At 36.6% G+C, this 72,089-nt stretch overlaps 1 protein-coding gene across 1 annotated transcript; it reads right to left on the bottom strand.

Annotated features, from left to right (window-relative positions):
- Positions 1 to 14,124: 14,124 nt before the first annotated feature.
- Positions 14,125 to 45,572, bottom strand: LOC140241356 (uncharacterized). Its single transcript, XM_072321090.1, has 3 exons — positions 45,560 to 45,572; positions 42,771 to 43,049; positions 14,125 to 14,414 (listed from the first exon to the last, which is right to left on the bottom strand). The coding sequence occupies exons 1-3, from the start codon at positions 45,570 to 45,572 to the stop codon at positions 14,125 to 14,127; spliced, it is 582 nt and encodes a 193-aa protein (XP_072177191.1).
- Between the last annotated feature and the right edge of the window lie 26,517 nt (positions 45,573 to 72,089).

The raw sequence follows: 72,089 nt of genomic DNA on the forward strand, positions 1-72,089 counted from the left end.
GAGACATGAAAACTCGTCACATTGAGGACGAGTTAGGTGATACGCTTGTGGTCATCAGATGACAGTCATCTGTGATCGACAAAGAAAAGAATGTGATATAGGCACCTTGAAGTTATATTGAGCGTGCATGCGAAACCGTTTCTGTAACCACTCGGCCACGGGTCATCCACGGAAATGGTAAGACAAAAAAACAACAACAATGTATAGATATAACAGGGGGAAAGTCAATGCCCACTCAACTAACGTGGCCGTGTGAACATCTATTGCATTGCTAGACGGAAAAGCGGCCTTGTAACGACTGAGGTCGCTATGCCATTTCTGGCAACTTGGGAAAAATACGTCCCGCAGACATAAAACCTATAATCGGGTGGTTTTGATACCTTGCCTTTAATCACAATTTTCAATGTAATGACGTCATCAAATTACAAAACAATGACATCGTCTTGAAAGACAATTGTTCAAAGTACAACACCTCAGTCGTCGTCATTACATACTATGATCGCTTTGACAAAGTCAACCTGCAAAATTTGCTGCAGTCGAAGCAATGTGGTCTCCAACACACAAAAAAGAGGGATATGGCGTGTGTGTGTGTCTCTGTGTGTGTATAGGTGCGTTTATATACGAACGTGATTTCTACATGGACGAATATGTAATACAAAATTGAAGAAAAAAAAAAACAGTAAAGTATCTAAGTATTTTGTTTCGTGATCTTGTGGGGTTCGAACCCGCAACCTCACGTCTCTGAGAAGTCGCCTTTAACCACTCGGCCACACGTCTCGACGGGAAAATATGGGGAACGTTATGGACTTGAAAGACAGTTGTTCAATGTATAACACATTCATCGTACGTTGTCAGTTTGCTACTGACACGACAATCTACCACATGAAGATGAGGCAGGTATTAGTACCTGTATGAAATTATTATAGGCATGGTTATCAAATTGCCCTAAAATTTCCTTATAATTGCCTTATTTTTACACACAGTTATGCTATCCCTTTAAACTCGTCACAGTTTAATTAGAATCATTAACATCATACATTAGTACCTTATTCAGTTCCATAGCTGATCACGTTTGCTAATCAATTAAGATTAATTGTCTAGAATGTGTTATATGGCCAACCTGTATACACACGTATATACACACACACAATGCTAAATGTATGTATCAAACATCTGTAACACAACTTTGAACTAACTGTAGGAATTATCGCTGCACTTTAATATCATCCATACTTTTTATCACTATCTGAAACTCCACAAAAACCACTAAATGACAAATAATCATCAATACAGAAGACTGAATACCTTTTTAAAAATGTATAGCTTGTTACATGTATAAATCAGCACAAAGTAACCACGACTACATTGTGTTACTGAATTGATATGAACAAATTTCACTTTGTTAAATATACTATATCAGTTTGAAAAGCCCAGCCTGCAAAATTTTGCAGCAGTCGAAGTAATGCAGTCTCCAACGCAAAACAAAGGTATACTGTGTGAGTGTGTGCGTATAGGTGTGTTTACATGCAAACGTGATTTCTACATGGACGAAGGTGTAGTACTCCATTGAAGAAAAAAAGTAAAAAAAAAAATTATTTTCTTTCGTGCTCTTGTGAGGATCGAACCCGTACGTGTGCAACCTCACGTTTCTAAGACGACGCCTCTAACCACTCGGCCATACGTCTCGACGAGAAAAGTAGAGGAACGTAAATTTATGTACGTGAAAGATGAATCAGGAATCGTTTGGTCCGCATTCCATTCTCATTTTCAGTTTTAAACTGCAAAATTGTCAACCTCATGAGAAGATTTCAAAGAACAAAATGCATGATTACTGCAGCTTATTGTCTCAGCTACAACATACTTAAATTTCAGAGGAAATGAAGCAAAATCAGCTGAGATAAAGGTGCTTAAACGTTGTCAAGTCAATGGATGGTTTTAAAAAAAATCACCTCCCATAGACATAACACGTAAACTTGTCCGATTTTGCATCTTTACTTTCAATCACAATTTAAAGTATGATGACGTCATCAAATTTCAAAACCATGACATAGACTTGAAAGGCAAATGTTTAAAGTACAACATATGTGAATTTGGGATAATATTGAGCTTAAACAACAGAGATACGAGCAAATGAATGTCAGAAACAGTACCTCAAAAAAATCAATTCCACTTTTTTTATTTAAAATGACGATATGATGACGTCATCGCGTTTTCCTGGCAATATTGATACTAGCAATGTTATTTACAATTCACATACTTTTGTAATATGCAATAGAAATATAGGGTCAACGGACGATTTAAAGAGCTATGGCTAAATAAACAAAGACATGTTTTTTCACTATATTTGCAGAAAGACGCGCACGTGGAATTTCAACTTTGACGCCAGTGCATTCCTTTGTTATAGGTCGAAATCGATCGAAAATCAATGGATGTTGTTACTCAAAGTATCAGGAATCCAAATCAGTCAAAAAAATTGCATTTTCATGTTGCTTACGCCCTCTGCGCGCGAAATTGCGCGGACGGACGCGCACGCGAGAAAATGTTTGAAACGCTTAAAATTGTCTGAAACTTCGAGATTTCCCATTGGGAAGTCGTTTTGAGCCTTTTAAAATTTTGACGCGCGCGTACGCGCGCGTAATGAAGACCTGGGTAACTAGCGTTAAAAGGTAAGATAGAGCGTGACCTGAACTTCATGTCCACCGAAAATGATACAGAAATGACATCTAGTTATGAAGTTATGATCGATCATGTGACAAGGTCCGAAAATCACAAAATGGCGCCTAGATGACGTCATAGATATGGTACTGTCATGAAAACCTTATTGTGGCTAGATATTGTTATGAGACATGTTGACTGAAAATTTCATGTCATTCCGTAATGTCATTGTTGAGATATTGACGACACAAAATTGTCCAGAAAGAAAGAAGAACGAGACATGAAAACTCGTCACATTGAGGACGAGTTAGGTGATACGCTTGTGGTCATCAGATGACAGTCATCTGTGATCGACAAAGAAAAGAATGTGATATAGGCACCTTGAAGTTGTATTGAGCGTGCATGCGAAACCGTTTCTGTAACCACTCGGCCACGGGTGATCCACGGAAATGGTAAGACAAAAAAACAAACAACAATGTATAGATATAACAGGGTGAAAGTCAATGCCCACTCAACTAACGTGGCCGTGTGAACATCTATTGCATTGCTAGACGGAAAAGCGGCCTTGTAACGACTGAGGTCGCTATGCCATTTCTGGCAACTTGGGAAAAATACGTCCCGCAGACATAAAACCTATAATCAGCTGGTTTTGATACCTTGCCTTTAATCACAATTTTCAGTGTAATGACGTCATCAAATTACAAAACAATGACATCGTCTTGAAAGACAATTGTTCAAAGTACAACACCTCAGTCGTCGTCATTACATACTATGATCGGTTTGACAAAGTCAACCTGCAAAATTTGCTGCAGTCGAAGCAATGTGGTCTCGAACACACAAAAAAGAGGGATATGGCGTGTGTGTGTGTCTGTGTGTGTGTATAGGTGCGTTTATATACGAACGTGATTTCTACATGGACGAATATGTAATACAAAATTGAAGAAAAAAAAAACAGTAAAGTAGCTAAGTATTTTGTTTCGTGATCTTGTGGGGTTCGAACCCGCAACCTCACGTCACTGAGACGCCGCCTTTAACCACTCGGCCACACGTCTCGACGGGAAAATATGGGGAACGTTATGGACTTGAAAGACAGTTGTTCAATATATAACACATTCATCGTACGTTGTCAGTTTGCTATTGACATGACGATCTCTCACACGACTATGAGGCAGGTATTAGTACCTGTATGAAATTATTATAGGCATGGTTATCAAATTGCCCTAAAATTTCCTTATAATTGCCTTATTTTTACACACAGTTATGCTATCCCTTTAAACTTTTAACAGTTTAATTAGAATCATTAACATCATACATTAGTACCATATTCAGTTCCATAGCTGATCACGTTTGCTAATCAGTTAAGATTAATTGTCTAGAATGTGTCATATGGCCAACCTGTATACACACGTATATATACACACACACAATGCTAAATGTATGTATCAAACATCTGTAACACAACTTTGAACTATATAAACTGTAGGAATTATCGCTGCACTTATCATCCATACTTTTTATCACTATCTGAAACTCCACAAAAACCACTAATTGACAAATAATCATCAATACAGAAGACTGAATACCTTTTTACAATGTATAGCTTGTTACATGTATAAATCAGCACAAAGTAACCACGACTACACTGTGTTACTGAATTGATATGAACAAATTTCATTTTGTTACAATATACTATATCAGTTTGAAAAGCCCAGCCTGCAAAATTTTGCAGCAATCGAAGTAATGCAGTCTCCAACGCAAAACAAAGGTATACTGTGTGAGTGTGTGCGTATAGGTGTGTTTACATGCAAACGTGATTTGCACAAAAAAAAAGTACAAAAAAAATTATTATTTTCTTTAGTGCTCTTGTGAGGATCGAACCCGTACGTGTGCAACCTCACGTTTCTAAGACGACGCCTTTAACCACTCGGCCATACGTCTCGACGAGAAAACTAGAGGAACGTAAACTTATGTACGTGAAAGATGAATCAGGAATCGTTTGGTCCGCATTCCATTCTCATTTTCAGTTTTAAATTGCAAAATTGTCAACCTCATGAGGAGATTTCAAAGAATAAAATGCATGATTACTGCAGCTTATTGTCACAGCTACAACATACTTAAGTTTCAGAGGAAATGAAGCAAAATCAGCTGAGATAAAGGTGCTTAAACGTTGTCAAGTCAATGCATGGTTTCTAAAAAAATCACCTCCCATAGACATAACACGTAAACTTGTCCGATTTTGCGTCTTTACCTTTAAACACAATTTAAAGCATGATGACGTCATCAAATTTCAAAACTATGACATGGACTTGAAAGGCAAATGTTCAAAGTACAACATATCTGAATTTGGGATAATATTGAGCTTAAACAACAGAGATACGAGCAGATGAATCTCAGAAACAGTACCCTTAAAAAAATTAATTCCACTTTTTTGATTTCAGATGATGATATGATGACGTCATAATGTATTCATGGAGATATTGCTACTTGAAACGTTATTTCCAATTCATATGTTTTTGTAATATGCAATAAAAACATAGGGTAACCAGACGTTTTAAAGAGCTATGGCGAAATAAACAAAGACATGTTTTTCGCTATATTTGCACATAGACGCGCACACGAAATTTCAACTTTGACGCCAACGCATTCCTTTGTTATAGGTCAAAATTGATCGGAAATCAATGGATATTGTTACTTAATGTATCAGGAATCCAAATCTGTCAAAAAATGTGCATTTTGATTTTGCTTACGCGCACTACGCGCGAAAATGTGCGAACGGACGCGAACGCGCGAAACGCTTAAAATTGTCTGAAACTTCGAGATTTCCCATTGGTAAGTTGTTTTGAGCCTTTTAAAAGTTTGACGCGCACGTACGCGCACGTAATAATGTCCTAGGTAATTCGCATTAAAATGTAAGATAGAGCGTGACCTGAACTTAATGTCCACCGAAAATGATACAGAAATGACCTTTATTTATGAAGTTATGATCGATCATGTAACATGGTCCGAAAATCACAAAATGGCGCCTACATGACGTCATAGATATGTTACTGTCATGAAAACCTTATTGTGGCTAGATATTGTCATGAGACATGTTCCCTGAAAATGTCATGTTATTCCGTAATGTCATTCTTGAGATATTGATGACACAAAATTGTCCAGAAAGAAAGAAGAATAAAAAGAAATAAAGAGAGATTTTGACAATCACAATAGGTGATACGCTGATAGCGTATCACCTAAAAAGAGAAATTTTGACAATCACAATAGGTGATACGCTGATAGCGTATCACCTAAAAAGAGAAATTTTGACAATTACAATAGGTGATACGCTGATAGCGTATCACCTAAAAATAAAGAGAGATTTTGACAATCACAATAGGTGATACGCTGATAGCGTATCACCTAATAATAAAAATGGAAAAATGTTTTTTTTTTTTTTTTTTTCAAGGAAGTGTATGACTAAATCACGGAATTTAGCCCTTATTCCGCGTGTGCAACTTCTGTGTGTATGTACAAAGTCTAATGAAGTAGAGCTTAGGGGGAGGGTGTGGGAGGGGGATGCCCCCTCCCGTTCGACGGAGCTTTTGCGGTTTTAGAATTTAAATAGAGCGATCTGAAGCACACTTTTTGTGGAAAGTTCTGAAATTGACATTCCCCAAAGTGTACTAAGTCTATAAAGCAATGTGAGGTTGGCAAGATACCCGTCCTATATTCGAGGGAGCTTTTTTTTTAGTTTTAGAACTGAAATTCAACAATCTGACCCACACATTTGTTGGAATATCCGGAAATTTGTCAATCAGAGAAGTGTAACAAGTCTGTGGAATGAAAAAAAAAAAAAAAAAAAAAAAACCAAAACAGGAGGATGTGGGAGGGGATTAACCCTAGTCCCCCTCCTACACGAGGGAGATTCTGTATTTTCTGATTGCAGTTAAACATTTTGGTGCACACATTTTATGGCATAGACCCTATTTTGAAAACTGTCTATGTTCAAAGTGTAGCCATAATCTACTTGTATGCATGGGGGTGGGGGTCAGGGAGAAGGCGTTGGAGAGTGCTATTCCCACCCTCCCTGTACGAGGGAGCTTTTGCCTTTTTAAAGTTGAAAGTGAGATATCTCGTATACGCAAATTTGGGACATTATTTAAAAGAAAAATCATATGGGGGAACTGAGCGAGGAAAGCGTTGATTAAAAAGGGATATTCCCCTTGTACATGAGGGAACTTTTGAGTTTTCGGAATATAAATGATAAGTCTTGTGCACAGTCAGAATTATTCAGATTTTTTCTTTTTTTTTAATAAATCTTAAACGTGTACTAAGGCTAGGAAAAGGGGAACAGAGAGGGAGGTGCAAGAGAGATTCTGCAATTTTTGATTTGAAATTCAACGATCTGGTGCACATTTTGAGTGAAATATAAAAAAGAATAATGTTTTTACTTGATAAAAGGTTGAAAGGGAGACCCGCTTCATGCACATTCATACAGTATACACGCAATTGTTCATTTTTTCCCCGCCTTCCAAATCCCCGGTCCAAATCTAGGGGAGTGACCGTCCCCATTGCCCACCCCCTCGTTAAACGAACAAACAAACAAACAAACAAACAATTTACTATGTCTCTATATCCTCTGATGAGAACTTTCGGATCGGGTGCCACGTTTGACTTTGGTCGCGATATCAATGTAATAAGGGGAAGTTCTCGCGATTCTCATAGTTTCAACAGCTCCAAGTTTTGATTTGTTCAAATAAGTGTGGTCCTTGAGAAACGAAACCAAAACTCTGAACCCCCCCCCAAAAAAAAAAAAAAAATACACTGAACACAGATGTTGACATAACAGCTTCACCAAAATGACGCATGAGTAGGGACTTAGTTGGCTCACATACAGTGTATTTCAGAATATTATGTATGAAGTTATGTTATTCCATTACAATACCGCTTGCAAGTTCACCTGTGTAGAATTTACGCATGCCTTCTACTTTTGTTATGCTTCCTTGAGCCCCCTCTCATGCATCCCTATGGGGAAGCTAGCTCCAGTGGCGTATCTAGGGGGGGGGGGCAAAGGGGGCACGTGCCCCGGGCGCCACTCCTTGGGGGCGCAAAAAAACGGAAAAAAAACGAAGAAGAAGAAAAAAAAAAGGAAGAAGAAGAAGAAAAAAGAAAAGAGGAAGAAGAAGGAAAAAAAAAAAAAAAACTCGCCCGGAAGGGGGGAGGGAGAATGGTGGGGGGGGGGGGGGCAGAAAACCAAATCAAACAAGATAAAAACTAAACATGATGATGACGCGGACAAAATGACGAAGATCGGTTACACACGAGAGAAAATTCGTAACTTGAATCATCATTGTAATGATGATTGCAATTCGTCTTTAGAATTATCAGACCTTACACACGCTCGCTCGAAAACTGTGATTAGAATTCGAATTCTCGAGCGAAGGCGTTACGTAATCCTTGGTGACTTGTCAATCAAAACAGCGAGGTTCTATAGCGCGTATTATCTACGGAAGTGCTTGAAAGGTAACGTAAGCTCCGCCCCTCAAAAGATGTTTTGGAGGTCAAGCATTACACACGCAAATTTCGCACCGTAATTCGAGTGAAACTTCACTGAAATTCACCTCCGGACGAGAATTTGAATTCCTGATTGTGATTAGCATTCGTGATTCTGATTTGCTTCCACACGTGCTAAAAATTTGTCATTAGAATCATTTTTCACTGGAATCATCATTCAAATGACAAATTTTTGACCGTGTGTAACCGCTCAATGTTTAGTGTGTTCACACAAAAATTCCATGTTCTGTGAGCTGAAATACAAAAATTTTCGGCTCGCTCGCTGCGCTCGCTCGCCAAAATTTATATAAAAAAGAAGGTAAGAACAAAACGTGATGATGACAAAATGACAGTGTCTATTGTGTTCACACATGTAATTTTATATTTAGCAGGCAAATGTTTCACGGAGCAGGGGCTGCAATTTCTTTCGTTCTGAAGCGATCGCCAATTGGATCAAAAGAAGGCGCCAACGGTTTCGAACATACGGGGGGGGGGGGGCGCAAAAAAACCCCCGAATCAAACAAAATAATAACAAAACGAAATGATGACGCGGAAATATACAAATTTCGGCTCACTCGCTCGTACTAATTTAGATTATTTTTTCAAGTCCTCGGTTTGTTGGTATAAATCGTTATCTATAAAACCGTCACTATTATCTTGATTAGAATTGTAAGATTTAATAAGCAAAAAATGACAAGAGTTTCATGATTTGTAAGCTGAAATACAAAAATTTTCGGCTCGCTCGCCAAAATTTGTATAAAAAAAGAGAAGAAGATAAGAACAAAACGTGACGATGAGCGGACAAAATGACAATGTCTATTGTGTTCACTCATGTCATTTTAGATTTAGCAGGAAAAATGTTACACGGAGCAGCGTCTGCAATTTCATTAGTTCTGAAGCGATCGCCGATTTTATCAAAAGAGGACGCCAGCGGTTTCGAACATACGGGGGAGGGGGCGCAATAAAAAATCAAAAAAGATAAGAAAAAAACGTAATGATGACGCAGAAATATACAAATTTCGGCTCACTCGCTCGTACTAATTTAGAGTATTTTTTCAAGTCCTCACTTTGTTGGTATAAATCGTTATCTATAAGGTCGTCACTATAATTGTGAGATTTAATAAGCAAAAAATGACAAGAATTCCATGTTTTGTAGGCTGAAATACAAAAATTTTCGGCTCGCTCGCTGCGCTCGCTCGCCAAAATTTATATTAAAAAAGATAAGAACAATGCGTGATGATGACGAGGACATATACAAATTTCAGCTCACTCGCGCGTACTAATGTAGAGTATTTTTTAAAGTCCTCAGTTTTTTGGTATAAATCGTTATCTATAAGGCCGTCACTATATCTTGTTTAGAATTGTAAGATTTGGTAAGCAAAAAATGACAAGAATTCCATGTTTTGTAAGCTGAAATACAAAAATGTTCGGCTCGCTCGCTGCGCTCGCTCGCCAAAATCTATCAAAATTCATTACATTTAAATCACCCTCAAAAGATCCCTTTTAAGTGCTTGAAAAAGCATCATGTGGACCTTGTTTAAAGTCCCTACCGGGATGGGGTTGCATGGGGTTGAACACTTTTTCAGAAATTAGGGGCGCAATTTTCGTGTTTGCCCCGGGCGCCGTTTTCCCTAGATACGCCACTGGCTAGCTCCCATGTCATCATACTTGTTCATTGTGATTTGTAATAGATTTTGAAAACATTCTTATTCCTTATACCAATCACTATACATTCTGAAACTCTGTACATAGTATTACTAATTTCTAGTTGTTGAAATATAAAAGTCTGAAAATCAGCCTGTGTTCTCATTTAAGGATGATTGTCATAACAACAAAAAAGCCGAGCCTTATTTCTAATCAACGCAAAGATAAAAGCAAAAACCCTAATCCTTTTCCCAACGTGATGCCAGAGGCTCATGTGCTGTGTTACGGGTTGCTGTATAGGGCCCCATTATTTTCTCTCTCTATAAACACACCACGTGCGTTACAGGTATTGTATTATTGTTGAGAATATTAATCATATCAGTCATTTATCTGATTAATAATTAACATCGTTGGTGTGAATTTTTGTACGCATTATCCATGCTAGAAAGAAGACAGTGTCTTATATAGTCAACTGTGTAAAACGCTCGAATTTAAGAGTGTAAAGATGATTACACACTGTGGTTTAGCTTTTCACAGAGAGTTCACATAGTAATGTTTTGTTTCACACATTGTGAATCATCAATTCACAATGTGTTCACAATGTGTTCACATTGTGTTAGACACTGCGGGATACTCTGTTCTTTCAAGCATGGTTACTTGATCGTTATCATCATTATAATAATTATGATCATTGATTGTAGTATCATCATAATCTATCACTGCTATAACTTTGCTGTGTGTCTTGTAGTATCAGGACTCATGAGGAAGGTGTGAATCTATTTGCAAAGTCTTTTTGTGTGCTACATGAACCAATGACAACTCGTCATTTCTGCACTTACTTTCACAGAGAGCGTAGGTGAACATTAAGTAGGGCGTACACTGAATGTTATCTTGAGGATTTAAAGGGAAGACAGGAGACCTGGTAACGCAGTTTCGACTTGTGTCTTGGCTCCATCCTCTATTCCAATCAACTGTCAATGAGAGAATTACGACTAAAAAGAATTATCATACTAAAATCACAGCTACAAAGATCACAGGAAACACACACACACACACACACACAAACGCACATACACACTTGTGTTTTTCTTATGTTTTGATAACGTTATCATGTGTTAACTACATTTCACTTTCTTGTATACCTGTTATATTTTGCTTTCGTAATATTCATTTGACTTGTTTTATCCGTTCTCTGTAATAGAGATCGTTTAACACTGAGATTTTTCCTTTCCTGAAACATCCCCGATCATAAAGGTCTCATCTCTAAAAATTTCCTTTAAGTGTAACCCCAAAACGGTAATGGCTCAGACACACCGGATTCGATATCTTCAGTGTGATATTCGAACTAGCATAGAACCTATAGTCTATGTTTTCTTTTTCAAAAAGCTATGAAAGCAATGCTGCTCTCCAAATAGTATGCTGTACATAAACTTCCTTCTTCACTATCTCTAACGAAACCATGATTATGACAGACCATATTATGACCTGGCTTACAAAACCCTCCAGTGCACCTGGTTAGGGGGAAAAAAAGACAAAAGAAAAGAAAAAAAAACACAGCGTGTTATACTTTTTAAAATATAACATTGTAGACAACGTTTGTATGTATATCAAGTATGTATACTATCAATAGTGAGTGTACATGATAATGATAATGCAGAAATAAATCAAATCAAATCAAATAGAATCAAGTCATATGAAATAGTGATTTAGTCCTCAATGGAATTAATTTTGTCTATAGCATTTCTAAACTAAACCCGATATTAGTCTTCTTTGGTTGACAAGTTTCGCAGTCAGTTGAAAATTGTTTTGTTGGTTGCAAACTGTGTCCCCCTGTTGTCTGTCTCACAATATACTGAGTATGACTTTGTCTATGCCTGTTATACATCTTTAAAAATATTCTGATTACTGATATTAGCCATTATAGTGGGAATTCTAAATCACATGTCTTCTCGAAGCTCGCACTCACTACCCCCCCCCCAAAAAAGAAAGAAATTGGAGGGACGTATAATATAATGTATCTTTTTTTTTTCCGTAATATTTTCTTCGTAATTTTTGTAGCATTTTTAAGAGAATTCGAGAGATCCGCACTTACCCCCCCCCCCCCGTCCCGTGGTATATATTGGTGCGTGTATTTTATGTTGTGTATATAGTGTATATTTTTTTTTATATTTTTCATTCTTCCTTTCAATGTAATTAGCCACATATGCTTTAGTAATAATAGTGTAAAGCACATATGGAGCATTTATTTGCTTTTAAAAAAGTAGGCTCTATACAAGTCTATTATTGATTAATTAATCAAGATTAAACTCGAAGTAAAAGCTTTGAGAAAGAAATTATACTTAAATTAGACTTGAACGCAATTAAACTATCAACTTCAGCTATGTGAAGCCACAGATGAAAGCAGATTTAAGTTGGGAAGTCATATATAACGGAGGAAACCCAAGATGAAAACAAAAACACAAATCTGTATTCACTTCCAGATTCGAATGTTTCAAAATATCTTTGCGTGCTACTTATTTTTTACTCTGTTTTAATCTATCTTATTTAACTCTATATTTTCATTATCCCATCTCTTTTCATTGGTTACTTCTTCATTCGATAGGCCTAAATAGACTAAAAAATGCAATACCATAACACGTCTACATAACAACCCCAACTGTTAGCATTTTTCTCATCAGTCTCAAAGTGATTGTCCCTGTCTTCCCTGTCACCAAATAATGGTGCTAGCCGAGGTCTTTTCTGCATGGGCTTCCCTAAAATGTGAAATAGAAGATCATGATACATGTTTCTTCTTTCAAGGGGAGAAGTTGATGGGGTTTCATTACCTCTATCCCTCTCCTCCCTCTTCCAAATTTCCCTGACTCCTGTTCCCCATCTAGTTCCTTAATTTTTTCTGTGCTTTTGTCAATTTTATTTTTTTTAATCAGTTTTGATCTCTAAAATAGCTCGACGGAAATGGAGCATATTGAATATAAGGATACCGTATACGATGAGCCGAAATAAAAATGGTAAATGAACCTGCGACAAGCGTAAGCAGCATAATGCGTAGTAATACCCATACTGTATACGTTAATTATGCAGAGATATTTCTCCTCTCAATCGAAGTGAAATGAGCAGTCCATTACACGTCGCTTGAATAACCATCTCCTGAGACATGAATATATACTCCATTATACTGCATATATTTCCATTTCTGCTGTTCGAAATGTATCTTGTGGAAACCTGGATCATGTTTTGGATTTTGAGTTTCTTCAGCAGTCTGTATACTTAAGTCTGCAGAAATTTCACTTCTGTCGTTGCACCGTTTCATGACCACAGAAAATACGAGGCAGTTTATAAAGACCATGTCAGTTTTGTTCTTGACTGACGCATTCCTTTTCACTTCCAATTGTTTTCTTGATATACTCCTATCTTGAACTTCAAAGCGTTTCGAAACACATCATCATCATCAACCACAACAACAACAACAACAAATCAGCTATACAATATTTAATATCAATATCATCGTTCTGTAAAATATCTGCAGGACAAAGAAGGATTGGACTGTACAAACGAAGAATATTTCAAAGAAAAAATCACATAAATAAGAAAGACATCGTAAACGCAAATCATTATCATTGGGAAGTCTTTACGAACATGTGCGCACAACATCTAACGTAAGTTATAAAAAATGTCTAAAAGTAGCCACAAAAGGAAAAAAAAAATGCCTGTGGGCAGTGCACGTTAAAACATTCCATCATTCCACTTTAACATGAAAGTAATATATGACAATACTGACATGCTATCTGAATGTAAGGGAATTCCAAACAGAAAATTTGAGGTTCACTTTAACTCCTTGCAAGCACATTTTGCAGTCAGAGCTATACAATGATACGCTGTTTACCTATATACAGACTTCACATAAAATGTAGAATTTTCGCAATATAAAGACAGAAAAAGAATGATTGGTTTTTTAATGCATCATACTTAAGTCTTAGTGTACTTAGTATCTTTTATTACAAAGGCAAATGTTAATTTAATTCAATTTAATCACTGTATTTGACACCACCACAGATATTTCCTTATCATGCAATAAAACTGATATTAACTCTTTATGTAAAATAACTAATTAACAACACTTTCTTGTATTGTCGAACCATGTGTTGATATATAGACACACTATGAAGGCAACCCTAACATTCTTTGTTTGTGTGGGTTTTTTTTTTTGTGTGTGTAACACTGATTATAATCATACGATATGCGCTGGCCTATCCTAAATCAATGTATTAAAATCCTATGAAACAGACATGCTTTTTACTTCTTCATACCGTCAGCTGCTTGAAATTGCGATCCATCCTCACACTTGAAGGTTCCTTCTACCTCTCTGTCTGTACAGCCAATCCAGATGGATTCATAGGACTGCTTACCGGCTCTAACGTACCCTGACGATAGTACTGCTGATTTCTCCTTGTCGTTGTCCACCCACGGGTAACCCCCTATGGCACTACAGGCTGCCATGGCTCCGTCATAATCCACGGCGGAACTGGAACCATACTTGTAACATCCCGTGCCTATGCTTTCCCATCCATCGGGGCAAGTACAACCTGCGTCTAAATAAACAAAAATTGAAAAATAATATTACCAGTTACCCTTCTCTCAAGAAAAACTCTTCATGTGGACATTACCGGCACTCTGATACTATAAAGCTAGCTTCTCAAATACTATAGAACAATCCAACGCGGCAAATTGAAATGATGCATGTCCAACATTACAGAAAGCGTGTCAGAGTTTATCAAGCCATACAAAGATGGAGAGAGAGAGAGAGAGAGAGAGAGGAGAGAACAAACGCTAGAATATTTCTTTGTCGGACTATTAGGCCAAAAAAAAAATTGTTTGTTTGCCCTTAATTGTCAAACCCCAAGAGGGTCGGTAGGTCGTTTTTTTTTTTTTTTTTTTAAATACAGGGTACCCTTTTTTCCATGTCAATGCACTCAAAACTCCAAGAGATTCATTCAAATTTACGTCTTGCCAGGGCCCGGTACGCGAGGCAGAAACACTCACTGACAAACACTTATAACGTTACCGGTAAATGCCCCGTTTTACCATTTTTTACAGGTCCGAACAGAAAATTTACCGGTCAACAACGACAACATAAAAAACATTAAATGACTTGCAAACTTATTTTCTTGCTTTTTATGGATGTACCCCCCCCCCCATGTACATTTTACAGATTAATGTTTTTTTTAAAACTTGCGTTATTTATTGCACAGGAAAAAATTAGAATGTTTGTTTGTGAATTAGTGTAAAATGATAATGAACAAAATCAGATTGTATCAAATGCGTTTGTGACTTTTTCTAAACATCAGCGCACGAACTTGCTGCGTTACCTGCTCTTGGTGGTCAGTTGGATTGCGATGATTTAATGAATTATTTTAGCTGTGATATTTTCTGATGCACGCGATACAAGGGGTTCTTTATTTTTCTCCCGATAATCTCTTCGCATTTGTGCATGCGTTCTTGAAAGGTACACGACATGCAGGGCCGAATTCGCAATCCTTTTTGCGCCCATTTCCACCTCAAATATTAGCGGGATTGTGACGATTTCATAAATTACTTCGCCTGTAATATTTTACGATGCACGCGTCAAAAGGGGTTGAAAATGCGTCCTTTATTTTTTCCCGATAAACTCTTCGAATTTCGTAAGTGCGTTCTTAAAAGATGTACCACACGGCCGAATTCATGATACTTTTTTGCGCCTATTTCTACCTCAAAATGTCAGCGGGATTGTGACGATTTCCTAAATTACTTCGGATGTAATCTTTTGTGATGCACGCACCAGCTAGAATGGTTAAAAATGCGTTCTTTATTTTTCTCCCCATAATCTCTTCGCATTCCGTAAATGCGTTTTTAAAAGATATACGACACGGCCAAAAATCATGATTCTTTTTGCGCCTATTGTTTCCTCAAACTTCAACGGGATTGCGATGATTTTATGAATTATTATTCGGCTGTAATCTTTATGATGCACGGGCCAAAAGGGGTTGAAAATGTGTCCTGTATTTTTCTCCCTATAATCTCTTCGCATTTCGTACTTGCGTATACGACACGGCCGAATTTACGATCCTTTTAGCGCCTATTTCTACATCAAATATCAGCGGGATTGCGATATTTCGTTAATTATTTCGGCTGCATTCTTTTGTGATACATGCACCAGAAGGGTTGAAAATGCGTTCATTATTTTTCTCCCGATAATCTCTTCGCATTTGTGCATGCGTTTTCAAAACTTACACTGCATGCAGGGCCGAATTCGAGATTCTTTTTGCGCCTTTTATTGTTTACTCAAATTTCAACGGGATTGCGAAATTTTCATGAATTTACTACTCGGCTGTAATCTATGCAAGCGCCAAAAGGGGATGAAAATGTGTCCTTTATTTTTCTCCCGCTAATCTCTTCCCATTTCGTACATGCGTTCTTAAAAGGTATACGACACGGCCGAATTCACGTTCCTTTTTGCGCCTATTTCTACCTCAAATATCAGCGGGTTTGTGGCGATTTCATTAATTACTTCGGATGTATTCTTTTGTAATGCACGCACCAGAAGGGTAAAAATGTGTTTTTTATTTTTCTCCCGATAATCTCGTCCCATTTGTGCATGCGTTTTAAAACCAACACGGCATGCAGGACTGAATTCAAGATCCTTTTTGCGCCTATTATTTCCTCAAATTTCAACGGGATTGCGTTGATTTCATGAATTCTTATTCGGCTGTAATCTTTTATGATGCACGTACCGTATTATGTGTCCTTTATTTTTTTTTCTCCTCTATAATCTCTTCGCATTTCGTACATGAGCTTTTGAAAGGTGTACGACGCGGCCGGCCAAATTCATGATCCTTTTTGGGACGATTTCTACCACAAATATGTAAGCGGGACTGCGATGATTTCATGATTTTTTTTTCTCCCTAGAATTATCTCTTCACATTTTGTGCATGCGTTCTTAAAAAGTACACGGAAGGGCCGATTTCGTGATCCTTTTTGCGCCTATCTTCATTGTGAGATCATTCTGAACGAATGAAAATATTCATTAAAATATTTTGTGAAATGACTGTGTAAAATGAAACTGAACGCAATCAGATCCATTTACTGTATCGCTGAATATCGAATATGTTTTTACTTTTCTAAAAATCGACACAAGTAAATTAGTTCTAACATGTCAACTGCCACGCTGCTGCGAAGCCGGGATCGGATCGTGAGTAAAATGACCCCAAAGAGGTTCTATAGAACCTCTTTGAATGACCCAGAAATGCGTGCAATGCTTCTTGTCTGGCATGACCGATCGCAAGCAAACGAAAAGCAGTTACACTGTACATGCTTTGCATGTATTGCATGGCATGGCAGTGCGTGAGCAGCGCCAATGCGCAAGCTAGCGCGAATAACTGGTCGCCAGTGTGCAGCCCTGTACTAAGTGCATAATACAAGCGTTGATTGGATTTCGTGCGCGTGCACGCATGTGAGCCAAAAAGGTAGCTACATTGTAGCATGCAATGCATGCTATAAAACGTAGCCTGTGGACCCGCGCGGCCCAAACACAATTACGACGGGTCGATGAGATGAAAAAAAAAAAAAAAAAAAAACATTTTTAGGCTTTTTTTATTCTTTCTCCAGCTTAAAATGGATAATTTTGGGTTTAAAACCATTCCCAAATTTGTAGAAGATGAAATTTGTGGAAAAAAAATAAACTTGAAAGAGAAAAAAAAAAAAAAAAAAAAAAAAAAAAAACGCGACCCGAAATTTCCGTGATTTTAGGTCGGTCGCGAAGGGCAAACAAACCATTTTTTTTTTTTTTTTGGCCTTAATCACTGTTAAAGGACAGTCGAGGCACCGACTTTCGGAGCGGGCGAGTAACTGGTCACATGACCTTGCATCTATCATGTGATCACTACAGCCTGCAACTCACTTCCTGCAAAGAATTGTTTTCCGCCCGATACCATCACTATTATTCAATTTTCTAGCATTCATTGAATGTTTTATATGACATTATATTCCACATACTAAGAAGCTTGCTAAAGGATTGGCCAAGAGCTGATCACGTTATAAAGCTTAGTTTTACCCATCACGTCAACCGAGAAGAAAATTTCGTTACACTCTTGATGATAGTCATTTTGTTTCGCTGATCTCTTAGTCCACACAGTCCTAACGCGTGATATAACTTACGATTTTGAGTTCGCGCGAAATAAAAGTGCTTTGCACTGTGGTCTATCATAGACCACAGTGCAACGCACTTTTATTTCGCTGCCACGCACGGGGCGCGGAGCAAATTCGTTGTTTTGTCATCTACGCGCATCGTACGTTTAAAGTAAACTACAGCCCTTTTAACACTTGTGTTTCTTAACCCCGTACTTTCTCTGACCCAGGACTATCGTTAGTCCCGTACCAATTTTTTCAGCTTTTTACACTCGCCAATTAGTCCCGTACTAAGCTCTTGTCCGGGGCTAAGGAGAAAATTGACCTTTTTACACTCGCATTTCTTAGTCCGGTACTTTCCAAACCACATGAATATTCATGATTACGCTGTGTACTGTACACGTACACGCACGCACTGGCAGCACTTGATTACCTCGTTTCTGATTGGTCAGTGAGGGTCGGACTTCGTCTCCGTCGCTTAGACCAGGATTATTTTTTCGTTCTGTTTACACTCACTTGTTTGGCACCGCAATTGCGGTGCTAACCCTGCTATTTTGCAGGGCCAGATAGTACGGGATTATCGGTGGGGCTATATAGCCCACTTTGGCAAAAACGAGTGTAAACAGAAAGTGGGTTAAGGATAGTCCGTACCAACGGTGGGGCTAAGCCCCCCCCCCCCCCCCTTAGCCCCACCGTTGGTACGGGACTAAGCAAAAATTTACAAGTGTAAAAAGCCCTTTAGTAGCCTAAGCCCTGATGATACCTAAAGACAGCTATAACGGTTTCAGATGTGGAATAAAACGGGAATATCTAGGACCCTAGATGTGGAATATAAATCAAATAATCAACTTTTAGTTTCAGGCAATGAGACAATCTATCACTTCCTCGGTGATATGAATGTGTACGCTATCTTTCCTCAGCTGCGCTTCGGAAAGATGTCTACATCCAGATCGCCTCGGAAGTGGAAGTTTGTCCCATCACCTTCACCAACGTTGATTATTTGCTTACTATCCTCTCATATTCTTGCACAATTTTACAGAGAAAAAAAAAATAACTATATATTTATCAGAATTCATTCAGCTGGAGATAATAAATGTTTGCTGAATAAGGACTAAAAGCAATGGAAAGCAGCTCACTTTATATCCCTGTCTTTAGTAGCCCTTTTTTTTTTTGGGGGGGGGAGGGAGCCTGCTTTCGATTTCTTTTTCTTTCTTTTTTTGTAGCACTTCGTTGAAGATGCAATGGTGCATATTTGCAAAACATGGATTCTTAAGAAATTCATTCAGATTGATTGATTTGGTATAGGAGCAAAGAAAAAATGATAAAACTGAAAAAATAAAGAATAAAATAAACAAACATCAATCAAACAAACTCAAAACAAAACAAAACATAACATAACACAACAAGAAAGCGGAATCGTTTAGTGGGCACTCCAAATGCAGAGAATAGAAGGGCGACGGGAGTCCCGGGTGTGCCCTCTGCTCGATCAGAGACTATAGACTCCCTGCCCGAATACACGGTTCGAGAACATCTGACAGCCCGCCGGCTCCGGCAGGTTGCATGCCCGAGGCAGGGTTTCATGCTCAACAGTTCGGGGTCTTTTCTCTTCTGTTAATAGTGAGTGCTCTCTGCTTGCTTTTACAGCAATTGCTGCTGTGACATGGCCTTTGTAACACCGACGCAAGAGGAAGAGCAAATATGGCATGTGACATCGGGCAACTTTTTGTGTGTTTCCCCCCCCCCCCCCTAATGATATATCAGACCTAATACCATTGCGTCATATTTCTTGATCACGAAGTAGTCCTAAATATCCAGATTTTCAGGCTAGGTATCAAATACCATAATGCAAAATTGTAAACAAAGGGTCTACATACGTGGTAGACAACAGATCTGTAAATGAAGGCATAGGTCAAAGCCAAAATAAATACATGGTCAAAGCCCAGAAAAAGGACGATTATTCAGAAGAGGACAGTACAACGAAGAGAAAGAATTCGAAAGTGGTTTTATACAGGGAAATAACCTGATTGCAATGGAAATTATCATAATTACCCCCTCCTACTGTATAAGCAGTATATAGTGTATGGGCAGTAGAAAATGTGATCTGGTGTGCCTTATAATACATTTCATTTATTTTCATATTTCTCAATGAATAATAAAATAATACATCAAATGTAACAAAATTGAATAATACATGATGTCCAGCTAGGAGACATACATAGAATACTGTAAACATATCACACATACCGGTCGATCGATAAAAGTTGGAATATACGAAAGAATGCTAAAGAAATATGAAGGAACCTACTAAAAAGCAAGCTTGTGGAGGGTAGGTCCCAATCAAATTCGAGCTATAGATTAAGATGAGGAGTACGGGTACAACAGATGACCGAAATATAGAGAAAAAAATACAAAAAATACAAATGTACAGTGATATTGCAAATTCTTCTCTCATGCAGGTCTGGGGGTCGCATAAGCCACATGTTGTAAGCGGATGAGTCATTATCATTTTAGTAGTAATAGAAAATGAGGATCAATGTATTATGACAACGGTATATACAGTTTAAACAGTTTTAGAAAATCATGCATTTCGTATCTTCAGAAGAGACGAGGAAGTATAGAGAATAGAACACATGCACCTGCAAATCCAGTCCAGAAAAAAAAAAACAACAACAACAACAAAAACAAGACAACCAACAACCAGTTGTAGTGCAGTGAAAATAAAAATATCAGCTGTTACCGCGCCCAAATGTCTTTAAAGAAGGAAGAATTCTGAACACTGTGGCAGAAATTGAGAGCGCAAATAGCTGGGTTCAAGTTTGATTTAACATGACAACAACCATTCATACAGGGGCGGATCCAGGAATTCTGTAAAGGGGGGGGGGGCGTGACTAATTATTTCTGGTGCCACTTCCGGGTTTCATTTCATTTTTTCTTTTTATTTCTTTTGTTTTTAACGAAAAATAAAGGGGGGGCGTGCGCCGGTTGCGCCCCCCTCTGGATCCGCCACTGTTCATATACAGTACAGTGGGATAGTCCTGAACAATACAGAAAAAAAAAATCGATGAAATTAATTGACGGATGCAGTTATTCAGTAAGTGCTGTCTTAATTTCCATTTGAAGGATGATATAATACTAGAAGTTGCAAACAACCTATGAGTTCTGGGGGATGTCATTCCAGTATTTCGGCCCTGCATACACAATAGTTTTCTTAAGGTCGTGTCACACCTTTCCGGGCAAGCCTTGCGTGCGACTTACGAAGAACAATTTTTATTACCCGGAGCACTGGGGGGGGGGGGGGGGCGATGGGGGCGGTCGCCCCCCCCCCCCCCCCTATACTGTATGCATGCACATGAAGCGGGTCTCCTTTGCAACCTTTCATCAAATGAGATCATATTTTTTGAATATTTCACTCAAAGTGTGCACCAGATCGTTGAATTTCAATTCAAAATATGCAAAATCTCTCCCCCTCCCAAACCCTCCCCTCTCTGCCTCTTTCCCTAGCTTAGTAAACTTTTTAGATTTACAGAAAATTATGAATAATTCTGAGTGCACAAGACTTATCACTTATATTCCGAAAACTCAAAGTTCCCTCATGTACAAGGGGAATTTCCCCTTTTAATCGACCCTTTCCTCTCTCAGTTCCCCCCCCCCCCCCATCATTTTTTTTTATGATTTCCTAAATATTTCATCAAATATGCGTATACGAGATATCTCAATTTCAACCTTAAAAAGGCAAAAGCTCCATCGTACGGGAAGGGTGGAGATAACACTCGCCCACGCCTTCTCCCTGCTCGCCCGCCCCTCCCCCCCCCCCTCCCCCATGCATAGAAGTAGACTGTGGCTACACTTTGAACATAAATAGTTTTCCAAATATGACACAAAATGTGTGCACCAAAACGTTTAACTGCAATCAGAAAATTATACAGAATCTCTTTCCATATAGACTTGCTACACTTCTCTTCTGATTGACAAATTTCCAGATATTCCAACAAAAGTGAGCGCCAGCTTGTTGAATTTCAGTTCTAAAAGCTTAAAACTGAAAAAAAAGGCTCCCTTGAATATGGGAGAGGTATCATGCCACCCTTCCATTGCTTAATTGTTACCCACTATAGACTTAGTACATTTTTGGGAATGACAATTTCCGAATTTTCCACAGAAAAGTGTGCTCCAGATCGCTTTATTTCAATTCTAAAAACGCAAAAGCTTTACGAGCGGGAGGGGGAATCCCCCTTTCCCTAAGCTCTACCTCACTAGACTTTGTACATGCACATACACACAGATGATGCACATTCGGAGTAAGAGCTGAATTCCGTGATTTTAACACTTCGGTGAAAAAGTATTGCACCAAAAATTTGCACCAGATCACTGAATTTCAGATCTGAAAATGCAAAATCACCTTCGTGTGGGAGGGGATATGCCCCTATCTACACCCTCGTCTTCATGCTTTTTCTGTTTGATTGCTGAACAGACAGCGTTCATGATATTCAGTGTAAGAATTGATACAAGAAGATTATCTAAATGACACCATTTCATAGGCAAATTGTTCAATAATCTACACTAAAATAATACTGCAACCTTAAACAAGTGGGACTGTTTCAACTCGTTAAAACACACAAAAACATGCATCAAATTGCACCATTTGCAACATCAAAATGCAAAAAGTTCTCACCTTGGGAGGGGGGACACCCCCCTCCCACACCCTCCCCTCCCCCTCGCTCGCTCCGCTCGCTCGGGTTCAGTCTCGTTCATGATATTCAGTGAAAAGAATTAATACAAGAAGTGTATTTAAATTATACCATTTTATTGGCAAATTGTTCAATAATAATCTACACTAAAATATACTGCATCCTTAAACAAGTGGGACTGTTTCAACTCGTTAAAACACGCAAAAACATGCATCAAATTGCACCATTTGCAACATCAAAATGCAAAAAGTTCTCACCGTGGGAGGGGGGACACCCCCTCCCACACCCTCCCCTCCCCCGTCGCTCGCTCCGCTCGCTCGGGTTCAGTCTTGTTCATGATATTCAGTGAAAAGAATTAATACAAGAAGTGTATTTAAATTATACCATTTTATAGGCAAATTGTTCAATAATAATCTACATCAAAATATACTGCGATCTTAAACAAGTGGGACTGTTTCACGTCGATAAAACGCACAAAAACATGCATCAAATTGCACCATTTACAACATCAAAATGCAAAAAGTTTTTACCGTGCGAATGCCGTAGTGGCTTAACCTATAAAGCAAAATATCATGGCCAATCGTATCAAACGCTTTCTAAAAATCGAGGAAAAACACCGATAGTATGGGAAGCGTCGTCTAAAGCATGTGCCAGTTTATCGATGAAAGCTGTGGTATGTTGTTTTCTGAATCCAAACTGAAATTTTGAAAGAATATTGCAACTGATAAGAAACCTAAGAGTTCGATTGTGGACAAGCTTTTCGAAAATTTTGTAAAATTGAAGTTAAAAGAGATATCGGACCGTAACTGCTAACAGATTCTTTCGCACCGTTTTTGAATATGGGAACGACTCTAGCAATTTTTATCTTTTCGGGAACTTTTCCAGTTGACAAAGATTGATTAAAAATAATATGAAAGGGGAGTGAATATTTCATTTATTATGGTTTTTAGAAAGAAAACTGAAATTCCGTTATCACCTGTACTTTTCTTGTTATTTAATTTCCCAGAAATTTCTTTAATTTCTTCTTCGACAATGAAAAAAAAAAAAACCCACCAAAAACAAAGTCAGTGATTTCCTATACCTTAGAAACGAATGAAAAGGTGTCCCAGAACAAGGTATTTTCTTGGCAAGGTCTGGCCCGAAGTTGATGAAAAAATCATGAAATACATCTGCCATCACCCCTGGATTGTCTATCAGGCGACCCTCTTTGGGAATACAATTTACGGAATTCGTCTCAGTGTTGGATTTTAAAGCTGTGTTGATCACCTTCCACTTACTCTTTATATCAGATTTACATCTATCGAACTGACGGAAAAAAAAAAAAATGTTGCGTAGCTAAACGTAACACAAAGGTCAACGTATTTTGATAACGAACATAACGAGATTTAATATAAGCATTTGGGGATTGACGGTATCTACAAAATAATATGTTTTTCCTATTAATAGACATGAGAAGGGACTTCGTGATTCATGGCTGTCTTGGTATTTTCTTATAATTGGATTTAGATCGTTTTACCAAAGGTATGTAATTATCACAAGTTTCTATCAGAATGTTCATAAAACCTCAAACGATGAGTTAACATTTCCTGAGTTGTAGACAGGAGACCAGTCAACAGATCCAAATCCCTTCCTAAGTCTATTTAGATTACGTTCAGACATGATATAAGGGGACGCATTTTGAGTAGACGCATTTTAAGTAGAAAAAACAATTATGCCGTGCTTACAAGACACAACTATATTAAGATAAAGAAAATAATTTCTTTCTGTTGCAGCATAAGATTTCCAAAGGAACATCTTTAATCTATTCTTTAACGAATTCAATGTAAATACAATTTTGATGTCCACATTAAAAGGGAGTTCCTGTCTCTTCGAAGATAAATGTCTGCTGAAGTATTACGGTTCTCAGCAAAGATAAAGTCTGGTCGTTTTCTTGGATACTTGATATGTGCATAAAATAACAAGTAAATAGGAGGGAGTTATCATAATGTCTGTTATACTTGTCCTATCTGAAATATAGACAAATCTTTGAATTTTGTTAGCTTGTTATCAATAAATAAAGGTAAATAAAAATAGCAGCCTACCTGTGTGCTTTAGCAGGTACATCAGCAGAAGCACGTTGAAAAGTAGTTCCTTAGACATGATCTGCGTGAAGTCCCACAATCGCTAAGTCAAAAATTTGATCCTGTGTTTATGAAAATAAATAGTGATGACTTGCGTGAAGATACGGAGGTGTGTATTGCCTTATCCACGCAAGAAGCTCTCTCGATCGCTGCGACGAAATTCCACTAGTTGAGCCGTTCACTGAAATGAGGCAGGCCTGAAAATCATTCACGACTGCATGTATATTTGGCGCAGCGATGTTCAAATGTGTATTAGATTATGTATCAGATTTTAATATCATCGTGATAAATATGTTTCAGATGACAATGGATAACGCTCGCGTCTGATGACAGTAATATCGCACACGCTCAGAATAATGTGGTGCATATTTCCCTTTAATGTCGGACAAGGTTGATTTTGTCATTTTTTTTTTTTATTTGTGATGGCATGAGCAGAATCAATTTCAGTTGATTTTGTGCTGTGTAAATGCTATTTTTACGCCTATATACCGAACTTATAATTTGTAATTTTTGTGTTACTTTACATTATCATTGATGGATGTTGTAAACACAACACTGTATGATGTGGGTGGAAACCTAATAAATGAAATTCAATGAAATGAAGAGAAATGCAATGAAATGAGCAACCAGCAGAACTTTTTCATTTGTAATTAAGTTTCTCATCATTCATGATCAAGGTGTAATACAGGCTTCTCTTGTTTCTAGTGATAACTACATCCCAAAAAGTCGTAATAATAGAAGTACATTAGCATGCAGTATTAGTAGTATTAGTAGTAGTAGTAGTAGTAATAGTAGTTGTTGTTGTTGTAGATGTAGTAGTAGCAGCAGTAGTAGTAGTATGTGGAGTAGTAGTAGTAGTAGTAGATGTAGTATAGTAGTATAGAGTAGGAGTAGTAGTAGGAGAAGTAGTAGTAGCAGCAGCAGTGCAATAGTAGTAGTAGAATATAGTAGTAATAATAGTTGTTGATGTGATATATTTGGTAGCAAGTAGCTATAAGAAGCAGTGAGAGTAATAGTTACAGCAGCAGGATAGAAAAGTGCAGTTAAGTGCATGTACTAACATCTTTATCAGCAGTTTAGTAGTGATAGCAATGGTGGTAGAAGAAAGAGTAGAAGAAACAATAGTATGCCGGTAGTACATTGTACTAATTATAGTAACAGTAGTAACGGGGAGTAAAGGGGAGAATTACTACGTACATTGTATGCAGGATTATTAAGCAATGAAATATGGCATCTTATTTGCATAATTTTTGCACAGCTTCGTGCAGTCACCAGCTGTCCGAATTAAGTACCTCTTCAATCCCCTCTTCCGTTTCTCTTGTTCAGCGTGTAGGCATTCTGTCTCTTTCTTTCTTTCTTTCTTTCCTTTCTGCCTTTAATTTTGTTTTTGCCATAATATTCCTTTCAATCGTATCCCCCTAAGTTTAGTCATGTCTCTGTTGTTTGTTCGATTCTGTCTTGATTATTTTTGTGTTATGTACTTGCAATTACAGTAAGTATTTTTGAAGAAATTCTTGAGTGGTCCACAATCTACAAGTATTGCTTTTAAGTGAACCTCTCAGTTCTCTCTTTCCCCTCTAAACACAACTTAGTATTTTCCGTTATATACGCATAGCTTTATTAGTTTGTTGACTATCGTTTATTTTTCGTACCTTCCAGTTTACGTAAGCTTATGATAGAATTTCTGATTTACTTTGTGTTATGTTTTGTTTGAAGAAGAATGAGAATGAAAATAATTGAACTGAATTGAATTGAATTGAATTGATTATTTGCGTCTCAAATTTTGGCGGATATTCCGCGTACCTGAATGACCATCCCTGACCCTGACCTTGAATAGTCCAAGCCCCCAGGGGTTTGTCCTTGGACCTCCCCAGTTCCCGTTTGAATCACAATATCACGTAGGCCATACCGACAGCGTTGGTACTGCCGACTGCTCAGATACTGTAATGACAATGTGATTGATATTGAGGACCGGGTGGATGATGGGCACCGCAGGTAGAGTCACAACTCGATCATTGTCACCATATGACCTCCAGGTGGCGTGCCTCGAGCGACGCTCAAGTCTTTCATTGACAAGCTATGGGAGGTTGATTTGCAGCTGTTTCTATTCTATTTAAAGTTATTGTATCTTAACATGCAACTTGTTTTGTCTGATTCTATCCTTAGTTTTCAGCGAAGTGAGGAGATGGGAAACAGCTCCGTTGCTTTCAAGAGTTTGCCATTCTCTTTGTGATCTCCTTCCATTTGCAAACGATAGATTTATCATATTTTCTGGAAAGCGAAAGAGACAATGGGCTTCAGACTATAACATAGTGTAACTGAACTCTTTATTTCACTCATTCTCCGATGTCTGGGTTCCAGCTAACGCATGGTGATACCCTAATTTAGACGCGTTCATTTAAAACAAAATATAATACAAACCAAACGGATAAATGATGTCATAATGTTTGTGGGATTTTCCTTTTAATATATGAAGGCTTGTCACGTATGCTTTACCTATAATCAGAAAAATCCTCCTATGCTTAGATATAATTTTCCTCTTTGCATGTTATGTATACAAATATTAAACAAATCAATGAGCAGAGATGTCCATCCCAGAAAGATTGTACAAACACAATTCTACCTGAAAGGGATGTTTTAATCTCTCGCACATTCGCGATTACCGAAGAAAATTTAGATTTCTGTTTAAATTCAGCAAAACTTAATGTTCCCGTATGTACTAATAGAGTAGCCCCCTCATTAAAAGCTCTCTTCATCTAAAAGGGCCTCGTCATTTTCATATCCCCAGCATAACAGTGCATGCACCCTCATCAAGAGTGAAAATCTTGTTTAAAGATGTGCGCCTACGGCGGGATGTGAACTCTCCTAATCTCATATTCAAAAGTTAAAAACCTTAGCCCCTTTACCACTTTCAATTACTGTAATTTTAGGGAATTAACCAAAACCTTTGTCTCCATTTCAGAGTGGTAGATTTTGTAGATTGTTCCTGCTTAACAGAACCATAGAGCCCGTCCAACCCAACAAGCAAACAAAGTTTTACCTGCCAAATTAAAGGAACGCCCTAGCAAAATGGTGACAAGCACTTCAACGCAGGTTAAAGAGATTGTATAGTTTTGGTTGAGAATTGAATTCAGGTTTCTATTTTCTTTTTTGAGATAATGAAAAACCTCTTATAAAATGTGAAAGAGGCTGAAATTCCAAGAAAGTTTATTCGATGAAAATTGGTTTTGAAATGGCTGAGATATCCAAAACAGAGCAATCCTAATAAAAGGTGGGACCCACCTTTTATTCTGATCGCTTTGTTTTACCTTGTTTTTGGATGTCTCAGCCATTCCAAAACCGATTGTCTTCAAATAAACTTTGAATTCCTCTTAGAATTGCACGCTTTGTACTATTTCATAAGTGGTTCTTGGTATCTCACAAAAAGTTACAAGCCCTATCCTCATATCCGCCGATATTATATCATCCCTTTAAGATCCCAGTCTCTCTTTTAATAATTTCAAGTCAATATTTCACAGGGTGACACATGTACTGCGCTTTGGTATGAACGTTCAACGTAGCAAATAACTTTGTCCTTACATTTACAGGACACTAATTTACTCTGCACAAAGTACTCAGCACAAGGTACATGTCTCTGAGAGCGTACATGTAGATTATCATATAACAACGGTAGGCCCCTGCACTGTGGTGCTGTATTAGGATCTAATCTGTAAGGAACATCCCAACATAGAGATACCTGGATGTTGTTAGTATGCATCCTCGCACCCACCCTATGTCCTATGTCTTGTGTTAGACCTAACATCATGGTGTGCAAAGCAATAGCTTGACTGTAGGCCTATAGGCCTACCTTAGGCCTATAGGCTAAATGGCTAAAAGAAAATATGAGACTAACTTCTGAAACACTGAATAGATGAAGAGATGATGCAATTTATAGACATAGTTTTATGTTCTAGAGGAAGACGTCCTAATACTTATCAACCCCTCTTTGCGTTGATTCTAATCACCGGTCGCACAGTAGTATTACGTGTTCGTAAAAGAACCCCCACATTATCTAAACAAGTTAAACAAAAATGTAACATAACAGTATGTCCCAAAAAGTTTACAATTGGATTTCCGCACTCATAACTTTCAAAGTTATAGAACAATCTAAATGCTATTTTACTTCAAGATACAAATATGCAATAATTATATAATTAATATAATTATATATACGATATAATGTATAATTGTATATATATATATATATATGTATATATATACATATATATATATATATATATATATATATATATATATATATATATATATATAGTATGTCTCCAAAAGCTTACAATCGGATTTCCGCGCTGATAACTTTCAAAATTATAGAACAATCTAAATGCTACTTCAAGAAATGAAATTATAGTTTCTTATCTTAATTTTGCAGAAAGCCCCATTAAATTTTGTTCAGCGGTCACAGAAAAAAAGTGGATCATTGTTTAGTATGTCATGGGTCCGCTTCTTCCAAGTTCGGCACTTGGATGCTCTTGGATCTGTGAACACAATGGACAAACTTGGAGGAAAGTGATTTCTCTTTGACCACTGAAGCAAATTTAATGGGGTTTTCTGTAAGATCCACTGTATGTAAAGTCATCGTTGCGGAAAGTCCGATTGTGTTTTAGTGGGACATACGGTTTAGTTCCTATATATGATAAATATATATATATATATATATATATATATATATATACGTACGTAAAGTGTGAACTACAGTGGTTGACAGTGCTGTCCAGCAAAGTAACTAATTAAGCAGCGCCTTCCATCGTACTATATAGATATATATATATATATATCTAGAGAGAGAGAGAGAGAGAGAGAGGGGGGGGGGGGGGGGGGGAGTGCGAGAAGGGGTCCCGACCGCGTCCAGAACCAGTGTAACTCTTTCATTATTTATTCAGTGTGAGAATATCATATATATATATATATATATATATATATATGATGTGATGCGTGTGTGTGTGTGTGTGTGTGTGTATGTTTATTATGCCATAATTTCTGATATACACCCTTTGTATGAACTGTGCAATCACCATTTTTGATGGTATAGCGATATATAGAACCTTTCTATGTGTTTCTACAAGCACCTCATGCATAGCATGTCGTCTTTAATTTCATAGATCGGGTCGCTGTACTAAATCATACTATGTTTGTTATCTCCCATCTTCTCTTTTTGTCGCTCCTATCTTGGCGAAAGAGACGTGTCGTTTCGAGGCAATAGAAGAACCTGTATATTTTCGACGCATTTATGACTAATCTTTGCTTTTTACGACACCACTACCAAACTAACAGGCGACGTCACGCACACTTTGACATGCGCATATACACGCATAAACTCACACAGACACACACATATATATAATATGTATATATATATATATATATATATATATATATATATATATATATGTGTATATATACACACATATATATATGAATATATGTATATATATATGTATATATATATATATATATATATATATATATATATACATATATATATATATATTATACAACATAAATACTCATTCAAGCACTTTCACATACTCTCCAAAATAATGTTGTAGTATTGGGATGCCCAATATACAGCTTCTGAATCATCATCCTCAGAAACATGAATCAGATGAATCTGAAAGTCATATGGGGCACTTTATGGAGTGAGTTTGTCACAAAGTTCCCACAGCCAGTTAACGAGATTACTCAGTACATTATTACGATCCAATGAAATAATTGGATTATGTTGTATTATTCAGCGTTGCTGTAGGCATACGTCCTAGGTGTCTGAAATGAAAAGAAAAGGGAGCAGGGGAAAGCATTGCGTTGCCAGACGCGTGATCGTGGTGATGTTACAAATTCATTTGTAAAACGTGTGTGTACGGTGTGTGTGCGTGTGTGTTTATGGGAACGATCACACATCTACGCTCATGAAATGGCACACACAGATCAAAAGAGAGAAATTTGTGATGATTGGCCGTGCATACGTATATTTATACTTGTATAACATGGGTTGAGAGAAGTCAGCAATAAAAGTACAACACATCACTGAAATTTGAGGAAATAGGACAATCCGTTAAAAGTTATAAATTGCAGAGCAGCAATCGCTGATGGGTAAGAAGCCTGCATGTCACATTGGGACAACAATAGCAATCTTAGAGAATACAGAATGTAAATTTTCTCAAAGGTACACAATCACTCCTTACACTTCTCGCCTACTGGCATCTCATGTTAAGGGTAATATTATTCCCACTGCCTCCAGGAAGAGGTATGGTCAAGGGTTCTGTCATCGAGATAGAAAACTATAGTAGAAATCTTGATGTCTCTTTGCGCTGTTTTTATATTTGCCTATAGAGTGAAATCACGAATTGGTGCAGTTTTTTATTCGGTGATGACGACATATATTAATAGCTTGCTTCCAAAAGACTCTAAAACCATTAAAAATGATGGATTTAGCGCCTTTTTGGAAGCAAGCTCTTCATATCGATTCACCATAAATAAATTTACAAATTTTACAAATTTAACAAATGTTAAGTTTTGAACGGATGGTCGTTTTTTTCCACGAATTTCATCGTTGCGTATACTTCACTAAACTGTACTAATAATTCGGCATTCACTGAATTCACATAAAATTTATACAAAAGGAAAATATAGAGAAAGAAACCTATGATTTCTATAATTTGTTTATTTGTCGGAATATATTTTTAAAAATATAGAAGCAAGACAGACGAATTCTATATTGTTGGAAACCCTTAGTGTATGGCTAATTTAATGACTCCAAAATTCGATTCTCACTTTCAACGCAATGCATCGTGTAAATCATACTGTAGCTGCTTGTGTGGACCATGATTTACATGTATAAGAGCAAATGCAAAACTGCTCGTCAAAGTTAAGTCATTCTGTAGCTGAGATTAAAGAGCATGTAACAAATACACAAAAACATTTCGACAGAAGCGCATTTATCTATTCCTGATAATGAAGCTTATCTCATGTAAACAGAGGCCTATAAATCGAGACGCAGGTGATGGCATTGATATGTATTTCAAAGATGATAATAATATACTGTATGTAATTATAGTATCTATATATCTATATATCTGAGTATGATTTTTAAACATTATAATTCACAGTCCACATAAATGTCAGAAGTATATACATTCGAGATAGAAGAAGAGAGCTAAGTTACCACTAATGACGTGTACTAAAAATACAAAACTGAAAGAAATTTAAAAAGAACGTTGGCTAATTCTAACATTAAGTGAATCCACAAATGAGGCTTTTCAACAAATTCAATGATCTTGTTACCCTGGAATAAGTCTATTTTGTTTATCAGCAAATGAAATTAAACTTAATCTTATTTATTTGAATATTCTTAAATCGTCTGATATCTTCTAGATAGAAAGACACTTTTTCGTTTCGAGTTTCAATAGCGTCCTATCAGATGTATTTTTTGTTTATAATTCGTCATGCAATAATGGTTTAAAAGGAAACTGTCACATAACAGATTTATAAATCATTATGTTTGCTGCGTTCCTATATATATTGGTCCACTTTATCATAAAAACAAATGTTGTATACAATCAAGGAGTATATAGGTAAACATGCGACTACCAGTGAAAATCCTAGCACGAGGTGACAAATATTAAAAATTGAACGATTTTTATGATTTTAGAAAACATCTACCGAAGTGTTGAAAATCATATACTTCATCCAATCATCTAAATAACATTTAGATATTACTGAAGTCCCACAAAATAGCAACCCTTTTGCCTGATTTAGCATCGTTTATACAATGCCTTTAACTTTTGTGGAATTTCAGTGTCGTCGCCTGTACTAGAAAGAGGCATTTTCAGTGCTGTGTTCAATACATTGATAAGATGTTTCATTCTGTTAGATAAGTATCCGAATACGAGTGAATACCCTTACACAAGGTGACAAATATTCGAAATCGAACAAGTTCTAGTTTTAGAAAACCAAGGGTTGGAAATCATCCACAAAGTATTTTCTTAAGTCCGTCAAAATAGCAACCTATTGGCCCGAAATTTTAACCTTCACTTTTATGGAATTTCAGTGCCGTCGTTTCCTACTAGAAAAAAATCTTTCTTCTTCTGTGCGTAATATATACGTATACTCAATGTATTTGATTCTCTCTAACCTTGTAATATAAACAAAGAAAAAAATAAAGATGTAGGGTTTATTAAGGTGTGAAAATGGAAATAATTTCTGAGATGAGGCAAATTTTCTTGCCTTTTCTAACAGAAAAACTGTCCAAAATTTTCACGCATAGTGTGCTTGATCAGATCTTTGGATTTCAATTATGATAATGCAAAATCTCCCTGGCATGGGAGGGGAATGCCATCTCCCACACCTCTCCCGTTAGGTTCCCTTCCATACACTTATCAATGATAAAGGACAAGTTCACCTTAATGTACATGAAGATTGAGCGAATGTAGCAATATCAGTAGAACACATCAACGAAAGTTTGAGGAGAATCTGACAATTTGTTCAAAAGCTATGAAGTTTTTAAAGTGTCTGTACAGTCGCTGCTGGACGAGAAGACTACTGCAGTTTATGACGTCACATGCGAAAAACGATATCAGGAAATATACAGAGAATTCCATATTTCTTTTGAAAAAAAAAAGTTTACATTCCCTTGACTTGTAACTGACATTTCGCTACGAAGTGCTCTTTAAATACGCGAGAAAAGAGAAATTATGTTGAATTTTCTTCATATTTTCTTTTTATCGTTCTATACGTTCTTCTATGTGACATCGCTTGTTTAAGCCGTTTCTCTATCATCTTATAGATGGACGTCCTGCTCAAACGTGATGCTTCATATCCGAACATCGCCAGCGGCAGAATTCAGGCAAATTGTCCTACCCGCTTGTGTGACATTAGGTACATGTTACGTAAAAGTCTGTTCAAACAGAAACAGCAGGAGAAAAAAAAACCCAACCTTGTTAAAGTGCAGATAGAATTGCATCCCCCTCGCAGGTTACAGTCCACCAGTCTGATATCATTTGGAGATTTCCTCTCAAGAAAGAAAAAGAAAGCAAAGTCAGGGCACGATTCAAAATTTAAATCTTCTAAAGATAATACAGCATATCTCATCGGACAGACGTCAATGTTTGCGACGAATTAGTCACAGCAAGGATGTTCTAGAGAATGGAGTCACAACCGTCTTATTTCCTTTGCTAGATGTTCGAAGCCGCCGCTCAAAGATATTTGAAGCATGTGTAAAACAGGATCTGCCGCGCAGATAGGAAGACAATTGACTCGTGTCTCATTGCATAATCACTAGCCACTTTCAAAGGAAGATATTTTTTGTGATGGTAATTACTTTTCGCTATCCCTTCTTATAAAAGGTAGGTGGTACAGACATGAGGATGCGCGAATAGAAATTGAGCAAAACATGCTGAAATGGAGATGAAAATTACTCGACTGGGCATATGCGGGCACTAATCTGATATATCTATCAATAAAGAATTATCAATAAAGAATTATACATGTACTTGAAGATTACTCCATATTAGTTTCATTTGTGGAAACTAAGCGGAAAAGTGATAAAACCAGCTTTCCAGGATGGTACAGTTTTAAACATTTTCACAGGATACAGCTCAGTTTTACACTTTTGCGCAAATTTCTGGACGGAAATGTCTTTTGTTTTACATGCTTTATCATGAATTGAAATTTCATTTCATTTAATAAATAGATGAACAAAATATGGCCAAAATTATGATAACGTTCAAAATTAATCTTCAGAATGCTGAGCAAGACGGCGGCAAGGAACATCGATCATCAAAGGCACAAGTGCACCTGTGGAATTCCTTTGTACATCAATAGAAATCTGACAGATGTTTGAATAATCACAGCCAGTTGGAACTCCAATGTATAAAACCTCCTTGGTCACAGCTACAATTCGTCATTGTGAGACACAGGCTCGTAATAACTACATCCTGGGTCAACCTCGAATTTTCCAGGCGCTTCGTCTTTCGTACCGCTGTTCAGCTCGCATACACCAGCTTTATAATTGAAAGATGAACATTCGGAATTCTTCAAACATTCTCCTGCGCACTGAATCCTGCTCTTCACAGTAATGGTCGCCATCACGCTTCCTCGTAAGCATTTATCCTTCACTGGTACACCAAACTCGTCCTTCACCAACGAATAAAGACTGGATCTCATTCGGGTTGGAGGCAGTGGTGCAACTGGAGAAGTTATAAAAATGATGCAAAGATATATTTTGCTGAATTCAATTTTGTGTATCCTAAATCAAAAATCTAGACCTTGGCTATTTCACTTTAATCATCACAGGATTAAGCAATTAATATTCTTTTTTTTTTAACAAGCCAACTTTCCGCCTTTCTGTACCCTATGTTTTCCACAAGAGCATTGATGACAAGGTGTGCAATCAGTGATACATGATGGAATTTTCAATGGAAGTTTTTCCCCTCGCATTAACTAACATGAATTTATTGTTTTTTTATTACAAATTTATTTCTGAGTTGGTTAGGGGCACATCACTCGTTTTCAGAGCGCATAGTAAATAAGCTCTACGTAACTATGGGATTCATCAATCCTGTTGAAACAAAGAATGAACTTGTGTAGACCAGAGGACCAGAATGATCCGTCAATATTATTAACATTTTGGAAAGCATCCATTTCATTATTTTGCATTGAATGTAGTAATAATCTCTTTCCATTGATATTGCCAAATACCACTTTTTGCTGTCAGGTGGATGTGCTGGCAGGCAGCAATCATAGGATTACAGGAATAATCATTAGGTCATCGATGCTTGTCCCAGTGAATTTAAAAACCAACATGTCTGTTGATACAAATGACTTTTTTTTTCTGCTCACACGTTAATGCGCAAAATGGAACTGCGAAATGGCTTATATGGGACTAACAGCAAATCGCTTCGGAGCCGGATGTGACGTTCATACTTTCAGAGCAAAGGTGTTGGAGGACTGACATGTACACTTCCTACATCGTAATCACGGTAATGTCTATGGCTTATGTACGTTTTTTGTTTTTGTTTTACAACCACTCGTGAACATTCTGTAAGGATCTCCAACCTCTAGATTCCAGAGCCTTCCATACACCCTGACATATTGTCTATTTATGTGCATGACCTCATTTCTGAACTTCCAACAAAGAACACTGGGCCACATTATTATTACAATTAATATGCGCCTTCCCATGTATGTGTCAACTTCATTTCATTATCCATTTATTTTCATTTCAACAAAGAATATAAGTGTAGGCCCTATGAATCACATCATGAAAAAAAAAAGCAATATATATACATATACATATACATATTTTACATATCGAAATCAATACAAATCAAAAGTAAATCCAGATGTCTAGATGCATGATATTTACTCCATAATGTTGAAAATGTTAAAATATTGAAAATGGAGGGAAGCTAAAAAGCAGATCTTGTAATACGCATTTCCCTTATACTATTATCAATAAGGTATCTAAAAAAAAAAAATGTCATCATGTACCGGCAGAGAAAAGTATGTACGTATAAAGTCGCAACCAACAAATCGGAAATTGAAGACAAATTAAGACCATACAAAGTCCTTTTAATATACACTTCCAGTTTGCTTTAAGAAATATAGATAATACACAATACTAAGGAAGTATCAAGCGCAACAGAGAGACACATACATGTATGAGGAAAACCCCCCTCCCGAGTGTCGGGTTTAAACATACATCTAACATGTTCTAGTGTGTTAAATCAGAAGCGAAATATAATGTTATCATGTAGAAGCTGCTTAATCAAACTCTGTGGAATGTGTGAGCTCTTTGCTTTCACATGTGGCAGTTTGTAGTGTAACTTGAAAATAGAAACTTCTCCACTGGTGTGATCAATCCAATACGTTCACTTCCACACTTTTTAGATATTATCAAAGATGTCAGTGATGCGCCATGAATTGCATTTTTTGGGTATGATTTGAGATTATCAATAATAATTGATCAGACATGTTTTGATTAGTAACTATTATCGTTGATTTAAGTGTTTATTACTGTCGTTAGGATCTTCATTATTATTATATTATTTTGATAATTGATGTTGATATCATATAATTGATACGACAGTCGTAACCATTGCTATGGTATCAAAATAAAAAAAAAAATGTGTTGTAGTATTTAGGATTTATGAGGAAGGTGTGATTTTATTAGCAGGGTATTATTTTTTTTTTTTTTTTGGTCGTACATTGACTAATATAGGTCATCGACCAGGGCCCCATTTCATAAAAGATTTTAGGATGGCAACTCGTGCTGGAATGGCAACTCTCATTTGCCATTCCAGCAAGAGTTGCTATCATATCATTTTTTTTTTTAAATGAAATGGGGCCCAGTTCTGCACTTACTTTCACAGAGAGCGTAGGTGAGCACAAAGTCAGGCGTACACTGAATGTTATCTTGAGTATTCATAGGGAAAGCAGGAGACATGGTAACGCAGTTTCGACTTGTGTCTTGGCTCCATCCTCCCATCCAATCAACTGTCAATGAGAGAATTACAATTCAACACAGATCATACTAAATCATATTAAAATCACCGCTGGTGTACATAGCACAGGAGACATGCATACAACAAACATAAATCCTCCTCGATTGTACCGTATATCATTGTGTCTATTCTCTCCATTTTATATGTACGCTCTTCTGCATTCTTACTGATACATGTACCCAATTCTTCGCAATATCAATCCAGGGTGCGTCCTATCATTACTCTTACATCATGGAATCCAGTTTGCTTGTGTTCACGATGGCGAGTGTTGTAGTTTCATTTAATTTTTTTCTCTCCCTTCTAATTTGGTTTTATGTCAGTTGACATTGGTTTCTTTGATTTTGTTTCATACATTTGTTTATAGTCTCATTAAGTCATTATGCATTTTTTTATGTACACTGTATTTTCTGAGGGTCCCATATCGTACAAGCTTTATTTTTTAGTCAGACCCTTCATTTTTATTCTCATCGTCATTTTATTAGTATTATGCATATGTATATACCTTAAAAAATACAATTATGTTGTTAGTTATGATCACATATAATTCATTACAAATATGTTCTGCTAATGCATTATATTTTCCTTGGTTATTTAACGGAAATGAAAATAAAGTTTAATTGCATTGAATTGAACAGAGAATACAAACACACACACACACACACACACACACACACACACACACACACACACACACCTTTTTATTTGTCTTAAGAGGCTACTATTACTATACACTTTTCATGTGTTTACCCATTATAATGATTTCGTATTTTGTTTTCACGTTGTGTGTGTGTGTGTGTGTGTGTGTGTTTTGCATAATAGTAATTAATCCTCGCTTCTCTGTGAAGTCATGTCTGGATCTGGCCTAATTATCAGTGCAAGAGATATTGTCTATGATATTTAGGATTACTTAAATGAACCCGAAACTCTTGCTCTGGTTGACCAGTTTCTCAGTCATCAATGGAAAACTGTTTTGATGAAGACTTTGCCCCTCTCTTGTGTATAATCATCTGCTGAGTATGTGTTTCTGCCTCCATCTTTAATGATATTCTGTGTTCTTACAAAATTAATGAACCATTCTGGTGGGAAATCTAAGAAATAGGTGAGCCATATAGATTTCATATACTTACGGGATTGACAATTTTCCCAAATGCAATTAAAATGTGTTTACGAGATATTTTCATTTCAATTCTAAAAATGTAAAAGCTCTGTCGTATGCAGGAGCGTCAAACTTGGAGGGCAAGGAACGGTAATACCTCCCCCCCCCCCATGTAAATGGGAGGGGGGGGGGGGGCAAACATCATCATTTACTCCAAAATAATTTCTGAGGTGAGGCAAATTTTCTTGCCTTTTCTAACAGAAAAACTGTCCAAAATTTTCACACAAAGTGCGCTTGATCAGATATTTGGATTTCAATTTTAATAATGCGAAATCTCCCTGGCATGGGAGGGGAATGCCATCTCCCACACCTCTCCTGTTAGGTTCCCTTCCATACACTCATCAATGATAAAGGACAAGTTCACCTTAATATATATGACGATTGAGCGAATGAAGCAAAATCATTAGAACACATCCACGAAAGTTTGAGGAAGATCTGACATTTTGTTCAAAAGTTATGAAGTTGTTTTTTTTTTAAGCTTCTGTACAGTCACTGCTGGACGAGAAGACTTCTGCAGTTTATGACGTCACATGCGAAAAACGATATCAGGAAAATATACAGAGAATTCCATATTTATTTTGAAAAAAAAGTTCACATTCCGTTGACTTGTAAGGGACATTTCTCTGCCTTCTGAAAGAATCAAGTCGAGTGATCTTTAGATACGCGAGAAAAGTTAAATTATGCTGAATTTTTTAAATATATTTTCTTTTTATCGTTCTATACGTTCTTCTATGTGACATCGCAAGCTGCGGTAGTTTTCTCATCCAGCGACTGTGGTATTGAAACATCGAAAATTCATAACTTACAAATAGATTGTCCGATTTTCTTCAAACTTTCACTGATGTGTTCTACTGATATTGTTGCATTGTCTTAATCATCTTGTGAGTAAGGAGAACTTGACATTTTTGGTGATTGACAAATTTCCAAATAGTTCATCGAAAAGTGCGCACTAGATCCATCATTTCAATTCCAACAAAGTCAGAAGTTTTCTCGTGTACGTGCTAATATCCTCTTTCGATTTACCCTTCCCCACCTCATTTCCTATCCATAGATTTATACTACACTTCTTTTAACTGACAATGTAACAAATATTTTATCGTAGGTACGTATACGAGGTATTTTCAGTTTAGTCTTTAAAATGCAAATGTTCCCTCGTATATGGGATTATGGTATGGGATTGGTTGGGGACGCCCCTTACACCCCCTGTTACTATTAACATCCCCTAAATGCATTGGTTATGGCTACACTACATCACATATTCCACAAAAAAAAAAGATGCACCAGGGGGTGTTTCATCAATTTAGTCAGCGCTGACAAGTTGTCAGTCTCTGACAATTTCAGTAAAATCCTTGATTTTGATTGGCTGAGATGTTCTAGTCACTGACTGTTACCATGGTGATTGTCAGAGACTGACAACTTGTCAGCGCTGACAACTTTCATGAAACGGTACCCTGATCGTTGAATTGCATTTATAGAGAAGCAGGAGTTCCCTCGTTTGGGAGGGGGATACCTCCTCCCACAATGTTCCTCCTATTGGTCTCCCTTCAAATAGATGAAAGACTTTTTGAATACTATATGATACACTTATCTGACATGTCTGATATAAATTGCCTGATATTCCACCAAATCTATGCGCCATGGGTATATTTCCCATCCGCTCCCCCGCATAGATCTCCCCCCCCCCCAAAAAAAAAAAAAAAAAAAAATGTGAAAACAGGTCGACGCCCCTGGAATGCAGGGGTTTTAACCCCGATGCAATTAATTGCATCTGCTGAAGTTAGAATTGGTGACCGATGTAGGTTAAACTACCAATGATCATGATCTGGTGTTGATGACGAAACCGTTGCTGATTAGGACATCTTAGGAGCACACAGTGTACTTTATCGAATTGAGAGTTTACAGTTTTCATCCTAAAATAGAAAATCACAAAAGAAATTGACTGCGCGGATATGAAAGCCATATTATATTGTCTAATGCAAAACGTATTTGACTGAATTGATCTATATTACAGCAGCATGCCACTAAATGATGTCTAATATCGATCTACTAAATGTTCACTCATGAATACTTTGAACGTGCTATAGGAAGCAATTCCCAGGAGATTTTCTCAAATAAGTTTATGCAGAATATTTAATTATGAGAAGTGCCTTTAATACAGAAAATTATCTAATTCTAAAATGAAAAAAAAAATCAGATGTTCAATTATATTCATATCATATTCAATATTTGTAAAATTATTGTAAAAAAAAATCTGAAAACCTGTGTAGACCCCCTCCTCACTACAATAGATAAGTACAACACTTCCAGAAATGTCTTGATCTTGAACTATAATGAAGCGCTTATAAACACTTCATTTTGTTGTTGTTGTTTTTTGTTTGTTTGTTTGTTTGCCTGTTTGTTTGTTTGTTGTTGTTTTTTTTTTGCTGTTGGCAGTATAGGGCTAGATTTTTTCATGATACCATTAGCATTATAGCAGAATGCCTGTGAGGAAGCAGCAAAAACAAATGAATGAAGAAACATTTCCATCAATAATAAAACGTTGACAAGTAGGTAAAGTTTAGCCTGCTAATATCTCAGTTTAAGAAAAAGGTAAACAGAACATTTTAAAATTCACCTTGACTACTAATATGGACATTCGTAGTTGACTGAAAACTCATTGTTTACTAGGTTACAGTACAGTCTAGATTCCTCATAAACAACACTAGAGATTTTCCGCAATAAGGGGAGAGAGAGAAAAAAAAAAAAAACTCCTCCCGTCAACACATACTTTTATTATATTATATCATGTGTACCTTTCCCCTGAAATCACATATCAACTTGTTCAGTTTATCATGTTTATGAACACTATTCATGAAACCTGCAAATGAAAATTTAAACATCAATTTTACTTGGCTTACTTCACGCCGTCTCACACAAAGTATGAAATCCCGGGTATGCAATATTATGCAGTCCATGCTTACCTCACAAGACAATTTCTATTTGATCTTTCTCCTCCTAATGATGTCCAATTCTTTTACCCGACTTTCATTATATTCTATTCTCCCTTACACCTTACGACCCTCTCTGTTCCCCTTTTCTCCTGTCTCCACTAGTGCAACTTCAACTTCCAGCTCACTGCTGCCCCCTACTTGTCTCTATTTGCCTTCCTTACACTCTCTCTCCCTATGTCGCTTCCCTCCTCAACTCTTCTTTGTCTAGGCTCTTCTTTTGTCAAGTCACGATCCCTACAAGGACTATACGTACACATGGTGTTACTGCAAACCTTTCTCCCTCACCAAGCAAACCTTAAAGTAACACAGTGAGATTCATTCTATCTTCCACGTACTCGCAAATTCTTAGCTCAAAAAGCAATTGTTTTCACCAGACCAAAATTCTTATCTGATCTTCCTGGAGATTTTATCAAATGTTTTCTCTATTTATTTTCAAAAAACAAACAAACACAATTCAAATCAATGCTACTTAATGAATAGAACCTTTTAACCCGAGATTTTACATTATTGAATACCCCCTCTTAATGTGTGGCAGATCAATGTCAAATGCACACTCTCCGTAACTCTGGTTTCAGCGTTTTTTCTCTCATAATCCTTACACTATAGTTCTCATAGACTTTGAATTCGTTATGATCCTGATTGTAGATATGCTCGTATAGGCCTGCTTGTGTACTTATAATAAACTTATGTCGGGTTTTCATTTAGTTCTTATTATTTTCTTTTGTTTTTCTTCCTTTTTCTTCCGCTCTTCCTTGACTTCTTTTGCCCTTTGAACTGTGGTAATTTTGTGTTCATACAGTTATGCCATCAGTATTCTTTGTCCTATATCTATTTCAAAACATATTTACATTGGTATTTGTTCTTGGAACCCGCGGTTACAAGCTTTGCTTTTGCAGTTCCTTCATAATTAACATCTTATGAAGTAAAATCTTTCATGTAGATGTCGTACGCCGACACACTTTTAAGTTGATCCACTGTATATTTTGATTTGTTCAACGTGTATCTTGCTGTTTTTTGTTTGTTTGTCTTTTTTTAAAATCATCGTCAAGTGAAATATGAAAATAAATGCAGGCTTCAAAATCAAAAGTCCATACCATACTTTAATACGTTTTCTTGCAATTACTGTTGAACCGGTGTGTGGATATACACACTGGAAGGAAACTGTAACATTCTTTTCTTTTTTTTTCAAATACAACATTGTACAAAAATGTTACATGCTTATACAACGAAGGTCTACCCAAATCCTACAGAATGATACTCTTTTTCCTTCTTACCGTCAGCTCCTTGATATTGCGATCCATCCTCACACTTGAAGGTTCCTTCTACCTCTCTGTCTGTACAGCCAATCCAGATGGATTCATGCAGCAGCTTACCGGCTGTAACGTATTGTGACGATAGTACTGTTGATGTCTCCTCGTCGTCGTTGTCCACCCACGGGTAACCCCCAATATCACTACAGGCTGTCACGGCTTCGTCATAATCCACGTAGGAGCTGGAACTATACTTGTAGCATCCCGTGCCTATGCTTTCCCATCCATCAGGACACGTACCACCTAGGATGGTTAACGCCAAAAAGAGTTTTTTTTTTTTTTTTTTTTTTTTTAAATTCTGAATGATTCTGATGGCTAATAGACAGAATCGGTTATACGTCACTAGGTTACATCACCCTCTCTATTTTTAAGCATATCGATAATCTTTTTTTAATCGATTTATAAGGTTAGTTTTTTTGTGTCTAAATGTATATTAAAAACAACAACAACAACAACAAGAGGTTATTCCAGGCACCCATCACTAAGTATCAGGCCATGACTTATTGTTTTCGACAAACATTCGACAAACATTATTACGCAGGCCAAGATGAATCCGCAAGAGCTAAACATAATGGGAGACACCAAGGGAGAGACAGAGAAAGATGTGAAGAGAGAGCAAGAGAGGGGAGAGATGGTGAAAGGATGATGGGCAGTAGAGAAAGAGGAAGAAAGAGGGGGATGCATGGGAGAGGGATGATTTTCTTGGTAATGGAATTACATTTCTACAATACTGGAATACATAATGTGAGCCTCCTATGTATATCATAATTCTTGTTCGGTGTAATTTGCTTTGTGTTGTTTTTTTTTCTTCAAAGTATTGGTTTTTACAATTTCACAAATCTATACGTGGCACTATCGATTTACGTACTGCATGATGTGAAAACATGAAGATCGCCTGGAATTCCCCTTTAAACACGAAATCCGACTCGAGACTGAAAAATAGTGTCCTATGGGGTGATCGTCTATTCAAGTGATTATCTGAATGAAGTCGTAACCCTGTTCTGAAGTACATCAATCAGTATACCACTCGCTAAAAGTTTCATTCCAGCCACAGGAACAATAATGTGGCATACACATCAGCGTAGATCAACTGTGAATTATTTGTGTAGAACTAACCCCTCTCGTGAGCCTAAGCTAATAGAGTACCGAGGTGTGACGTCAAACGTCATAGTCATATTCACTGCCAGGCAAACTGGTTTTTAACAACCTCACGTTGCCAGAATGTGATATGAACACAACGGTTGCTAACCACGCTCGAGCAAAAGACTGTAACATCATTACTTCGGTACTCTGTATGAAAATAAACTATATATGCTGCTTGCTGTTCTGGTTCATCGATTTAATCTTTTCTTCTTTCCCCTAAAGTTATAAACATGTATAATGCGACAGGGAATTTATTTCCACATGAGTCATCATTCGAGAAAAAGTAAGGTAGCATTTCAGCCGTGTCAAAGAAAGCAAGCAAGAAAGAAAGGCAACACCCTCACAATGAACTTCATCAGTAACGTTGCGCGGTCATTGTCGTGATGAATTCAAACTCGCAATTCTATATTATTCGATACCAGCATCTGTATATACTATGATGAGTTCAGTACTGATAATCATACTCAGTTGCCTGTTCTTGGTAGCAGTGATTCAAAGAATAGGAAAGATTAGCTTAAAACCATTCTTCATGAACCTGGAAGTCCAGCACAAAATCTGTTGGCACGTCGGTAACTCTTTTGGAAAGGTGTTAATAATTATACGAGATCATCTAAGCCACTTCAGCTGTTTTACACGGTTATGATGTTTTTACCAAGTTTAACATTTCCCCAATGCGTGTTCTCACGTATGCGTTTGCACGCATAGAATACAAAATACTCAGGTAATCAGGTTTTAGATGTTATACATTATTTTTCTCATTCTGCAATCCTGCGGTAAAGGAGCATTATGTTCAAAACTTGGAAAGTGCATGACTACAGATAACACATAATAGAATCGCAAAAATACCAAATCTTTGTAAGGAATAAAACAGAAATGTAAGTTGAAGGTTTTTCTCCTATGTGGTCGTGTTGGAAAGTGCAATTTGCGCTGGTACTTCCTTATTTTTAGACACGACATTTGGAAATACGCAGGATGTCTTCCTTACGTGAAAAAGGAAACCTGCGGATATCATCTTCTAACTTGATCTTAACTAACATAAGAATATATAACTAAAGCACATAATTTCTGTGAATATTATACTAGCACCCCTGACTAGATTTCAAATGCATGGTCTTTCCTTCCAATTATCTATGATAGGGGACTTAAAGGGGATATTATACTACTTGTATTCAGTCAATGCAAAAATATAAACATTAGCAAAGTTTGAGGAAACTCGGACGATCCGCTTAAATTTGGTTTGAATTATTAAAGTTTTAATCATATCCGTGAGGCGTCATCACTGGAGAAGAACACAACTATTCATGATGTCACAGTAGAATTAAATTGAAGCGAATTGAATTGCACTGAACTCATATCCTCTTCATTTGGTTAGCTTCCGTGTCAGCAAAGCCAGTTTCAATAGGGGTCCATCTACATTAAGGGCCCACAGTAGCGTAACGTAAATGGAATGGAGAGAATTCAACATACTTTTATTTTTTCTAGTATGATTAAAATGTACTTGACTTAGCTCTTTGTGGAGGCGACGAGTTGAAGAAGTGTGCTCTTTTCAGAAAAAAAAAAATAATATCCATCAAAAACATAGCTGAAGAAACAAATTAAAGCAAACTTACTTGCGCACGACATCTTGATAAATTCATCTTTTCAAATCTTATTGTTAAGTTTCCATGAAAGAAAGCTAAACATTTTGCTGTATGATATTTAGGAAGATGGGGCTCGAGTGAGTCACTCAAATAATGATACCCAAGGTTATCAAAACAGACATTCCTTCATGTGAAACTCCTCTCAACACAAAGATAAAAAAAAAAGATACAATACCTGTCAACTTCATCAGGCAAAGTACCAGAATGACGTGAATCTGAAGTTCTCCAGACATAGCGGTTGTCGTTTACGTATGATTACGGTGACACATTCTTCAGCTAACGGAACACTGAGAGAACGGTCCAAGAGTACATGTGCCTCCACCTCGCTCTCGACTTCATCCATGCACTGCCAGCATTCCGTAATCCGCTGACTTGGTATGACTACTGAAACACATTTCAGGTCTTATAACCGCTATGCTCAGCTATTCTGATGCAAATCCAAATCTCCGTTGGCAACATATTTTCAGGAACTGTTGTGCAGAGGATAACACGTGACAATGGGGTGTAATCTCAGTCGCTGATTAAACCCTAAAAACTGCGCAGCACCAAATGCGCGCAGATTTTTCGAAAAGCTGTCGTTTTCTCCCTTTATGAAGACGGGCTGTCGCACTTTTGTTTTCAGATTAAAGTTTAGTTTTATGACGTACACTGGCATGAAATAACGCATTGTAATCTTGTCGAAAGCAGACATGTATTGATTTTTTTGATTGGGAAAGATCCGTGATAATTAATTTGATTGATTTGCAGATTAATGGAGCTGCGCAATATTTATAGCCTTATTGAGTCTGGTTTTTGATGTTTAAAACAAAACAAAAAAGTGACACAGACAGCAAAAAAAGTTCATAACTTCCTTGTGTTCATCCATCTGCATTGTTTTTCTCAAGATACCACTGAGGGACGTTACAGGGGAGAACACTAAAATTTTTTTAAATGAATTTCAGCATCTAACAAAGTGTCACTTTCATGACATGCTCTCAATGCGTTGGTAGACTTATCCGTAATCTTCGCTGCATTTTGGGGAACGACTGTTTTATTTGACAAGTTTGTCGGACAAACTTGCCCCCAGCCAATCAAATGCAGGGATTTCAGTAGCTTATAAGAGTTTGTCAGAAGAATATCCGACCAAAATACCCTCTTCTGTTCAGGGGGGGGGGGGGGGGATTTCATGAAGCTTTTTGTTCGACAAGTTTGTCGGACAAACTTGCCCCCAGCCAATCAAATGCAGGGATTTCAGTAGCTTATAAGAGTTTGTCAGAAGAATATCCGACCAAAATACTTCATGAAGTGCCTCCAGAATACGTGTTTTATTCCAAAAGAAGCTTCTTGATCAAGTGCAAGTTCATATTTATGTTTAAAGTATGTTTATACAGACCTGATAAGATCAAATTAAAGAGCAAACACCAAATCGTTTCAACAGAGCATCAAACTGTTTCATGCAAAACAATTAAATTGGGATTTGTCTCAATTTTCCTTAAACATGCTAATGTTTTATTGCGTTGTTAGACGCAATTGATTAAATGCGGCAATGCTACCAGTCATTCAATGGTGGAAAAGAGAATGGGATGAATAAACCGTAATTGTACGAGTGGCAAATATGATTTTGCAGTTATATACCGCACAATCCGAGCTTTGCAGCGTATTAAGAGTATTACCTCAATCTCTGGGTACAATTCTATCGTTCTTTTGATTGCTCGATATAACCATGCAACTCCTGAGAATGCACTATACTAAACGAACTGTTTCCCTACTTTGTCATTAATCAAATGCAACTGCATTTACAGTTCCATGTATAGCAATGTCGAAAAAGTGTTTAATGTTTTAATTTTCGAAATGGGGCGGTCAAATTGGACCTAGACATTCTAATTGATTGCCGAAGGTGAAAAGCATATCATTTATACGTCACCTTCCCGGGTTAATACATTTGACTGTGACAGCGGAGAAAGTTTATATAAATAATACATATTTATTGTTCTGTCTTTGATTGTTGTAGCTCCAGACATCAAATATCTCGACTATTACGTATTAAAGTCATCGTATGAACAAAACCATATCCGTAAAATGTAATTTCTTGGGCCACCGAATTCTTTTCTTTTCTTTTTTTTTTTTTTTAGTCAAAGCATGATTGAAGATATCTGATTAATGTATACAACAAATAAAGACAGAATAAACTGACCAGAAAGAACATAAATTATTAGTGGAAAAGTGAGCAAAGAAAATGGGATTCCAACGGGATTCGAACCCGAGACCTCCGGATTGCTGGACCGGTGCTCTACCGACTGAGCTATAGAAAGCCCTAGTGCAGTGTTCGTCCCAGAAACCCTTAATTCTCAATGCTCGGGTGGTCAGAAGCTATAGCAGTGTGTTTGTGTGTGACACACACGCACATACTTGAACCTGGCATAAACCCGAAGGATAATTCAACTTGGGGATAAATGCGAGGGATCACCGAAGTGATGCAGCTTTTTGAGTTTGTAACAAATAAAGACAGAATAAACTGACCAGAAAGAATATAAATTATTAGTGGAAAAGTGAGCAAAGAAAATGGGATTCCATTTTCCCATTTTCCATTGAGAATTAAGGGTTTCTGGGACGAACACTGCACTAGGGCTTTCTATAGCTCAGTCGGTAGAGCACCGGTCTAGCAATCCGGAAGTCTCGGGTTCGAATCCCGATGGAATCCCATTTTCTTTGCTCACTTTTCCACTAATAATTTATATTCTTTCTGGTCAGTTTATTCTGTCTTTATTTGTTACAAACTCAAAAAGCTGCATCACTTCGGTGATCCCTCGCATTTATCCCCAAGTTGAATTATCCTTCGGGTTTATGCCAGGTTCAAGTATGTGCGTGTGTGTCACACACAAACACCCTGCTATAGCTTCTGACCACCCGAGCATTGAGAATTAAGGATTTCTGGGACGAACACTGCATTAGGGCTTTCTATAGCTCAGTCGGTAGAGCACCGGTCTAGCAATCCGGAGGTCTCGGGTTCGAATCCCGATGGAATCCCATTTTCTTTGCTCACTTTTCCACTAATAATGTATACAACAGCTGATACTAGTTGAGGAAAAAAAAAACCCTTCGTTATTAGGGCAATTACCCTTAATATCTTCTAGTTTTGTGCTTTTGTGCATGCATTTTCCAATCCTTTGTTTTCGTGAACGATCACGATCCGTCGCTGTCTCTCAGTGACCTTAACCCAATGGCCACCGGACAAGATTCTCCTGAGCCATCCATCGAGAATTTCAATGCCTGGAAGACTCCAAGACCAGAAACAGTCCTTATGGGTGACCACCCCGGCCGCATGGAGTATGGCGGAATCTGTCCAAGCAACACCTCAGATTCTAAGGAGCACTGCTCGACATATCGTGTGATTCCACGGAGCGAAACTAACAAGTGACCATGATGGGTATATGTCTGATATCCTTGATGTACAGGAAACTATTCCTACAACTGTCCTAGCAGATTTAGGTAAACGATGGGTTTTGTTGACTGATCAATAATCAATTGCCAGAATTTATCTTCAACTAGGTCAAAGAGATTATCGTTTTCACACTATTAATAGTTTAGAGAGAAGATTTTCATTAGCTCGCCTTCTTTACACTGGATCATTACATACTTGACGACGTCGACATTATGATCTATAATAATGCACACACTTGCGAAAGCGTACACATTGACCAGTATATTGCCGGTAATAATTTCATTGTTTCAATACAAATTTACCTCCATTGCAACCGTTTGGTATTGCACGTCAGCCTTTTTCAAATTTACAAAATTATTGATCAACATTCTTCCCTGCAATATTCAAAGGATACATATACCTGTTTTTGTTTGTTTGTTTGTTTATATGTTTTGGGGTGGCTTTTTTTTTTTGGCTTTCTGTCATTGCGATTCTTTTTACGGGATCGGTTATTAAGTTCGAATTAATTTGCTCAGGATATCAACTAACGATAAGGATTAACATAAACAATAGCAAACATGCTCAAGGACGGCAATTTGACAGTTAGATAAACTAACTTTCATGCTTTCATAGAGAGGAAAGGCACCGAACAGAGTTCAGACTCATACGAATAATGAACTCAAAATAAGGCAAGTGAAATTGACGTCACTCAGTTATCGCTACAATTCCAAGACTACGTGACCTTTTCTGATATCATAATCCTGAGGTTCAATTACTTTATAGTTTGACTGGAATACAGACAATCTTAAAAGAGAGAAAAAAAGCACAAGAACACATTCATACGCACGTGAAATAAGCAAGCTGAAAAATGTAGGTTGATGTGTTCGCACAGAGTTGTTTTGAAGAGCAGATAAACTATATTGCTGTTTTTGTATTGCTCATAGGTCAGAAAACAACACTTACAAACGAAACATATTATGCTATTTTTTATTTTTAAATCCTTTCATGGATTATTCGCAATTCTAGTGTCACTGCACTATGAATCTATATGAAATTTTCCATTCGTCAGCAGTTCATTTTGTTACATTGTATGCAGGCAAGACAACTTGTTGCCAATTGTGCAATTTTATTTGTGACATGCCTTACAAATAATGTAAACGATCAAAAACCAATGAATCATTCTGTAATCAATTCAGAATGCCCGCTCATGACATCGGAACATAAATCACGTAAGCTGTATGGCGTCTCTTATTGACGACATATAAACGCATGGAAACTATCCAGCAACTCGAGTAACACCTGTAAATCTATATGATAAATCATTTTCCATTCACGAACGTCTGCACGTTCAATGGATGTAAAACCCTGGCCTTTGAGTCGGAAGGACACGGCTACGTCACTAATGCCTTAATCTCTGTTTTCAATTATACTAGATTAACTTTTCAAAACCAAAAACATATTTACCCTAACCTTATTGAAAGCACCTTTCAATAAAACTGGAAAGTAATGATGTCCCGTTCATTTTGTAACTATTTTACTGCGGATTTGAACAAACATGAATTCAAATTCGACGGAAATGAATGTTTCAGTGATGTAGATATTCATCTGAACTTTTGCTACATATTGCTTTCCTTCAATGGATACAATGCATTTTTCACGGATAATATATTTTGAGCCAATTATTGAGATACACATAGAATATAGATAATACATGTAGGCTTTCATAATAGATTGGAAATAATATCTATACACATGCTTATGGAACATACATATATGTCATATATATACGTAGTAAACGAGTGTGATAACAAAATACATATGTATGTAGGCCTATACACCTTACTGCCATATTTATAGTTTCTATGTTTGACAAAAATCTTAAGTCCACATGCACATTATGTGCGTGTGGATATCGATAGCATGTTATCTCTGTTCAGAGCCATTTCACAAAGTAGGAGGTTGTACATGAACAAAGATATATATATATATATATATATAATATAAACATATATATATATATATATATATATATATATATATACATACATGTATATATATATATACATGTATATATATATATATATATGTATATATATATATATATATATATATATATATATATATATATATATATATATCCGTTTGGTATATATCCGTCGGGAATATGAAGTTTGTTGAGGATTGAAAAGTGCTCAATGCTGTAAAGCAGAGCAGAGGAAAAGTGCTACTACGGGCTGGCGGGGGGTACCTTCAAAGACAGATATAGGAATCATGTTAAATCCATCAAGAATGAGAAATACAAAAACGAAACCCAACTCTCAAAATACATCTGGAGCCTGAAAGAAAAACGCGTAAACTTCACACTGACATGGGACAGTGTCAAAAAAAAAGTCAAACTTAACTCTAAGAAGGAGTGGCCTGTGCAACCTCTGCCTCGATGAGAAGGCCATCATCATCCGAAACAAAAACGCACTCAATAAAAGGCCCGAGCTCATATCCAAATGCAGACACCGGAAAAGAAAAATCATCCAAGCGTCAAACCGATCCACCGCGCCACATGAGCACAGAAACACACCACTTTCTCAGTCTGCCTGAGGATCGCGACAGCGTGAAACCGCCGGTAGCAGACAAGGCACCAAAACACAGGTACGCCTATATATATATATATTTACATTTAAAGGTCCAGTTTACCTTTGGGAGCAGTGATTTCAAAAATGTTCAAAATATCACATTTGATGCATATGTGTAGGTCTGTTGTATCACAAAACATCCTACCATGTAAAATTTTCACCATAAAGCCTAATATATAAGGAGATATCAGTGTTTTTCTCAATAAAGCGTAACTGTAGACGGTTTTGTCTGGAAACATTTTTATTATAACTATTATTTACATTTTGTGTATTTAACAACACTTATCATCGATTATACGGATTCAAATTTTTGCAGTGGTTGTTTCTATCCCTAACTCACATTTTAGAACTATTTTAAAGCACTAATGGTGTGTTTTTGTTTCACCTGCAAATGGTAAATTATGCCTTTAAGATCAAAAACAAAACTGGAACAAAGTTCATGCTGTATTCACCAACAGTTTATTTCCGCACACAAATTTTCCAGCGATTCGTTCTTTCTCAAGTGTTGAAAGTAATAACCAACATTTTTTTGATCAACACTTGAGAAAGAGCGAATGGCTCGAAAATTTGTGTGCGGAACTAAACTGTTGGTGAATACAGCATGAACTTTGTTCCAGTTTTATTTTTGAACTTATTTTCACGCCAACACGTGGACAACCTATTCAATATATACATTTAATTAGAGAGGACTCGTGGATTGAAACACTTTTATAAGCCCGACCCCAAAAAAAAAAATAAATAAAAAAGGTTCATTTTGGGTTCTCTTTTACATTTGACTCTGCGAAGAGATGCCTTAGGATTCAGTGTCCTTGGAAGAGAGAGAGGAGAGAGAGAGAAAGACAGACAGACAGAAAGAAAGATGAAAATAATCTCCATGTACATAAAGCCGCTGCGAACAACCTGGAAATGACGCGGTGTTCATCCATTATCGAGTAGACCAAATTCATTAACCCGTTCTGTGCCACTAACTTTGGACAGTGTGTACAATGCAATGAAGGTTTCTATATGCCAATGAGCACTCAAAGCACACAAAGGGTTAATAGGCCCTCTGATATCTTATCTCGGTGCTGTGAGAGCCTAGACTTCCAGTATTCCGTTTAGTTCTGCCTACGCGTGAATAGATCTTCACATTACTAATTCAGATTGATCACAATACATATCTAGTGTTGTTGTTTTATGCAGTGTTATATCCATCATCGCGTAGATAAAGTTCATTAATAGGCCCTAAATATCTTATCCCGGTGCTGTGAGAGCCTTCTAGTATTCCGTTTAGTTCTGCCTGAATAGATCTTCGTATCATTAATGCAGGATTGATCAAAATACATCATGTAGAGTTTTATTCTTTATTTGTTACCTTTTCTGCACTCAAATTTCCGCCTCTCTAAAACTCTTCACTGTCTTTCGTCATGTCAGGTGTGCAGGAAAACCGGCTATAGAAAATAGCTCATTTCCTTCGTATGATGCAGGCGCAGGCTCGTCATCCTGAAGGTGTATACAGGACCTGCATGAGATTCATTTGTTTTGATCCCATTTTACCAAAAAGAAAAAAGAAAAAAAAAAAGGCAAAACTCACACACACACACACACACACACACACACACACACACACCTCCACTACATTACTTCTACACATGTATGGACATTTATTGGTTTATTTGTTAGACAATAACCATATTAATCTGCAAGACCATCAGTGTAGGTTTGGTATACATCTAATTTTGTGAGCCTGCATTTCAGTCAATAACCGGAACAGTGAGCGAGAATTTTTTTTCGTTTAAGGGGGATTACTTTTGTTATTGTTGTTGTTGGTAAAGGAAATAAATCACAACCTCCTCTGATGATTTGCATTATTATTTGGTCCCAGCAGGTATTTTTGTTTCGATAAAAATTATGTTAAAAACGCGACTTCCTTGGGTCCGATATCTGATGAAATTTCTGTGTGCGTGCGTGTACATGTGTGTGTGTATATAATGTCAAAAAAGTGTACATATACAATGATGATTAAAAAAAACCCAATAAATCAAATCAAATCAAATGTTTCCTCCATGGTATATTGATCAAAGACATTTTCAAAAATAAAAAAAATACATATTTCAAAAAAGAATTAAATTTATCTATAAACAACCGTTTGTCTCTGTTTGACCTACCTGCAGATCATTCTGATGTCATAATACCACGTCGTCTCATCAGAGCGTCTTATGCTATATCCTCATTTCTCTTTCCCTCTATCGAACAAGTGTCTTCACATCATCATAAAAATATATAATGTCAAAAGGTTAAACATTTTCCGACTTTATATTATTTATTTAACACGGTAGAATAAGCTCCCGGCAGTTTCAATAATTTGATACCATCGAAAGTAATTGTCATTTATTAGTTTATGCCAACATTCTAAATTGACAGTTGGTCAGCCAGTCTTCTCTGCTTGATCTATAGTTCTGAAAACGCGCTTCTCCTGAACACCGACTGGCTAAAATATGGATAAAAAAGTGGGAAACTTTTAATAGCATGAAGCAACGGAGGGTAATCAAAATGTTACATTTTCAATTTCCCCCAAACATCTCCTACTCTCGATTTTATTCTCGTGGCGTGAATTCATGATGTTATTATTGTTATTGTTACTATTATTATTATAATCATTATCATCATCATCATTATTATTGTTATTTTCAATCTTTCTGAAAAAGAAGTATAGCATCTATAAATGCATGAATAAGATTGTGTAACTCCCTATCTATACATGTCGCTTAAAAAGCCGGATGAGTCATATGATAAATAAATTACCCAAGACGAGAGATTTCTTTCTTGTATTCACCATCATACTCTCAGTTTTCATTTTTTTTGAGAAGTATTTCTTTTGTAGTTTAAGTCATTACCTTATTCGAAATCTGAGTATCTGTACTGGTGCCTAACCCTAAATGAATATAACATTTTCATAGTAAAGGTCGTAAACTGACTATGCGACTAATAAATTCAAAGGTGACTATACTATAGTTATTTCTCCCCATTCACCTGAAATGTATGATTGATATCCGGAAGATAAGTATGACTCACACAAGACATAGTGAATGCTTTGCTCTTTATTGTCGTATTTTTGCCTTAGATTTATGCTCGCCTTTATGGGACAATGTTTCATTCTTCTTCACCTATAGGCCTATAACTTCTTTTTACCATCGCGTGTTCATCCTTCATTCTTCCCCAGCAATCTCTGCTGGGTGGGTTTCATTTTGTTTTGCTAAAGAAAGAAATAAAAAAAGAACTGCCACACTTAATTTGTAAAAACACGTTTTCACACAAATCAATATAATAATATTTTTCTCATTATTATTTCTTTTAAGAGTGGTGATCGGGTTAAGGAAGAAGCAGTTGCAGTAGTAGCTGGAAAAGAAGACGTAGAAGTATAGAAGTACTTGTAGTGTTAATGTAGTAGTAGTAGTAGTAGTAGTAGTAGTAGTAGTAGTAGTAGTAGTAGTAGTAGTAGTAGTAGTATAGTCGTTTCATAGAAATATTAGCTAGCTGTTTTTAGTTGGAGTAGTTTCTGCAATACACAGGGCGGCGAGGTGGCTCATGCAGTTGTCAGCGTATCTATACCTTAACAATCAAATGGCTCCGTCCCGGACCGGATTCAAATCTCAGTCACTTTTGCTGACCAATGTCGTGTGTCATCAAGCAGAGGTGAAATGTTATGTTCATTGGATAGGACAAAACAAAACAAAACAAAACAAAACAAAACAAAACAAAACAAAACAAAACAAAACAAAACAAAACAAAACAAAACAAAACAAAACAAAACAAAACAAAACAAAACTTGAAGTCCCGTATACGAGCGAGTCGCAACGCACGCACGTAAAAAGATCCAACTTCATCGCAGAGTGCAGGGTGCATAACCCAGTAAATTGCAGTGCCCAAGCCCATGATGGTGGATCCCATTACATGGAAGATCGGCTGTACATGATAGTGCATCTGAATCTGGCTATCCAGCCGTCTTGTCTTGACTCGATTTAAAATATAAACCAACTACGATATTAGAAATATCTATTTCATTTATTTATCTACTTTTTGCGCACACTGAGTTATCAAACGACCATATAGTGACCACATATTCACTATCGTTTTCGCCAACGTGTCCTGATTTTTGCTACTCATAACGTGCTAACTTAAGATTGCCGTGATTGCTGACTGCTTTGAAAATACTAATACATGTACTCGAATGACGATGTGCAGCAATAGGCACTGCAGGGCTGGCAAACCTTATTACTGTCAGCACGCGATCTCCAGATGGCGTCTCTCCCGCGACGTTGCAGTTTTATCAATGACAAACTCTTGTAAGCTGATGTGCAGCTGGGGTTATATCCTTTATAGTTTTCAGTATCAATTCAGACCAGTTCACTTTTGTTTCTGCATACCATTATTAATACACTGTAACCATGTTTACAAAGTGTTGGTATGTAAAGTTAATCTTTCTTTAATTATACATGTATCAAAAAAAAAGTACTGTAGTGAATGTATTACGTTACCTTATACTGAATTAACAATGACTAAAGAGAGGAAAGACTAGCGTAAATTTTGTGAAATTAATCGGAACGGAGGGGGGGGGGCACTGCATACTTCGAACTTGATGACTAGGAAGATTGATCTTAGAATAAGTAATGCTGGTACATGAGATATATTATATGTCATGATATGAAATACCATTATAAAATGATTTACATTCATGTTTTTTAGGGGGAATATCATTCAAAAGGGTACTTGACATTAGCATATTCTTGTTGGCTTATTAATGATAATTATGGAAATGTGATGCATATTATGACAAGTGCGTAGTTTTTAATCTTATCGCTGAAGTCTCAACTTTCGTAATATCAATGATATAACCAGCCACAATTAAAAGTCCATGCATCATTGTGTTATCATGTTAAGACATCCATTCAAATTAGCTAAGAATATTTCATTTCTGTTAATAGATGACCAATGGGTTATATAAACTGAACAATATTGTAGACGGGATGGTAGACTTTTTGTGTCTATTCTATTGAATATCTACAGCGGAACAACCTCCTGAGTTTAAAAAAAAACAAAACAAAACAAAACAAAAACAAAACAAAAACAAAAACAAAAACCAACAACAACAACAACAAACATTACGCTTGTCGAAAAGAGCACTTTGTGCCAATCCACTTGAGTAATAATGTTTGACGACTGGTCCTCACCGTCAGTGAATAGTCTGTTTTGTTACACTAGAAGAGGACACTTACTGTCCATTACCTCATTTTCTCACAGGAGTTCGTCTATCGTGTATAGAGATGTGAAAATGGTGTCACTCGTAGCTTACAAGAAATAGAAAAAAAAATGTGTCCAGTTTGATTTAAAAAAAAAAGAAAAAAAAAGGGACAAGATCATTACCCTGACAGCACCACCGTGACCGTCGGTGTTCCTCGGGCAATTGTCGGGTTTGATCCTCGTGTTCCCGGCTACTTATGCCCTAGAAAGATACAGTGTCATGCCAGTATATAATCTTTTTTTCTTTCTTCTTTGGAGCATTATCAACAAACAGTGTGACGAGATTTCAGTATATGAGGCTACGATAACAAATAACGAGCGCCACCATGCGACGTTGCTTTCCATACCGAGTGAGTGCAACTCCCCTTAACTTATTGAGGTCTTAAACGTCTGCTGCTGCAATGAATATCCAGCCTATACGCATCCCAGAAAAGAAAAAGAAAACAACATCATCCCTCCCCTCCCCCCCCCCCCCCAAAAAAAAGACAAGCTCTAATTACTAAATGTTTCTTTTTCGTGAATGGTTTGCACAGCATTAACTGGATGTGTGGTTATTCATGTTTTAGGCTAACTGGCTCAGATCCCCCCCCCCCCAAAAAAAAAAAACCAACATATATATATAGTGTACTAAACTAAGTTTTAATAATATTTGTGCTAGAAGTACTCTTTACCGCTTATTTTGCGTTGTTTATGAGTGCTGTAAATAATATGGAAAATGACTTCTTACTTTCTTTTTCCCCGTCTGCAGCATTTTTAATTACTCTAAATGCCCTACAACCCTACAATGTTGCTGTTTTATTTTAGCATCCCCCATGTCTAACATTTTCATTCAAATCTTTACCTTCCTTATCAGTTTATTACACACTTAAACATTTCGTTTATTCTATGTTGTAATGTCAATATATATACACTAAAAAGTCTTATTTTCCGTTATAAATTCATAGCTCCATATTTCTGTTTGAGTTGGAAATACAATGAATGAATAAAAGTATACATATATAATATATATGTATACACACACACACACACACATATATATATATATATATATATATATATATATATATATATATATATTCATCTGTTCTAAAATCATACTTTACGAATGTTTAGGGGGACAGAGCAAACTACCCCTGTACAAGGGTTTATCCTTCTCATTGCTGTAACTTGTGATAATGTTGTTGTTGTTAATTTAAAGAAAGAAAGGAGAGAGAAAAATGGGGCCCTATACAAATAATTTGCCCCAGAAATGTAATAATGTCTGAGTAAACGTATCATTAATTTGCTATCAAGGAATAGAGAAACCCGAAAGAGAACACTAGATATGATTTGTAATATTTGTAATCGTGTATATATTTCTACAACTTTTTTTAGATATTATTTTATGTGTTATGTAATTAGACCCATTTCAAACTGTCAGTCTGGCTTTTCTGGGTCGGGCCGTTGTGCTAATTCTCCGTCTTGTAGTCTTTCATCTTTGGTAGTTCCTATCTTGTCGGCAATCTGCGTAACGTGTCTGTTCAACGTTTTAATCAATCTATCCTGTTCAGTTTCAACGCATATAATTGATGACTGATCTTTGTTTTTCTATACTACCATCACCAAGCTGATAAACGATTTCACACATACTGACTTGGCATGCTCATATACACGCGTAAACACACACACACACACACACACACACACACACACACACACACACACACACACACACACATCGTTACACACAGAGGCCGTAATACTCATTCAAACGCTTTCACCGAATCTTCATTCACAAAAGCACTGTTTAGTGTTATGCTCAATTTGCAGCTTCTCAGCAATAATATAATATTGCAATATTTTGTTCTTTCGCATTTTTTCTTTCATTATAAATGAGATAAACTGGAGTAAGCTTGTTACCCTAGCTTGTTCCAACGTGCCTACAACCCATTAAAAGATTATAGGATTACGGTATATTGAAAATGGATTACATCCAATATTGCTATAGACTCGGACCATGCACTGGAAGGTCATGTGTTTTCAAATAGCAAAACGAAATAGGAGTGGGGGAAGGAAGTATTCTGATGGCAGTCGCTTGGTGTTATACATTCATTATTTGTTCAACGTGCGTGTGTATGGTATGTGTCTGTACGTGTTTACGTGCGTTTATGTGGCGGATCACATTCACAAAGTTACGCTCATGAAAGAGACAAAATCAAAGAGAAGTGCGTTTCATAGTGAGTATTAAGGGGATTTGGCTGAAAATCATTGAAGGGGAATTTGACGTAGTTGGTATGTGAGTTGAGTAAACATGCAATAATAATGATAAAACACATCCAAGGACATCGGGCAATTTGATATTCCAGACGAAGTCGGACAATTTCTTTAATAAAAAAAAAAAGTTTATGAAGTTTTGAAACTAAAGAGCCGTCATTGCTGGACAATAAAGCTTACAGCAATTTATGATGCAACGGTAGGACAATTAAGCAAAATATGCAGAATTTCATTTTCATTTCTACATCTCAATATATTCAATCACATATACGCACAATGTACATGAAAGTTAAGAAATATCAAGATAAATAATCAATAAAACGGTGGTACATTATAATTTAGATAAGAATTGCAGATGTAAGCACTAGCGACAGGTGAATCTATGGATGAATGGATGGAGATAGGTGATCCACTGCGAAATAAAGCAAGATGAACAAACTAACAAACTTATGCATGAAAATGACACGAGCTGATTTAATCTGTTCCTTAAAATGAAGTTTTATTTATTTTACATGACGCCTACTCTGTATTCTCAACTGTTAAAGAATAATATGCAGATAATGGCATAATATGCAGCATGAACACTCAAAATGATTTTTTTTTTGCAAGTCTTGTGGATATCTGCTGAATGATAATAGGTGATTCCTGAATAACTATCATTTTGTACATTCTATCGAATCATTTTTTTGTCAGAAAATATACATTTTGGCAACGACGTACACGATAAGTATTTTCTTTTCAAAGTGAAAAAAAAAATGGCGCCATTGGCTAATTCCATGATGCATCCGCAATAGGCATTTGTCAGAAAATGACTTCGTAACCAGAAAAAGAATTAAATTGTTCTCACAAAAGAAAATTAATCTAAACTTGTCTATTGAAACGTTCTACCGTTCCCCCCCCCCCAAAAAAAAATATATATATAGTGTACTTAAACTAAGTTTTAATATGCTAAATAAATGAAAAGATGACGCGATTAGGTGTTATTTTGCGTTGTTTATGAGTGCTGTAATATATGGAAAATGACTTCTTACTTTTTTCTCCCTGTCTGCAGCATTTTTAATTACTCTAAATGTTTTGATTGCTTTTTTATTTGTTGCCTTGATTTTCATTATTTGTTCTGGAAATACTATTTGCCCCATATTTTGCGTTGATATTGAATATAAATGCATGCAATGTGTTTTCTTATGTTGGAGGGGTAGGGGTGCACCCTACAATGCCCTACAACCCTAAATATTGTTTTATTTTAGCATCCCCCATCTCGCCATTTCCATTCAAACTTTTACCTTCCTTATCAATTTATTACACGCTTAAACATTTCGTTTATTCTATGTTGTAATGTCAATATATATACACTTATTTTCCGTTAAAAATTCATAGCTGCATATTTCTGTTTGAGTTGGAAATAAAATGAATGAATAAAAGTATATTGTTATGTGACCGTGCGCCACAAAACCAACAAAAAGTCGCACATACTGATTTTGTGTGAGGACTGAAAATAGGTGAAAAAAAAAAGAATGTAGCATTAATAAAGGCACTTTTCCAAATGGGGTTTCCATACGTCCTCTCTGTTTTGATTTCTTATGTTATTCATTAAGTCTTCATGACTTCAAACGAAACTGACTCATTACATAATTTGATTCCAGATCTATGCTACAATTCCGCACATGTACCGTTAATTCATAAAAACAAAAGTAGACGAAATATAGTAGTTAAAAGGAGAAGACATGTAGCCCTGCGCCTATATCCAAATGCGAGTTAGAATCGTAGCATGGTTTTACATATGCATATGTATATCAAACAATCTCTGAATGTAAAAACCAAATCCTAAGTGTAAGAAATCATTTACTTCATCTACTCATTTAATATCAATCTAAGCTGTGTTTCTGAAGTGCTTGAAAAATAATAGCACTTTGGTTCGATGTATAATCGTTTACACATAGCACTTTACTTAATAATATAGAATTATGTTTGTTGATTTTTGCTACCTTTACCAGATAGAAGCACTTTCTTCATTATTCTGCAAAATGTATACCAAATATTTTCCTTTCTTTTGTATGTTGTTTGATAATCAGAGAAAAGCCAATGTTTAATTAGTCATTAGTATATGAAAGTCTATAGGATTTTACGATTTTCTCAACAGTTAACATGTACTATGCTATAATGAACACCGTCGCTTCTTTGATATCTTTGCAGGAATATAAGGGCATAATTAATTTCCACTTGTTCAAATAACATTGTGGTTTCTCACATCTCAACGGCGCAAGGCATGAAATTCTGGGAAAATGTTAGCCCTGCGTGCAGCATTATGCGTTATGAAAAAAAAAATAAGTAAAAACCATAGAAACAGCAGTGACGCGGAGTAGATCAAAACAACCAAGAGGTAAAATGCAGGTAAAATGTCAATTTCGGGGGCTGTATTGTGACCTTATTATCACAGATTTTCTCTCCTACTCAAAAAGCAAAAGCAAAAGCAAACAAACAAAAACCACCAATATGAGGCCCTGTTTAAAAATTGAATTCGTCAATGACGGAATAAACTCGCATACCTCATTGGGCAAACGTCATTGTTGATGAATTAGCGCAGTTATTAGTAAATGAGTATACCAGCTATACAATTAGTTACTCATTGCGGCACAGGCTCGTAATAGTTACATCCTGGGTCAACCTCGAAATTTCCAGGCGCACTGTCTTTCGTATCGCTGTTCAGCTCGCATACTCCACCTTTAAAGTTCATAGACAAACAAGCGAGATTCTTTGAACACTCCCCTGCACAGTGAATCCTACTCTTCTCTGTTGTGGTCGCCATCACACTTCCTCGTAAGCATTTATCCTTCACTGGTACACCAAACTCGTCCCTCACCAACGAATAAAGATTAGATCTCATGGAGGCAATGCTGTTGGAGGCTGGAGGCAATGGTGCAACTGGGGGAGAGGGGGGGGGGGGTGACACACAAAGAAACATGAAAAATTGACCAAAAAATTAGAGGAAGAATTTTTTTGTAGTTTGTTTTCCCAATGATATACTTTTTACAGAAAAATAAGAGCTTGCACAAAGCATTTCTCAATACGTATAGGAACTTCGATGATTTTCTCATAAAAAGATGGTATTTTTTTTTCTGCCTATCTATTTATGTTTATTACTTACGATCAATCATTGATCAGTCATATATTTGGCTATCATTTACCATTGCTGTTTGTAATATCAGTGTCATTGTCTTTCGCTTCATTGTCATTATTGCAGTTATCATTGATATTACTACTAAATACTACTGCTATAAATATTATCATTATGACGTATGACATACTGTCAGGATTTTTTTTTTTTTTTGGGGGGGGGGGTGGGGATGTAAATAATTTAGTCTTGTCACTTGAGTACTACATCATGAAATAATGACACCTCACCATTCGCTCCTCCACTTACTTTCACAGAGAGCGTAGGTAAAATCCGTACCGTCACAACTCGAGTATTCTTGAGCTTGACCAGTACCTGGATACACCACTGCACAGTTTAAACTTGTGTCCGAGCTCCATCCTGGTGGTGCTTTCCAGACAACTGCAATAAGAGAATTAGGATTAACATGGAACCATGGAATATCCGATTAAAAACAAAGACAAAGAATTCACAGCAAACAAAGGACCCCCCCCCAAAAAAAAAAAACAAACAAAACAAAACCAAAAAAAAAAAAAACAACCCGCTGCTCTTTTTATGACGTTATTACGTATTGTCATACGACTGAATATCTCTCACCTTCTCACAAAATACCTATCATTTTGTTGTATTCATTTGACCTTTAATTTTCTTTCACTTGAACCGTTTCATGAAATACAAAGATTGTCCCTTTGTGTGGGAAGCTCGGACTAAGACTTCTCTTGATTTCACTATAGTGATTAGTGAAGGGCATACTGTCTAAACTCTCAAAGCTGAACCCGAATGTCATGTTGTCGTTGACCAGTTTCGCATATGCTGAGAAAATTATCAAAGTCGCTGTATTTCTGTCTGTCCCATATCGATATATGCGCCTCTGCCCGCATCTACAATTATGTAACAGCAGATATACGGTATAATTGCTCATTTTTAAATACATTTTTGCACTTGCCTCTTTTTTTTCCGAGAACTTTTCTTTTTTGTTTTACTGCAGAAACGTGTCATGTTTACCCTTTATAATAGCGATTCAATTGTGTGTTCTGTTTTCACGGTTTTTGAAAGTTTACATTATTTTGTTCACGTGTTAACGTCACGTGTCAACGTGAGTGGGGAATGCAACAGTTAAGTGCTGTTATTGGGGTGACAGCATTGAGTATATATACCGTGGACCTATCGTTCTCCGAATCTCTCTTTTTCTTTCTTTCTTTCTTTCTTTTTTTTTTTTTTGAATACAGAACGTTGCCCATGAATGACTGGCACGGCTACAAAGTACAAAACACACACTGAACTAGACTCGGAATTTGTCAAGACTGACAAATTAGGTGATCCGATTTTTTTTAAATCAATGATTCGAGTTTTCACCTGAGATTAAGGACATTGGTCGTGTGATGTTTGGATTCTCATTTTGAAAAGGGAGTCAGACCTGCCATGTTGGGTACCGAATTCCGTACACACTATCAAAGATGCAGATGAAGTATATTTGACCTTTGACCCACTTTGCACCCCCAAGATGGCATCTGAGCAAAAAGTGGTTATTTTGTGAAATGATTCTTGTAACATGGTCTTTGCGTGTGCAAAATATGGGAAAGATAAGACATATATTCACCAAGATACAGGATGAAACATTTATGACCTTGACCCTAATTTACATACCCAAGATGGTGTCTGATCAAGTAGTTGTTAATTATGAAATAATGTACGTAACATTAACTAAACATGTGCAAAATATGGGGTTGATAGGGTTATTTTTCTTGAGTTATTGCAAAGAAAATTGGAAAAAGAAAGAAATATGAAAATACATCGAAGATAACCTTTAATTTCAACCACGTTTTTGGACATGATCCCGACACCATATGAAAAAACAAAGGGAACACGTACGATAGCGCAAAGTCTCAGCTACAACATATTAAAATCTGGGAGAATTCACCGAAGGGTAAGTGAGCTAGTGCTCGATAAAGACAATCATGTCAATTTTCACATCTAGAAAAATTCCCTCCCATAGAGATAACACGTCATAACGAAGATAAAGAAAGAAGTACATATGACCTTTGACCCGATCTGCACAGACAAGATGGCATCTGAGCAAAAAGTGGTTATTTTGTGAAATGATCCTTGTAACACGGTTTTTACGTGTGCAGAATATGGGGAAGATAGAACATGTATTCACCAAGATACAGGGTGAAATATTTATGACCTTTGACCCTAATTTACATACCCAAGATGGCGTCTGATGAAGTAGTTGTTATTTTATGAAATAATGTACGTGACATGAACTAAACATGTGCAAAATATGGTGGTGATAGAGTATGTTTTTCTTGAGTTATTGCAAAGAAAGTTGGAAAATGAAAGAAATATGAAAATAAATCGAAGATAGGCTTTGATTTCAACCAAGTTTTTGGACGTGATCCCGATACCGTATGAAAAAATGAAGGGCACACTTACGATAGCACAAAGTCTCAGCTACAACATTTTAAAATCTTAGAGAAATTCACCGAAGCATAGGTGAGCTAGTGCTCGAAAAAGATAGTCATGTCAATTTTCATTTCCAGAAAAACTGCACTCCCATAGAGATAACACGTAAACTGGTCAAATTTGACAAGATTACTTTCAATCCAATATTACGAGGTGATGCAGTCATCTAATCAAAATGTTGTTATTATATTAATGAAAGAGCATTTAGTAAGCTACAACATACTGAAATCTGGGTGAGAATGGGCAAAGGATAAGTGAGATACGCTCGAGTGAACTTGTAATTTGATTACGTCGTTTTGAAAATTTACTCTTTTTATTTTATTAAGAAATTTGATATCTTTTAATCATTTTTCCAGCATTGCCAACCCATGAAATGACATGTACAACTCATCAGCTTTCAGAATATGTAAAGAAAATGGGGGGGGGGGGGGGGGGGGTCACCGTCCATCCTGACGAGTAAAATTGGATTTAAAATTGGCAGTTTTTTGGCATTGTTGCACTGTATATCGCCATTGACGCGCGCGCGGAATTTCAACTTTGACGGGCCGGTATAACGTCATATTGAGTCGGATTGACTTGAAACTTGGTAGACATATTCCCTGACATTTCAGACAGGCGATAAGTGTAAAAAAACGGGAAATTTCCATTGCATATGAGCTGTGCGTGCGTATATGCGCGCGCGCGTACGCGTCCGTAAAATTTTTTCAATTTTTCAAAAAATGCTCTAAATGGTCTGAAACGTGTGCAAAAAAAATTTGAGCTCGATTGGAGCATACAAATATTTCAACACGCGCGTACGCGCACGTTTTAAGGTATAGATGAAGTTTGAGAATATGAGTAGAATGCTCTTGACTTGAAATATATGTGACGTAAATTTCATTGAAAAATTCCATTCCATTAATGAGATATGATTGAGAATGTGTTTTCATATAATGACGTCATAGTGACGTCACGGTCGACTGATCACTTTGATTTTAGTTCGATTGCCGTCTTTGGGAGACGATACATATATGGTATAAGTTTGAAATGGATAGGAAGAGGACTTTCTGAGCTAATCGATGCACAACTTTTGGGGAGAAATAAGAAGGAAAAGAAGAAGAAAGGAAGAAAGAATCCGTACAGAAACAGGTGATCCGAGAGGATACTCGGATCACCTAATTATTGGCTTGGCTATACGGTTCCACGTTGGTCTGTGGCCGCTAAAGACACGTTAAAATCTATACCACGGGAAACAAAATTTGTGGCCGCTGGCCGCGTTAGACAGGTGACCGCTATAATACACGTGGTCTTTAATAGGGCTTTTCTCTCAGGGGATTTTTTTTTAGTTGTCGCTTACGGCGATTATTTTACTTTGCATTAAACTTCTGTACATTGTTTGTATGTTTCTGCTGAAAAAATAATTAATGAAAATGAATGTTCCTTTTTATTTCTTACCGTCAGCCGCTTGATATTGCAATCCATCCTCACACTTGAAGGTTCCTTCCACCTCTCTGTCTGTACAGCCGATCCAGATGGATTCCCATGGCTGCTTATCGGCTCTAACGTAAGTCGACGAATCTATTGCTAATTTCTCGTCGTTGTTGTGGTCGTTCACCCACGGGTAACCCCCTATTGCACTACAGGCTGCCACGGCTCCGTCATAATCCACGGCGGAACTGGAAGCATACTTGTAGCATCCCTCGCCTATGCTTTCCCATCCATCGGGGCACGTACCACCTGGGATGGAAAAACGCATCTCCGTTTCAATGGTGCATGACTCTGGTGACGAACAAAATTTGTTACTTTTCATTTGATTTTATTTTTGTTTTAATAATGGTTTAAAAGACGACTAACACCTTTGTCTAGATATCAAGGATACCAAAGTAAAACAACATGAACAAAGTAAACATGCATTACACAATTATTAGTCACACGTCTCCTATAAACAATATTACTTTTGTATACGTGTCAGCATGACCTTTCGCTGATTGAATGTGATTAAAAAAAGAAGAAGATTAGTGATATATACAATGCACCCTAATATATATATATATATATATATATATATATATATATATATATATATATATATATTGCTGATTGCTGGCTCTTAGTTCACCTTTCTACCTGAAAAATAAAGACTGCTTTTCAACTGTTGTAAACAAACAAATAAACAAAAAATTCCTAGCACTGAATTTCATTAATTGCAATTTTTGTTCTAATGTTTTTGAAACTTGCGATGCTTAAACAATGGTTAAAAAAACTACTGCCATCTCTTTTCCAATACTCTCATAACTTTAATCAAGATCAATTGTTAGAAAAGATCAACTGTCAGAAAAAAAAATAGAATAAGCTTTCAGAGAATTGTTGCAAATTTGACAACAATCAGTGCGTTGGACGACCAACCAAATTGCTCGCACGGCAGCGTACCTCTGACTCTGACAGGACAATTACAACATGTATGCCAATTTACTGAGGAAACCTGATAGATCAAAACTCGTACATCAATAAAGCTGGAGTTGCTTCTACACTTTGTGTAGAAGCAACTCCAGCTTTTTTGGTTTCTACACTTTGTGTAGAAGCCAAAAAAAAAGTTGGCCCCATTTTTTTCTCTCTTTCTCTTCTTCCTTTAAAACAACAACAACAACAACAACAACAACAACAACAACAACAACAACAACAACAACAACAACAACAACAACAACAACATTTTGTGATCAGTGAATCCGCGTTTCCAGAAAGGTGTATTTATATCAAAGTTTGGGAAAAATCGAAATAGTAGTGAAGATCTAAATCTTCTGTTCATCGGTTAGCACAGTGCAGGGAGGTCACCTCCCTGCAAAGAGGAATGGCGAATGGAAGAAATCAAAATGGCCCCATCCTGCTCGATTTTGTGCCTTCCCGAAAGCAACCACAAATATTAAAGGCGGAGCCATTGGAAGTCGTAGTGATGACAGGCGGCGATTGCTTGCCAACCCACGGAATCTGAGAGCTATAATCTACTCTATTAGACTAAAGTAGAGATCTGGAATTCTGTAGAGCATTTGAATACTTTTATCTAATTAGAATTTTTAAATCGAGTTAATATAGTAGATGAATGATGTTCAATTTAGACACGCGTATCATGGGATTGCAATTTCACTGATCTTGCACTGCCTTACTCTTGTAGTATTCAGCTTTTTCAAACAAGGCGCTGCATTACTCTTTTATACATGTATGCAGATACGTATATGTGTATACACATACATATATGTATATATATATATATATATATATATATATATATACATATATATATATATATATATATGTGTGTGTGTGTGTGTAATATATAATATATTTGTGGGGGTTATTTGAGTTTACTGCGAAAATATGCTTTGAAACATCATGCAATTTTTTTAGTATTTTTATGAAGACTTCCTCTTTTAATTTATACGAAATGGTGGACATAAGAGGAAATCGGTGGACTAAAAAAAAAAAAAAATGTTTTTACATGCACTCAAATTTGTCCTGTCACAATATCTCCACTGTCATGACTGTCGCGTCAATCACTGGGAGGTAGAATACCTTGTGAATAGTCATATCAATCAAATCTAATGAACCATTTTACCAATATCTGCAGATTGGTTCCATGGACTTATTGTGTTAGCCAGACCTTGATCTTACAGCCTGCAATTAATGAAATGGGCAGTATACACACTTGTATGCACAAGTGTATATCAATATATATCACCAGGGACATTTTGATTTACGGACAGATGGCTCGTTCAGAGTTATGACACTCGTCGTCAGAGGATGAAAAAATTACCATCGAATGGCTCTTCTTGAAAGAGAGACGAAAAGAATGGAATGCGAATGCTGCTGGTATACATTATAGACAAGAGCGTTCGTTTCATTCTTCACGACAGAATTCATGTCTGGGATCTCATTGGGTTGGCTTTTTTAAAGAAATAAAGTAAAACATGGCGGTACAATTTTGCAGGACTTTACGCCATCTATTAATTTCACGGTCTGACTTTCACGTGTTCCTGGTCATAATTTGATAATTCTACTGTTTTTGATCTTTTTTTTTCTCTCTCTCTTTTTCGGTATAGTAAATAATGTGATGGCTGAAACTCCGTTCATCCTAATAACTATACCTGGGTATTTAAAATCTATGTCTTGAGGTGATTAAGAATCCAAACGCGACAGGAGCGAAAATGGGTGAGTAGGAAAAGGACTTCGCGAGGCCATGTCAATATTAGCCTCAGTCTTAATCATTCATGAATTCAGCAATCATCTGAGCATTAAACAGTAGGAAAAATAAACATGAAATATATAAAACACAGACAGTACTAAATAAGACAACGATTAGTTTGCTTCTCTCAAACACGTAACATTTTCCGTCAGAAAAAAAGGAAAAGAGATTGACCTTTGCATTCCACATTAGTTTTCTGGTCATAGATAATAATAATGTGAAATTAGTGCGCATTTGACTCATTGTGGCTCAGAAGGGGTTAATAGATGAATAATTAATTGTACCATGGAAACATTTTGTACAATCCCCATAGTAATGTAATGTTATGTAATGACCTGTGTGATTATTTCAATTCAAGTCATTTCAATTTCAATTTTCCTCAATGGTTCTAAGAACAGGTCGAGGTTTACTGATAAAATGATGCAGGTAATAGGAAGCATACACTGGTACTTCTTTTAAAGTATAGATGATATCAGATCTAATATAATGCCAGCTTTATAGCACTGTTGACTGATCAGTGTGTGCCAAAAAAAAAAATATTTAAAAGCATAATACATACACACACATAAACACTTGCACATTAATTTTTGAAATATACATACATACCCAAAAGATCAATAATCGAAAAAAAATTCCAAGAAGGTAGAACTTAATGACATTTCAAAACAAAACAAAACAAACAAACAAACAAACTAAAACAAGGCAAAGGAGCTGCAGAGAACAAAGCGGAGAGGTCTGTAAACATACTGCTGCGTCGTTAGGACTAGTAAAGGCATCAAAATTATCACACAAGCAGTTATCTGGTGTTGTGTGCAGAAAGCAAATATTTTACGAATGTAATGAATTCAGGAGATTTTTTTTTTCTTTTTAATCCAAGTTATTCCAAAGTCTAGGTCCACTGAAGACAGATATATTTTGGGGTATGTACAGTTCTCAATAATGGAAGAAGAAATTCATTGGATCATGTCGTGGGATTGTGTTGAATGCGATAGACGTACTATTTGGGGTACAAGGTGGCTGCTTTTATAAGTGAACATAAACCGGCTAAGTTGAAAAACATACAAGTATTTCATTTGCAAATTTGATCGTCAAAATCAAGGCACCAGTAGATGCGCTCGGGTATACATGTAAAGGACAACTGTGACTGTTTTTTATTCTTTATTTTTGCAATAAAAGGAGTGTAAGTAATAATGTCTGAGTAGTATAGCCTCAAGCAAAGATCACAATATCAACATATGATTAAACAATGGATTCACAGCAAATTAAATTTAACTGTATTAACCATTCAAAGTTGACTGACATCATTTAACAGGAATGCGTAATGATAATAATCAGAGGCATTCGCGAGCGATATCAACTTATAATTGATTTCATCAAAAAGCTCTTTTAAAAATCATTAATTGAACATGTTGAAACACGATAATTCGTATAGTGTATGACTTAGTGTTGATTTATCGCACCACGTGAATATGCAAAGCTTGCTATTACACGGAGGCTACACGTTTAAAATACAATTTTAGGTAGAACCTGGTATGATTTTGTAGGTCTAAACCATCGTTGTTGTTTTTTTTTATATATATATATGCATATGTGTATGTATATGCAAGCATGTATTCATCATATCTTTTTACCAGTGAATTATTACTGAGCCCATAAGCCTTCTTATGCCTGCTTGTAAAACAGAATACAACTATATGAAAATATACATTCTGTGGGATAAACGCGAAAAAAAAAATCACGATTTTTTCAGGTAAATACATATTACTATGATAATGTAATTATTGTACGAGTGTATTGTTCTAATCTTAAGCTGAAAGAAACTAAGCAAAATACATAATATGTTAAAAGTTCAGTGAGGGAAATGGGGACTCAATTGTGTTTCAGATTAGGGAAACACAAAACTATTGCAAACGTATATTCACACATGCGAAAAGCAAATCAAGCACAAGAATAGAAAAAGAAGAGATTTTATACAATACCTGTCAGCGTCAACAGATGAAGTAACAGAATAACGTAAACTTGAAGTTCTTCAGGTATAGCACTTGTCATTATTTTATGATTGTGGTCACATTCTATCGATGTCATAAAGCAACGACAAACTATATACAGCTATCTGAAAACGCAGGACCAACTTCGCGGATGCACTTCCAGTGTTCCCCGCTCCACTGACTTGGTATGGCTGCTGATATTCAATTGAGGCACTTATAAACCGCTGTGCTCCGTTATTCTGAGACGAATTTAAATCTACGACTACTATTGTGTTAGAGGATAACGCGTAACAATGGGGCGTGATCTCTGCCGTTGATTGACCCCTAACAAACTGCGGAGCAAACGGCGCGCGCAAATCTTGGATGAATTGCCGTTCTCCCCGGCCCGTCATATGACTGCATATACCATTTTTTTTTTATTATCATTATCGGGGTGGGGTTATCATCCGAGGGTAAAAAATGAAAATAGCTCTCAAAAGATTATTCTCAACTGCATTTTGTCTGCAATTAAACAAAATCTGTTCGTTCTGTACGAGAGATTATGACGGCTTTTGACAAATAATTTAGCTCAAGATCAGAATAGCATTCTCATTAAAAAAAAAAACAAATTAATGTAGTTATTCTCTGCATGGTCATTGTAATTAATGTAACATACACACACACACACACACACCCACCCACACACACACACATATATATATATACATATACATATGCATATATATATATATATATATATATATAATATTAGATATATATATTCATATAATATATACATACATACATGCACAGTAATAGAATTTATAGCTGCGCTAGAAATGCCTTTCTTCGTGGTTCGTTCAGACATGAATATCAAGATTCGAGAAAAAAACTGACTTAAAACTTGAGATCTTGTTTATGAAAATACTGTACAATCTTTATTATCATCATCATCATTACTGCTCTAACATTATTGTCCATGAAACATCGTATTTTCCACAATTATAATTCTATGATCACTATGATCTCATTGATTTATTTCCAAACGGAGTAGAACCTTCTGATGATTGCTAAAGCCAAAACACTTTTTTTTTCTCTAACTTGCCTCTCTCACTTTTTGCATGTCTGATGTAGTTC

This window comes from Diadema setosum, chromosome 18, assembly GCF_964275005.1.
Source record: "Diadema setosum chromosome 18, eeDiaSeto1, whole genome shotgun sequence".
Classification (NCBI taxonomy): domain Eukaryota; kingdom Metazoa; phylum Echinodermata; class Echinoidea; order Diadematoida; family Diadematidae; genus Diadema; species Diadema setosum.

Coding starts and splice junctions, on each gene's coding strand:
- LOC140241356 (XM_072321090.1), bottom strand. Junction 14,415..42,770: donor GCAATATCAAGGAGCTGACG/GTAAGAAGGAAA, acceptor ATTTAGACGCAG/GTTGTACTTGCCCCGATGGA.